The sequence below is a fragment of the Pinus tabuliformis genome, chromosome X, assembly GCF_031772625.1.
Source record: "Pinus tabuliformis cultivar Carrire ecotype Pingquan chromosome X, CPIR1, whole genome shotgun sequence".
Taxonomy (NCBI): domain Eukaryota; kingdom Viridiplantae; phylum Streptophyta; class Pinopsida; order Pinales; family Pinaceae; genus Pinus; species Pinus tabuliformis.
The window spans coordinates 1622016183-1622088271 of NC_142308.1; positions in this window are offsets into that span (position 1 = coordinate 1622016183).

Consider the following 72089-nt stretch of genomic DNA (forward strand, 5'->3'; position numbering starts at 1 on the left):
GGTGTCATATTCTTTCCATGACTAGCCCACGTAGTTAACTAGGGGGTTACCCCCCCTTTGTTGCACTGATTATGTAGCGAGGGTAGTCACAGGGGGTTTGAGGGGTGCAGGTAACCCCACTCTATGGGGTTTGGGGCAATGCCCCAGAAAATTTTGGTTTTGGAACCTATGTTAGGTTGGGCGGACCCACCTATGGTTTTGTGCATGATTTTTGCACATGTTTTTGGATGTGATGGTTTTCGGTCCATGGTTTTGGACACGATGGTTTTTGGTCCATGGTATTAGATGCTTCAACATGTATAGATATGTATTATAACATTGAAAGAAACATAATGAAAAATCAAGCTGGTAGTCCCGGTTTTGGGATCCACGGGAAAATTCTATGTATATTTGTTTTATGTGTTATGCTCTCGCATTGTTTATTTTCTGTGTTTTAATATTCGTATGTAGGTAATTTCTATATAGGGTTAAAACCTACATTTGGTATCAAAGCTATTTTGGCTTCAAGGGGACACCTTTTTGCTGAGGGGTTTCGCTCGGGCCTATGGTAGACCCTATTCAGTGGGAGATTTGTGAAATAGATTCTGGTGGTGAAAGAAGATGGCGAGTATTGGAAATATAGAGATCAAGAAATTTAATGGTCAGAGTTTTGATTTGTGGAAACTCAAGATGGAGGATCTATTGGTGGATAAAGATCAGTGGATCGCGGTAGATCTGGGTACTAAATCAACGAGAGTGTCCGATGAAGAATGGAAGAAGTTGGATCGGAAGGAAAAGAGCACAATACAATTGTGTGTCTCATATTTAGTACTGCTTAATGTATCAGGGGAGGCTACGGCGAAGGCTTTGTGGAACAAGTTAGGAACTTTGTACCAATCTAAGTCTCCGGTGAATAAATTGTTCCTGTGGAAAATATTGTATAACCTGAGGATGAAAGATGGAGACTCGGTGCAGAGCATCTAAATGCATTTAATACTATGGTAAGTCAGTTAGCATCTGTTGATATTAAAATATTAGATGAAGATAAGTGCATCAGTTTGTTCTGTTCTCTACCAGATTCATGGGATATGTTGTGGGGAAAAGTATCCAACACGGAATGACCCTATCCCACTCTAAGGGTGATAGTTCCTTAGCAACAGCTGAAGCAAAGCTATCTAAAGTTACTTCTTTATGACATGCAAGAGATGAAAGGAAGGGATCCACTTACCGATGTCTTGCGCAAATGGTCGATCCAATCTCCTCTATTTGCCGCTCGCTCCCAGCTCCAAGTCTTCTCACGGGCCCAGCTACACGAGATCTTGCGAACAAGACAAGAAAAGGAAACTACAAGAAGCATGCATTCATAATTGATTCAAGGATTAGCATAAATCAAATACGCAAGTAAGACAATACACCATTGAAACACATGCGAATAGAATAACCTCAAATGCTTTATTAATATAAGGAAGTAAGGTTCAGGAGGTGATACAACCGTGAGAGGTCCAATCCAGCATCACCTTCCCGATGGAAAGAAATCTCCTCTTCACTTCCCTCAAGCAATCACCCAATACTCACAACTGTAAACCAACAGCAATTCTTTGCACAAAATTCCGCCCCCCAGATCCCATGGGATGAGATCCTTATATAGAGTTTTGGAGTGAAGATAAGTCAGCTTGATGTGTGACTTGTTGTCCTCTTCAACTCCAGTTGTTCTTCAGTCCTTGAGTCCACTCGGAGTTTCTACCTTCCACTTGGAGTTTTAGAACCTCTTTACTCATCATTAGGCGAATCTTCTGATCCAAGTGTCATTTTGGAAGCTTCCTGGGCACTGGCACATTGAGAAAAGATTCCTCCACATGTCAAAGTACGCCCAGTGCAGGTAGCCTTTGTTGCACTTGCTATGCAGCGCAGGTACACCATAGAGCTTTTGACATTCAGCGCAGATGCTTAGTGGAGCAGCTGCTTTGATCCAAAATTGACCTGTTTTTGAGTGTTTTTCAGTGGAGAACTGATCTGTAGTGCTGTGGTTTGCTGACCTTGTTCCTCTAGGGGTAGGAACAACATGTTTAGGGACTTTGGATCCCTCAGATTATTGACATTTCATGCTCCATGATGTAAGGCACAAAAATGTCTATAACAGGATAGTCTAGTTATTGCAATAGGTAGCAATGCAACTGCCTTGCAGTTTGATGAAATAGTCTCATCCTTGCTGACAGAGGAGATGAGATGGAAAAATATGGAGAGCTAGAATGGTGATGCCTTGTCTGTACGAGGATGGTCCTAGAATAGAAACAAAAATAAGTCATCGAGTGGGAGATCTAAATCTAGAGGGAGATCTAAATCTCCAGGAAAACCTATAAAGGTGGTGTGCTAGAAATGTGGAAAGGAAGGGCACTACAAAAGGGATTGTAAATCTAAAGCTCCTAATAAAGGAAAGGGATCTGATGATGCTCCTTCTACAGAGGAAAAAACCGCCTCAGATGAAGGTTGGGATATGTACTTGGCTTCTTCAAGTACACATGTAGATCATGAGGCATGGTTGATTGACTCAGGTGCATCCTTTCACTTCACTCCCCATAGAGAGTCGTTCTATGAGTATGAGAAATACGATGGTGGTGTTGTCTTCTTAGGGGATGATAGGAAGGCTAGAATCATTGGTCGCAGAAAAGTAAAGTTGAAGTTGCAAGGTGGGAGGGTTAGAACACTTTCGGGTGTTCTGCATACTCCTGCATTGGCCAGAAATATGATTTCTGTAAGCAAGTTAGATGATGCAGGTGTAAAAACAGTGTTCGAGAAGGATACCTACAAGATGGTTTGGGGAGCACTGGTATTGATGTGGGGAGTTCAGATTGGAACTCTATACAAGCTTCAAGGTAGCACGATTATTGATGGATGCAACAGTTATGTGGTTCCTTAAAGTGGAGCAGAAAATCTAGTGGTCTCTGGAGAGAAGACTATGCTGTGGCATCAAAGGCTTGGATATATTGGAGAGAAGGGCCTTCGAATACTTCATGGTAAAGGTATGGTGGAAGGTATGAGTAATAGCTCTCTGGATTTTGATTTTTGTGAATATTGTCTATATGGGAAGCAGAATCGGGTGAGTTTCCCCTCTAGTGGTAAGAGGGAAAAACATATATTAGAGCTTGTGCATAGTGATGTGTTTGGACCTGTGAAGATTCCATCACTGGGTAAGTCTGTGTACTATGTATCATTTATAGATGACTTCTCAAGGAATACATGGATATATTTCCTTAAGAAGAAATCTGAAGTCATTGACAGGTTTAAGGAATTCAAGGCTCTGGTGGAAAACCAGACAGAGAAGAAGATAAAGGTGCTGAGGACAGATAACAGTGGAGATTTTTGTAGTAAGGAATTTGAAGAATTATGTAAGAAGTGTGGTATAGCATGGCAGAAGACTACTCCATATACACCTCAGCAAAATGGAGTTGCAGAAAGAATGACTAAGACATTGATGGAAAGGGCAAGAAGCATGCTCAGTGGTGCCAGGTTAGGATAGGAATTCTGGGTAGAGGTGGTGGAGACAACGTGTTACCTGGTCAACAGATCACCTTTGTTAGCGTTGGAGGATAAAACTCCACAAGAGGTATGGATTAGTAAGAAACCCTCTCTTTCACATCTGAGGGTATTTGGATGTGATGCATATGTACATGTTCCAAAGGAGAAACAAACCAAGTTTGATAGTAAATCTGAAAAGTGCATCTTTATTGGGTATAAGGATGGTTTAAAGGGTTATAAGCTTTGGAACCTAGTAGAAAAGAAGGTTGTGTATAGCCGAGATGTGGTGTTCGGAGAGGTGAAAGATGTTATTAAACATCAAGTCCAACCAAAGGAACCTGAGAAGATAGAGTTTGAGCTAAAGGAGGAAGAATCAGACTCTACAATAGAGGAGGAATCAGAAGATGAAACGCCACAAACTCCGAGTGTGAGAAGATCAATTCGAGAAAGAAGGCAACTAGAAAGCTATAGTCCATCTGCTTTCTGTTCAAATTTTGCTTTATCTATTAATGATGATGATCTCAGAACTATGAAGGAAGCAGTAGATTCAGAGGATGGAAAACTTTGGAAAGAGGCCATGGTTGATGAGATGCCATCTTTGCTAAAAAATGGGGCTTGGGATCTGGTGGAGTTGCTGGCTAGAAGGAAACCCATTGGCAGCAAATGGGTGTTCAAGAAGAAGATAAATGCAAAGGGAAAGGTGGAGAAATAAAAATCTTGGTTGGTAGCAAAAGGTTATTCCCAGGTGCCGGGAATTGATTTTGGTGATATTTTTTCTCCTGTTGCCAATGTAACTTCTATTAGATTACTTTTATCTGTTGCTGCTGCTTTTGATTTTGAGGCAAAACATATGGATGTGAAAACAACATTTCTTCACAGGGCTCTAGAAGATGAAATCTACATGAAGGAACCTGAAGGCTTTATGGTGAAGGGTAAGAAAGAACTAGTATGCAAGTTTAAAGAAGTCTCTGTATGGGTTTAAACAGTCACCAAGGATGTGGTATCAGAAATTTGATACATTTATATGGGGACTTGGCTTCACCAGAAGCAAAGCAGATCACTGTGTGTATTTTAAATTAATTGGTGATCGTGTTATTTATTTGGTCTTGTATGTGGATGATATGTTGCTGGTTGGAAATGACAAAGAAATTATCCAGGATTTGAAGACCCAATTGTCCTCTAAATTCAACATGAAAGATCTTGGTGCTACAAACTCTATTTTTGGCATGGAAATAAAAAGAGATTGGGCAAAGAGGAAGTATGTCGAGACAATATTGCAGAGATTTAATATGGAGGATAGTAAACCAGTGAAGGTTCCTATTCCTGTAGGTGTAAAGTTATCTGTTGAACAGTGTCCCAAGGCACAAGAAGAGGAAGAGGACATGTCCCATGTTCCATATGCAAGTGTAGTCGGTAGCCTAATGTATGCAATGGTCTGTACTAGACTAGACGTTGCACATGTAGTGGGAGTATAGAGCAAGTTTATGTCAAAAATAGGAAAGGAGCATTGGACAGCAGTGAAGCGGGTTTTCAGGTATTTGTGTGGCACTAGTGATTATGGTTTGTGCTACCAAGGAAGAGCAATATTGGACAAAGTGTTGGATATTCATGGCTTTGTTGATGCAGACTGGGCTGAAGATCTGGATCAGAGAATATCTACAGGTGGGTATGTGTTTAATCTATTTGGAGGTGCAGTCAATTGGATGAGTAAGAAACAATCTGTAGTGGCACTATCAACTATAGAGGCAGAATACATGGCAACCACTCATCCAAGCAAGGAAGCAGTTTGGTTGCAGAGATTGTGTTCAAGTACGGGGTTAGTACAGGGAGCTATAAGGATAGACTGTGATAGCCAAAGTGCAATTTTCTTGGCAAAGAACCCTGCATATCATTCAAAGACAAAGCACATTGATGTTCAGTATCAATTTGTGAGGGATATGATAGAAGACAAAAAGGTGTTGCTGGTAAAGGTGGACACTTTGAAGAATACTGCAGATGCATTGACAAAATCTGTGAGCTCTGAGAAGTTCTCTTGGTGTACAGAAACAATGGGCATTGTAGGGGTGGATAAATGACTAAGCTCTCTTGTGGCCCCCTGTGGAAAGAAAACAACAAGTGGGAGAATGTTGGGTTGTGTTATATTCTTTCGACAGCTAGCCCACGTAGTTAACTAGGGGGTTAGAGGGGGGGCGGAGCCCCCCCTTCATTGCGCTGATTGCGTAGTGGGGGTAGTCACAGGGGGTTTGAGGGGTGCAGGTAACCCTACTCTATGAGGTCTGGGGCAACGCCCCTAATTTTTTTTGTTTTTGAACCTATGTTAGGTTGGGCGGACCCACCTATGGTTTTGTGCATTATTTTAGCACATGTTTTTGGACGCGATGGTTTTCGGTCCATGGTAGTGGATGCTTCAGCATGCATAAATATGTATTATAACATTAAAACAAACATAATGAAAAATCAAGCTGGTAGTACTGGTTTTGGGATCCAGAGGAAAATATCTGTGTATATGTGTTTTATGTGTTATGCTCTTGCATTATTTATTTTCTGTGTTTTAGAATGTGTATGCAGGTAATTTCTGTACGGGGTTAAAACCTACACATAGTCCAAGCAATGTTAAAATTGCAGCAGTGATGTTGGAACAGAGAGAAACTATAGTATATGCAAAGATAACTCTTCACCACATAGGGATCTTTGATCACTTCCTTGGCTTCGAAGGCATAGTAGCTTCGATCTCGAAGACGACATTATGTCCTACATAAGCAAAGGTAACGCAGTGAATGGACAATGCAACCAAGAGAAACTTTCACCTTGATGTTTGGTAGTGGTGTAAGAAAAGGCTTAATTGACAAGGATACAGAGTAAATATATCCTCTGGCCCTTGATAGAGCATTCACAGATCTAGAAATGTTGTTACATCATTCGTGGAGGAGAACGTCCCTGCCATCAAAAGATCATCAAGAGGACGCGGACAACGTAACTGTTATGACAACAGACAGTGGACATCATAACTGTTATGATAACATAATTGTGAGTATTATAGAAGGCGTTATATATATAACTTGATAGAGTTATATTATAGCGTTGGTGTGATGCCACAACAGAGAGCCACAGGGTATGAGGAGGCGGTATGGGAGGTGATATAACCAACATTCAACGTAAACTACGACTGTCAAGCCATACAACAGTAACTGAGAGGTATATATATGTAACAATGGCATAGGTATATATATGCAGCGATGGCATTCAATGTAACCGGGATTCAATAGGTAACATAATGGTAAAAGAAGGTTGGTAACACAACTTTACATATTATGAAAAAACCGCATAACCTGACTGTTATGAAACCAGCTCACAAAAAGATAGAAAAGAGAGATCCACGCCTTAGAATTCAGCCTCTTCAAGGCGGCAACCTCCTTTACATTACATAAATGAACAATTCTTGGATGATACAAATGACAAAACCTCCTTTCTATATATAGGAGTCTAAGGAGTCACAATATAATCCAGTCGACCTAACAATAATAATATAAAGCCACAAAAATAACAATAGAGGGATTCTATGGGGCACAGAAATAACAATATGGGGGTAATAGGGGCACAACAATATAAATAGGGGGTATAACTACAATAGTAATGGGGTAATCACTAGTATTATAGGGACCCAACATGCCCCTCTCCTTCAAAAAAGTGTTGTCCTCAACGCTTGAGCAGTTCTGGATACTTCTGCATAAAATTCTCATCCTCCCATGTGGAATCTTCAGCGGATAAGTTCTTCCACTTGATAAGATACTCTGAAATTGATCGATTTCGTAGCTGTCGAGTTCTTGTTTTGTGATTGCTTCCGGTTCCAATATAATTTTTCCTTCCTCATCAAGTTCTGGCAATATTGTTTGAATTGGGAGCTTGTCACCTATAACCTTCTTTAAACATGAAACATGGAAAACTGGGTGCAATCGAGAAGCTGCAGGAAGCTCCAATTTGTATGCCATAGTACCAATCTTTTCCAACACCTTGTACGGACCATAATACTTTGGTGATAATTTATTATCCTTCTTAGCTTGCTTTAGGGACATTTGCTTATATGGTTGTAGCCGTAGGAATACCCAATCACCTACATCAAAACTTCTTTCACTGCGATGTTGATCTGCCTGTTGTTTCATTCTATTTTGTGCCAACACGAGGTTATCCTTTAAGAGTTGGAGGACTTGTTGTTGATGTTCGATGTGATGTTCCACTGCCTGAACCTTAGAATTTTCTCTTAAATATGATGTGATGGATGGTGGTTGATACCCATAAAGTGCCATAAATGGGGTCATTTTTGTTGCTGTATGGAAGGAAGTGTTATACCACCATTCAGCCAGAGGCAACCATTTGACCCATTGTGTCTGTTTATCAGATACAAAGCAACGAAGATATCCTTCCAAACATTTGTTTACTATCTCAGTTTTCCCATCAGATTGAGGATGATAAGATGAGCTATGAGCTAACTGAGTACCAAGACAAGAAAATAATTTTGTCCAAAAATTTCCAGTGAAAATGGGATCTCTGTCACTTACAATAATCTTTGGGTTTCCATGTAGCTTTTGAACTGTTTCCATAAATGCAGTAGAAACTGTACTGGCTTTAAATGGATGTGATAATGCACAAAAGTGTGCATACTTGGTAAGTCTGTCAACTACCACCATGATGACACTCTTTCCCTCAGACTTGGGTAAACCTGTGATAAAATCCATTGAAACCTCCTCCCAACGTTGGCTTGGAATGGATAAAGGTTGTAATAGACCTGGTGTCTTAATTGTTTCAACTTTATTTTGCTGGCAAACCAAACATTCCGCCACAAACTTTTGAATATCTGATTTAAGGCCATCCCAAAAAAATTCCTTCTTAACCCTGTGGTAAGTTTTTAAAAATCCTGAGTGCCCTCCTAAGGGAGAAGTGTGCAATTCCATAAGAATCTTTTGTTTTAGCTGGGAATTCTTACAGAGGTATAAGCGATCTTTGTACCATAACGAATCATTTTGCCAGCTAAATGTATCAGAAGTACTGGAATCTTGTTGTAGCTTTCGAATAAGTGCCCACACTTCTTCGTCGTTCTTCCATTCCTCCCTTGCTTCGTTTATCCAATCTGGTTGGATAATAGAAATGGCACACAACAATGCTTCCACATCCTCATCCTTTCTTGAGAGTGCATCTGCCACCACATTTTGCTTCCCTTTTTTGTAGATGATTTCAAAGTCATAACCCAACATCTTTGTGACCCACTTTTGTTGCTCTTCAGAGGATAATCTTTGTTCTAAAAAGTATTTAAGGCTATCATGATCCGTTTTTACCTTGAAGTGTCTTCCCATTAGGTAGGGTCGCCATTTCTTAAGTGCATGGAGTATTGCCAACATTTCCTTCTCATAAATAGCTTTGTTTAAAAACTTTCCCTTGATTGGACGACTTTCAAAAGCAATGGGTCTTTCATCTTGCATTAGAACAGCACCAATTCCATTTCCTGAAGCATCACATTCCACAATAAAGGTTTTTGTGAAGTCCGGTGTAGCTAAGACCGGTGCTTGGCACATTGCCTCTTTAAGATGTTCAAAGGCCTTTGTTGCTTCCGAGTCCATGAAAATGAATCTTTCTTCAATAATGTTGTTAGAGGTGCTGCTATTCTCCCATAATTCTTAACAAACTTGCGATAATACCCTGTCAACCCAAGAAATCCTCGCAGATGCTTTATGGATGTGGGGATTTTCCATTCCTTAATGGCTTTAATTTTGCTAGGGTCTACCTTAACTCCTTCATGAGATACAATATGACCCAAATATTCCACCTCCTGGACTCCAAAGAAACATTTGGATCTTTTTGCATATAATTGTTTCTCCTCCAATAGTTGTAGCACCCTGTCAACATGTTCAACATGATCCTTCCAAGACTTGCTGTAGATTAGTATATCATCAAAAAATACTAACACAAATTTTCTAAGGAATGGTTTGAAAATTGAATTCATCAAACCTTGAAATGTTGAAGGTGCATTGGTAAGGCCAAAAGGCATGACCAAAAATTCATAATGACCCTCATGAGTTCTAAATGCTGTTTTCGGAATGTCTTCAATCTTCATTCTGATTTGATGATATCCCGAACGAAGATCCAACTTGGTGAAGTAAATTGATCCATGCAATTCATCCAGTAATTCATCAATAACAGGAATGGGGAACTTATCTTTAATAGTGAGCTTGTTGAGCTCCCTATAATCTGGACACATGCGCCATGATCCATCCTTCTTGTGCACCAATACTACTGGAGCTGAGAAAGAACTTTGACTCGGTTGAATTATACCAGCCTCTAGCATTTCTGCAACCATACGTTCAATTTCACTTTTTTGGACATATGGATATCTGTACGGCCTGATGTTTGGAGGAACACTTCCTGGAATCAGATGAATAGCATGATCATGATCACGCATAGGTGGGAGACCTTTGGGAGTCTCAAATACCTTGGAATGATTGTCCAGGACTTTTTGGAGATCTGGAGAAATAGATGATTCCAATGTGGAAACATCTAGCGAACATAATTGTGCAATTACACCTCTTTGCTCCTTTTTTAGAAGCTTTGTCATGCCATTAGAGCTGATTATCTTTCCTGGTTTCCCTGCAATACCCCTTAATTCAACTTCCTTTCCTTCCACAGAAAATTTCATGAAAAGTTCTTGAAAATTAAAAGCTATTGTACCCAAGGATTGTAGCCATTGGACTCCTAGTACAACATCAGCACCTCCCATTGGAATGGAAAGCATTGGGCTAGTCAATACATATTCTCCCATGGATAGCTTGATATTATGGCACTTTCCAGAACAATTTATTGTTCCTCCATTTGCAATCATCACTTGACACTCTGGTGCTGGATATAGGAAGCAATTCAATTCTTTTGCTACCCTACAATGAATAAAATTGTGGGTGCTTCCTGAATCAATCAACACTATTACCTTTTTCTTCTTGATTTGTCCTTCTATCTTGATGGTTTGAGGAGTGGTAATTCCCGCCAATGCATTACAAGATATGGTCGGATTTATTTTTTCTTCATCTAGGCTTTGTTCCTGGAATATATCCTCTTCTTTTGACCTTTCTTGCTCCTTTTCTTCTTCCTCTTCACAATCTATGTAGAATAATTTCTTCTCAGCACACTTATGACCTTTTGTGTATTTGCTATCACAATTGTAACAAAGCCCTTTTGCTCTTTTTTCTTCCAATTGTTGTGGTGTCAACCTTGTAGGTTGTGGAAGACTATGGGCAACAACACTTCCGTCTTTATAGTTGTGAATGGTATGCTTCCTAGTTGCCATAATTTTGCTTTCCATTTTTCTTGCTAACCTGAATGCCTTCTCTAATGAATCAGGTTCCCAAAGGCGCACATCATGTTGGATATTATCCTTTAAAGACCCTATGAACACATCAATCCTATGCTCCTCTGGAATATCTTTTACCCTTATGTTCAATTTTTGGAACTCCTCAATGTGCTCCATTATTGAACCCTTTTGTTTGAGACTTATCAATTGGCTAAAAAAAGTGTTGCTTTTTGTATCCTCATAATGTGCTATCAATTCTTCCGTAAAAATTGCCCAAGTGATAAATTGTTTACGAGAACAAAGCCATTGATACCATACAAACTGATTTGGTTCCAAATATAAAGTTGCCATACGTACCTTTTGTGTGTTTTGCACATTATTGAGATCGAAGAATTGCTCCATCTGTAATATCCATGTGGCGGGATCCTTGCCATCAAACTTCCTCATATCGATTTTTGGAACATGGTGAGTCTTCGATCCAACATTAGAGTCTATGGAATCATGATTAACATTTCTTTTGTTCTCATCATGAGTTTCCTTTACTACCTTTTCACCATTAGTGACCCTTTCTTGTAGCAACTTCTTCAATTTATCCATCTTATCATCCATGCCATCAATTTTAGCGTCCATGCCATTCACCTTATCTTCCATGCCATCCATCTTAGCTTCCATGCCCTTTATCTTAGATTCCACGCCATTTACCTTAGATTCCACGCCATTTATCTTAGATTCCACGCCACTTATCTTAGCTTCTGTTAGCTTTTGTGAGCGTGACATTTGTTGCACTTGTTCTTGTAATTTTGATATATCATGTAGCATTTCTTCCTCTTCTTCATGAGTCATGCTAGAGCTTTCAGGTTCCTTACTAGGTGTTTGCATTTTTTTTCCTCGGGGCATCAGTTACCGATAATAATGTTTTACTATGCCCTTTGAATTCCGTTAAACCAAGCTTACACAAAAATTAAAAAAAAAACTACACACCTTTTTTCACTTTATAGAAGCCTGATATTGAATCTGATGTATCTCTGTAATTTCGGATCATCCAATTCTGAAATTGCTACCTGTAGTAGCCTTCTGTGTCCTCTTTCCAATGCCACAAGTCTGAGCCAAATTGGATTCTCCAAGGAAGAGTTATGTGAAATCTCCCACAGTGACTTGCTTTTAGACTGGTTTAGTAGAGCGAACTTGTATGACGTGCCACGAGTCCCTATTTCAACCTTTGAATCTGAAACACACATACAAAAAACTAAAGTCCTTCTTCTTTCTGTACCTTCTTACGAAATTTCAATCCGATCCTCAGAGAGAAAGTTATGATGATTTTCCCCAGGTCACCTGTTTTGAATGTAATTCAGGAGTCTGCAAAAAGACCAACTTCCTCAGATCATATCTCCGCAAATATCGCGCGAAAAGCTCTGAAATTCGGACCCAAGGTTCAGCGTGATTTCATCTCAAATGGGTTTTTTTTGCGACTTCTGAAACGTCACAGAAAAAAAGTTATAGCGAAAATTCCACGATGACCCTAGAATCCAAAGCTCTGATACCAAATGTTATGAAACCAGCTCACAAAAAGATAGAAAAGAGAGATCCACGCCTTAGAATTCAGCCTCTTCGAGGGGGCAACCTCCTTTACATTACATAAATGAACAATTCTTGGATGATACAAATGACAAAACCTCCTTTCTATATATAGGAGTCTAAGGAGTCACAATATAATCCAGCCGACCTAACAATAATAATATAAAGCCACAAAAATAACAATAGAGGGATTCTATGGGGCACAAAAATAACAATATGGGGGTAATAGGGGCACAACAATATAAATAGGGGGTATAACTATAATAGTAATGGGGTAATCACTAGTATTATAGGGACCCAACACTGACAGGAGGCAGAATTGATGTATGCATGTTCGAGATGTAACAACGATGCATGAATGTAATAAATACCACCACACTTCTGCTGTGCAGGATATCATTCAACACCAGGAGTAAACGGAGGCAAAAGGATTGTGGAGGAGATAAGTACATCAATGGGGTAATTATACCAGACACTCAGGTATATAATAACATGTCTAGTGGAAGGTATAATGACAGTTCCAGGAACGAGTCAGTGCTAGGCCGTCGAAGAGCAGAAGTGCCCATGTGCAGCAGAGCAGCATTAGAATATTTCTATAAATAGGGAGATGGCAGACAAATTCTAGAAAGAATGCAGTGTTGAAAATCTCTGAAAATGCCCAGGCCTAACCTATGCTCTGATACAATGTTAGACACATACATGGCTAAAGCAATGTGAAAGATAAACATTATATTACTTTTCTTATTCACAATGATACATATTTATTTTACATAGGAATGACCCTTGGTTTCATATTCCAAGTCGTCCCTTGGACTCCCTTTGGCTGTTCAGCTTCCACACCAACCCTTAGAGGATTAGGTGTCCAACAGAAATTGTACAATGCACAATGTCTTTCTCTATCAGACACTGACCAACCAAAACCCCTTTCTCATATAAATTTACAAAATATTTAGGAAAGAATATTTCCAAAGCTAAGGAGATTGAGTTCAACCATTTCCCCAAAGATAGAATCCGTTACTTTAAGATTTGGAACTTCCTGCTAGGAAAGAGGGATCAAATTTCTAGAAATTAAGGGTCAAATATTAGATAATATATCTTCAATCATGATAGTTTTTACAAAACATAAGGATGTTTTTGCATATGATCTTGTTCTTGAGAGAAGCCTCTCTCGATTATATAAAATAGTTCTCCATCTCAGAATATGCAGCCACATATCTTGACTAAAACAGGAAATGGCGAAATCTAAAAAATAGGCTGTAAATATTCGTTCGAATATTCCAATATATGACACCTATTACAAAAATGAAGGAGGTTTTTTTTATTTAGCTCTTTTTTGTTTTGAAATTTTATTTCCCATTGTTTAGAATCTGATTTTGAAAATGATGACGAAAACAATTTGTGCACAAAAAACTTCATTTTCATATACCTGTGACTAAACTTGCACATATTGAAAGGAAAATATAAAACCTATCGATTTGAATATGAAATAATATTAAGGACACCTTTCATAACCATGTAAACTAATTCCAAGAGGTCTAGAGTCAGGTTGGAAGGTTAAATTGTTGACTGTGTAGAAGTGCCAAAAATTTGTTTTGTTTTCTCCTACCTTCACCAAAGTGCAACAAATTCTCTCTTTACATATTTCATATCATCCTCTTCCATTCTAAATGTGATATGCAAGTCAAATGAATCGTCCATATCATCAGATACCTATTTGATAACACTTTTTCAAGCTACAAAACCCCATCTCTCAAAATATTCACCTACAACAAAAGTGCAACGAATGTTTACTTGCATGATTTGATCTAATGTTGAAATCTATGGCTGAGTAAAATGGTCGAAGGGTTATGATGAAATTATTATAAATCCTTCTTTGAACCTCATTATATAGGAAAAAATTCCAAGAATCTTATTCTCCATCAAATTTTTATGCCTTTGACAGTAGCACAACATATTCATATAACACAATTTTGCAACTAATATTTTTCGAATATATCCTAAATGGTGAAATAGATTGAGTGGTTTTTTTTTTAGCAAGTTAATATCATTTTAATTATTCTCCACAAAAATTTTGGCTAAATCATTTTGAGAAAATCCAAAAATGATTTTAGATGATGGTGGTTCATTTCTCGAAAATTGTGAAGAATTTTGATCCAAAATTAAGTGAGTTTATTCATCTCACCCCCATGTATCTCGTGTACGAATTTCATGGGAAATAGGTTAATGTTTTAAGATATATGGTGAAAATACATTTACACAGCAAACTTGTGTAGCGAGTTGTCTTTGCATGGCTTTGATCACATGCTTGGACTTTGGCTAAGCAAAAATGGATGATTGATGATGTTTACAGCCTCATAAAATTCCTTTGAATTGTCACATGTGAAAGGAAGAGAAATAACACTACTATTCCTTCCATTTAATATCCTTTGATAGTAGCACAACATAAAAGTGTAGTGGTGAAGGAATAGATGTGCTACTGACTTGCCGAGCATCCCCTTGAACATTTTAAGATGAATTTTGAGGTATTAAATACAAAATTAACAAGAAAAACAAAGTTCTAGAACCTGAAGGTCGTCAAGGTGTAAAAAACCATAGAAATTGTCAAAGCAAAGTAAGTGTCCTACTGACATCCAGAGCGCCTCAGGAGAATAGGTGACAAACTCAATGACTTGTTGGAAGCAAAACTGAGCTTTTAAAACACTCCATGTGATTTAGAAATTTCCCTAAGAATAATCGTGACCTTTCGAAGTTCAAAATCCTCAAGTGTGACGCAAGGAAGAAGCACAACATATTTTTACACCTTTATATTTGCAAATGATATCACAAGGTTTGACATAGCTACAAACTTACCAAAATAAATGACCAAGCTTGACATTGACTACTATAACATAGAACTCTAGAAACATGCAAGCATTCTCATGTGCGATGAGGTAGTTCATTTGACTACCTAAGCAAAAAACTATTAGAGCCCTAAGAATGATTATTATTCTAAGGACCTTGGGATCCCTACTCCATACAATGGACCTATGTTGATAGAATATATTTTGGAAATAGTGATTCACCCTCTAAAGTGCGTTCTCCATCAATTGACTCATAATCACAATCTATCGGCTACCCAAAACTATAGTATTATCGAAGGTTTAGCCAAAGCACCATGTGCCATGTTTACTTTAGAGGTTTCCCAAGGATGCCACACAAAGAGCAAATCCTTGTTGATCATGATTGAGGTGTTGATTCCACAAACTATAATTCTATCATGCTTCATGTATATGTGATTCAACATTAGTTATCCCTTCATATTTATTTCTATATCCATGTTTAGTTACTTGGGAAGAATATATTTTCCAAACTTGTGGATGAGGGATCTTCCATTCACATTGTGGATACATCTAATATAGAATGTACAAGAATGAAATTAAATGAAGGAAAGGAAATGAAACACACACAAATAAATATAATAGAGACCATATAAATATAGTGGAAGCCCATCGTTATTTACAAGTAAAATAGGAGAATACCGTAAAAACAAACTAGCGATAATAGTGGTAGATATATTTAAAGAAAGAGATATATGTTGGATATGTGTATTTTCCAAAATCTATTTAAACAATCTAAAATAAAACCCCTTTAACATAAATAAATAACCCTAGAGTTCCAAAACCCTAACCCTAGAAGGTGAAGCACCACAAATTTTGTGGGCCTTCAAGTGGTTAGTTATTACATCAAATTCCTATGGGTGAAACATTTGTATACAATCTCCATTTGGGATACATAATAGATCATTGGAAATAAATATCAGAGGATTAAATCATTAGAATGGATATACAAAGATCCATGGGAACTCTTGGCCCCCAAAATTTCCAAAAGACATTGTTTAGGGTCTCAAAACAACCTCAAAGTTTTGGTACAAAAAAATCCATAGAAAAGATGCTAGGAATATAGATAACCATTGAGTCAGTGTAGGAGGTAGATTTCCATGGATATCCACCTAGATATGTCCTCCCCTTAAGAGGAGATGGCATGCATTAAATCTATCCCCTAGAGATCCAAATGCCTTGGTGAACAAGTTTCCCTACTTCGTAAACATGTATGTGTTTTTGGATGGTATCACTTATCTTTGTGTCCATGAGATGATCCATTATATCATGTTCAATGTAGTAAATATTCATTTCTTTGGGGATCAATTTCTTTATCATTCAATATGTCCAAAAAAGGTGGAGGATATGTTTGAAGTAGCTCCACATTAAATATTGGGTGTCAGCCATGGAAAAGGGAAGTAATTAATTCAATATAATTTTCACCAAAATCATTTGTGATTATGTAAGACTTTTGAAATTATATTTCTATAAGTTCAACCACACCTTATCACCATTTGAAACTTGTATAGAATGTTGTGTTGGTCATGTCATTTGGCGTACATGGAATTGGCTTGTTATAGGATATCATGAACCTATTATTGGAGGCGGTGGATTTGTTAAACAAAAATTTTCCACTCTATCATCCTCCACTTACACATGGGAGGAATCTACTAATGAAGATACAATGGGAATAATTACATCTACTAGGGCCTATGGTTCAAACCCCAAGCATGCCTAAAGAGGATTTTGGCCAATAAAGTTATGGAGCTCTCAATTATAAATATGCTAGACATATGGAAGGATTTCGTCCCATGTACGTAGATGGTTGGAGTTGTACATGCACACTATATGCATAATCATCTTGTTGGCCACTTTTACTTTTCCATTTTTTTGGGGATGAAAGGTGGTCAATTTGGTCAACTTGGTATCCTTGAAAGACCATGGGATGGACTATAAGGTAATAAGGATCCTAATATACCTATTTGAAATAATAGTCTAAGGTAGCCCAAATTGAACTGAAACACATTAAAAGAAGAGTTTAGGAGCAACTTCAACTATGATAATCTTCTTACATGGTGTCAAAATGACCATCATAAAGAATTGATGGAAAACCATATATACATAATCATTGCCATGCTTAGTGGACGGAAAAATTGACATGTAATCCATGGATATAAACCCCCAGGATTGCTTGGGATAGTTAGAACACTGTAAATCCATTGCTTCTTGATGGCTCGTTTAGAAATGAGATAGGCATTACAAGATATGATATCTTGGTGGGAAATCCTATCAAATCTTTGGACATTAAAAATAATTTTTAAGTATTCCTATTGTCTTCTCCATGCCAAAGTGCACTACCACCTAGCTATAATTTTCCTCCCATATCAAATTTCTTTAGTTTTTTGAAGGAAAAGAAAGATATCTTAGGTAGCATAAGAGCACATCCTAGAGGTGGAATTATGGAACTTATTTGGTTTTTGTCAACATCTAGTATGTGAAAATAAGGTCCGAGTTGATATTGTATAATTATGGCCACTTGAAGGTCTCATGCTCGCAAGAGTTAGGAGTTTCTTACATGTCGATCTTCTATGGTCTTGTCTTCATCATTTCAATGACAGAAAAAAATTGCCAGCCTTCACTTGACATTTCTTATCCTTATTAGAAAAATGATATGATGCTTGGTTTTTCTTGCCAAACTATTTATTTTACCTCACTTAGGGTGGTCCTATAAGCTTCGAACAAGTTGCTAACCTTTATACCACTCATTCCTCCACGACGAGCTTCCTTCGTATTCTTCTCATGCTCGTTAAACACTGAAGAGTGCCAAGCCTCCTTTTATCTCTTTTTTAGGCTCATTAAAACCTCACAAAAAAGGACATCGTATGTTGAGCATAGTACTATCTCTTCTTTGAGTTCTTTAAACTACAAAGAAGACACCTTATTGAGTATCAATTTATCTCTTTTTAGGCTCATTAAAACTATGAAAAAAATACATTATCAAGCTTACATGTATTCACTTTCGTGTTCACTAAACCATGAAGGAGATGTCAACCAATAAATAGAGAAGGGAGGGAAATCACTTTTTTCATTTTATTAATAAAAAACATAGCGTCAGTCACATCACACTTAAACAGATAAATTGTCTGCACAATTTTCTTGCAAAAGGGTTTTAGGTTTGATAGCAGTCATACCATACATACGATTCCTTTTACTCCTCCTACTAGTTAGTCTTCTAGTCATTATGGAGTGTGATTTAATGAATATTGTGTTGAATTTCCACGATCTTGGGTCTAGGTTAGAATCTTAAGATCTCCGATACTACCAAACCAAGAATCTCAACAAGAACTACTTTGCATAATAGAAAATATAAACCAGTAAATCACATATGCACAAGTATACACAAATTTTAACAAATATTGTACAATAATGTACAACCCAATCTTCATTAAATTAAACCAAATATGAATAATACGATATTCTATGGCATACAAGATGTTGTAGCATCCACTGTCATTTAAATTTTGTTTTCAATTTTATCGCAAAAAAAATAAAAAAAATAAAATATTATGTTCTAACAGAATTAAAAGAGAATGTGGAAGTCTGAAAGAAGTGATTTGTTTTATATTCTAGACGGCTTTTGAACGTGAGAAACCCAAGAGAAGATCTAAGCCATCCAATTGACAGGAAATAGGTCTAATGGTAATTGCGTGGTAACAAGCGCGGAGGATAACTCCAAAAACAGACACAAGAAATTATAAAACTGAGTTAAAACTTCAGTTAATCGAGGCCATCCGCTTGAAGGATTTAGATCTGACAGTAATTGCATGGTTAACAAGGATGAGGTTTAATCTAGAAAACAAACGCGATGGTTTATGGAATGTGATTGAATTTGTTGAAGTCCAGACCGATCACATCTTCTCATGAGGAAGGGACGAGATTCGACAGATATCGCATCAAAAAGTGCATGGGTTTTATTATAAATTTTGGACCCGAGAAGTCTATTAACTGTAGTTTTGTTTCCTTTCGATTTCGTGGGGAAGGTAAAGGTTTGTGGAAAAGGTGGATACAATAAGATTATGAACCAGAGTCTTAATTCCTTTGGTTCCGGCCATAAATGTTTAAGGAAGGACCGATGGTGATTGGTCAGGTTCCTTTGTGATTCCGCCAATTAGAATGCTTTCGGTATATACCTGGGTGGATAACCCATAGGTCCATGCACAAAATTTTGTAAAGTTTCAGCTTTTTTGTGTTAATGCAATTTAGTTGTTGTAAGTCCACCTACTCAAGCCACAGATTTGAACAATGAGCAACAATCAACAATCATATCCTAATTTATGTTACTTCTTGTTATCTTGTTTTCCTGAGAAGAATGAGGTGTCTTTTACCCTCCAATGTAATATTTTGTAAAGACTTGTACTTTAGATAGTTAGGAGATAGTTAAGAAGTTTGACAGTTTTGGTGGTTACCAAATGTCCCATGATGTATAAAAAGAGGCAAAATTATAGAAAAAAGGTCCGAATTTTGAATAACCTAGAGACTAGGCTATTATATTATTGATAAAATTGATGATTAATGAAAGAATCAGGAGTTTTCCACACATTGTTGGGTATGATTTGTAATTTCTCTTTTATGTGTCATCATGTGTCTTCCTTTCTTTAAGTATGGTAATGAAGCTGCAGGTCTTTATTTACTTCTGTGAATGAATTCAAAATTCCTTAAAGGAGTGCTCTTGTAATAAAAGTTACTACTTCTACATTTCTTCTAAGTTATAGATAATAGTTTATGCGAAAAAAAACATATTGTCTCTAACTTCTCAAAGTGTTACAGATAATATTTTCTATGAAAAATAACATATTGTCTCTAACTTCTCAAAGCATTCTTCACTCAGCATTTATATTCAACATCATATGGCATTCTGAGACTTTTATATCACCTAAGTATTAAGGGTTAAAAGTCAGGTCCTTCAAGCCCTTCACTTGAGGATACATCATACAAATAAGTGACAAGAATAATAAACATTAATGTCTTAAACACAATTTTTACACAGCTAAGAAATTGGTTTCTTAAGGGACAACACAACATACAATGATAAACATGCTACATAGACTTGATGACAAACATGCTACACAGACTTGATGCCGTATCTTGTCCTATCGGTCCTTCGCTCCCATACTGCTCACTAGCTTCCCCTTAGTCCTTCAAAGGAAAACACATCAAGACTCTAGGAGCACTGCCACCTAACACTGCTACAAGTCACTTTTGTAGCATGTACACGAGTTGATTTAATATGCTCTCTGGGTAGGCCTAATCCTGAGCTCCAAACTTCTAGGGTAGCAGTCACCTTCATTCATCAAGGTATTGCTCTTCGGCACCAAAATTCACCCAACATTTAGCTCATATTTGTCACTTCAAGATAGCTCGTCCAGGTCTACTTTGGGCTATCAACATACTTCCCTCCACTAGACTAATGATGCCGAATAATACTCTATAAGATATGTACTGATGAAGGCTGCCAATCACTGAATCAAGCCTCCAAATTGGCTGCTAGAGGCTACTCAGAATCTGATCCAAATCTAGTCAACACTTTGACACAACACCTCCAATAATGTTGTCATAAAATCATTGTATGAGGTATTCTCATATGATGCAAGTCTCGGCCTGATAAGGGCACAAAACATAGTCCCCTAACAGTCCCAAAATCTACCCAGATTTTCCCTTAATTAGTGCGGCTGCACTAATAGAATTTTTTCCCTCTTCACTCTAATATTGGGCAGATCTAAGCCCTTAACATAGACTTGAACCTCCTTTTATTGTTGTGGCATCCTACAGGACCTTAGAACAGGCCTGCAACAGCTCTTCTTGGGGACTTTCCTGCCTCCAGCAAGGCACTTCGACCCTCTCTCCAGAAACTCGGTTCTCTTGAAATGGCTTGAGAACAACCCCTTCAACCTTCTCTGGTCTATCCCTCCTTACGTCATCCAAAACAGAGATCTTCTTCTCCTCAACTAGCTCTTGTGTTGTGTTGCATAGATGGATGAGGAAATAAGTCCTCAATCACCTTTTATTTATACACCAATAGAAGGGCTCCAAAAATTGATGAAGAGACATTTATTCGAGGAATTCCTAAATCCTACATGACTTTGATTGTCCAAACATTAATTGTCAACTTCTAAAATTCATAACTTCATTTCTAGAGCTTTGAATTGAGTGAAATTTTGGAGCATTGGAATTGGAAGAACAGGCTCTATCAACTCCATTTTTCTCATGTTCAAATTCTTCATGGTTTTGGCCCAAATCTTGATGGGTGAAAAACCCCAACCTTGGGTTCTAATCCCACAAGTGACCCTTGTGGTGCTTTTCCCACCAAACCCTGAACCCTAGGGTTTGGAGTACCTCCCAAGATATGTAAATTAACACTCCCTCTTAGCCATGGAGGTACTTCCAAGACTAGGAAGTAACTCATCATCATCGTCACTCCTCGAAACACTTGCCCAACTCTTGGCACTCACATTCACAACAATCCTTGTTCTGTGAACTACATCTTTCTTGGAAGTGTCACTGTCACTATTGTAAGCACCCTGATTATTCTAATTATCCTATATCGCTTTCAAAGATCTCCATGATTCGTTCTTGGAAGTTGTAGGATCACCCTTTCTCCCCACTGACCACGTGCTCTTCTTGGACCGCAGAGTCTCCCTCTAAATCTGCAAGCTCCCTCTTCAACTTGACTCCCTCTAAGTATCTGGAATATGAAACTTTTTGGGAAGGTGAACCTTCTTCTCGGGAACCTATACTTTCTCTTTTGGAGCCTGCACTTGCACCAGCTTCTCTATAACCTCCACTTGATCCACCTGCTTCTCATGATCCATAGGCTTTCCTATCATCCTATATAGACCATGCTCTCTAACTCCAAGTATGATACAAGCATAGATAGAGCCTCTAGGTCCACGTCTTGCCTTCCCATCCTAGACCAAGACCTCAAACCAATTATTGTGGATCATTGAGACATAAATCACAATATATCTAAGTCCTTGTACAAACAATACATCCTCAACCTACATCCCTCATCTTGTCTCCATCCTGAAAGGCACAACTCCCGATCCTAAGATCTCCTTCTGACTCTTGTCACCCAAAACCATGTGCAACTTCGAGTCCCATTCAGATAGAGTCTCAAAAACCTCTTGTGACCCTGTCATATGTTTCATCACACCAATTTCAACATACCATCCATCCTCATCGATAATACCCTGCGAGAAATGGGAGATCATAGAAAATTCCTCCTCTTCCAATCTCCTGGTGAGATAATCTATCTCAGTTGAAGTAAAAACATCGACGGCCTGCTTTCCTTTCCTCTTATCATCATCTCATTTCTTCTTCATCAGACATCTCGACAAAAAATGACCCATATCACCACAGTTGGAACACTTGAAATTACTCAAGTCCTTCTTCTACCTACCCTTTATTCACGCTGCAAGTGCCACATCATCATCAAAAGTCTCCTTCTTTTGATGAAGATCCCCATCTCACAATTCTTACATGATGAAGTCATCCCATAGCCTATTCCATTTTGGCAATTTCTCTCTAGCAACAATTCCTTTAATGAAGGGATTTCATTCCTGGATGAACCCTTTCAAGGGAATACTCAACATATCTCCATCTAAAATAGCCACACTAATGACTGCATGCTCATCTTTGACTTGAGAAAATCTCTTCAGATGCGAAGTCACGTCTTCACCCTTTATCATCTTGGTGGACTTCAACTTATCCTCTAATACTAACACCCGGTTCACCTTCTTATTCTAGAAAAAAAATCTAAAGAGTCATCCACATCTCATGTGCAGTTTCTTCCTAGAAAAATGAGGTATTAAGGCATCCTTCGCAACATCTAGGAAGATTAATCTCACCCTTGTAGCCAAATCCTCATACACTTCCAGCTCCTTTGGGTCAATTGGCATCTTGATGGCTTTTTTGATGAAATCCCAATCCTGTTGACCTACAAGACCAACCTGATCCTTCCCTTCCATAGACTATAGTTGGACAACCCCTCCAAGTTGTCCTCATACCAGATATCATCCTACGACTTTGACATTGTCACCTACAATGTGACCAACTTCCTCTTAAGTTGTACTTAGTTGTGCACAACTCTGATTCGCTGATTTCCAAAGTAGCTTAGACATGCTCTGATATCAAGTTGAATTTCCATGATCTTGGGTATAAGTTAGAATCTTAAAATCTCTGATGCTACCAGACAAAAAATCTTAAGAAGAACTACTTTGCACAATGGAAAATATAAAGTAGTAAATCACATATGCACAAGTATACAAATTTTTTAACAAATATTGTACAATAATGGACAACCCAATCTTCGTTATATTAAACCAAATTTGAATAATACAACAATATACAGTATACAAGATATGATGACAACACATGTTACGCAAACTCGATGTCGTACCTTGTCCTTTCGATCCTTCACTCCCGTACTATTCACTAGCCTCCCCTTAGGCCTTCAAAGGACAACACATCGAGACTCTAGGAGGGTTTCCACCTAACACTACTATTAGCCACTTTCGTAGCATGTACATGGGCTGATTTAATCTTCCCTTTAGGTAGGCCTAATCCTGAGCTCCAAACTACCAGGCTAGCAGTTGCCTTAGTCCATCAAGGTACTGCACTTCGGCATAAATATTCACGCAACCTTAAGGTCCTCTTTGTCACTTCAAGATAGCTCATCTAGGCCTAATTTGGGCTACCAATACACTTCCCTCCACCAAACCAATGATGCCCAATACTACACTGCAATATCTGCACCAATGAAGGCATCTGATCATCAAATCAAGCCTCCAAATTGGCTGCCACAGGCTACTCCAAATCTTATCCAATTCTGGTCAACACTTTGAGCTGACACCTAGATGAATGCTACCATAAAATCATTGTATGAGGTCTTTTCATATGTTACAAGTTGAGGCCTGATTAGGGCACAAAACATAGTCCCCTAACAGTCCCAAAATCTACCCATATTTTCTCTTAATTAGTGTGGTTGTCCTCCAATAGAAGGTTGTCCCTCATCGTTGCTATATTGGGTAGATCTAGGCCCTTAACGTAGACTCGACCCTCATTTCATTGATGCGGCATCCTATAAGACCTTATAATAGGCCTATGGTAGCCCTTCTTGGCGAATGTCCCACCTCCAACGAGCCCTCAAACAGCCTGAAACTGACCTCCTCTGCCTCGACCCTTTAGCAAGACACTTTAACCCTCTCTCTATGTTAAGTTATGGTATGTTCTATGATTATAACAGTTTACTTCTTTTTCTTATTATATTCCACAAATTAGCAATCACATGTACATAAAGTAAAGTGTAGATAGAACATTAAACAATCGATAGAAAACAGGCCAAGACAAGAGACATAAGATGTGGCGGCTAGCCAGGGACAAACCCCACAATGTGTGGGGAAACCCTTTGATCAAATCTTCTTTTATCTTCAATAATTCAACGGAGAGAAATAGTACAATAAATCTGATTTATATCAACAGTAGAAAACCCTAGATCAACAGCATCAGCATTAGTGGCTTCATCATCAAACTAGGGCAGACGATATCTCACAAACCGACCATCAGATCGGCATGATTCCACCACCAAAAGTTGCGGCTTCCAGAGGAGGTTCATATGAACCTACAAAATAGTTTAGACGAGGAGATCTTCTAGTCCACGAAGGTCAATCCTTACTTCTGCAGTTGCAGCTTCAGTTTCGGCAGCTTCCGGCTTCAAACTAGGGCAGTCGATATCTTTCAAACCATCCGTCAGATTGACTTGATTCCACCACCAAAAGTTGCAGCTTTCAGAGGAGGTTCATATGAACCTATAACGCAGTTTAGATGAGGAGATCTTCTAGTCCATACAGGTAAATATTTACTTCTGCAGTTGCAACTTTAGTTTCGGCAGCTTCTGGCTTCAAACTAGGGCAGTTGATATCTTGCAAACCATCCGTCGGATTTACTTGATTCCACCACCAAAAGTTGCAGCTTTCAGGGGAGGTTCAGATGAACCTACAATGTAGTTCGCATGAGGAGATCTTCTAGTCCACCCAAGTCAATCTTTACTTCTGCAATTGTAGCGTCAGTTTCAGCAGCTTCTGACTTCACATGTGTGAGAGAGAGACCCATTTCTGCGCAGTAGATAAGAGACCCTTTTCTGCGTAGTAGAGAGAGAGATAGGTGATGAGATGAGTGAGTCCAAATGAGGAAAAGTCCTCTATATTTATACACAACGTTGGTGTTTGAATAGATGCGACTGTTGGGCTTCTGAGCCTACATGAGTTGTAGGTCGGCTTGATAATAATTCCATAATCAAAATAAATTCATATCTCCATGAATACTTATCGGAATCGGATGATATTTATATCAATCCTACACCTCTCGATGAGAGGAATCTAATAAAAATATTATCAGCCATGAATAAGATGACCCACATGAAGTTTTTCCCTGGTTTCCAATTTTAACACTCTAGAAAGGCCCTCTCTCCAAAAAAATAGTGCCCCTGAAATGGCTTCAGAACAACCCCTTCAGCCTTCACTAGTGTGTCCCTCCTTGCTTCGTCCAAAACATATATCTTCTTCTCCTCAACGAGCTCTTGTCTTGTGTTGTGTTGCCCAAATGAATGAGGAAATAAGTCCTCCATCACTTTTTATTTATACACCCATAGAAGGGATCCATGAATTGATGAAGAGACATGTCTATTGGATGAATTCCTCAATCATGCATCACTTTGATTGTCCAAACATTAATTGTCAACTTCAAAATTTCATAACTTCATTTCTAGAGCTCTGATTTGAGTGATCTTTGGAGCATTGGAATCGCCATGCGAAACTCTATCACCTAAATTTTTCTCATGCTCAAATTCTTCATGGTTTTGGCCCAAATCCCGATGGGTGAAAATCCCCAAGCTTAGGTTCCAAGCCCACAAGTGACCCTTGTAGTGCTTTTCCCTTCAAACCCTGAACCCTAGGGCTTGGAGTACCTACCAAGCTACACAAATCAACATCTTTCAATATTACATGATATCACATGATGATCATTATTTAATTCTTCGAATTCACTCTTATGTTGTGCCACTATATGTTCAAGGGAAGTGTAAACCTCAATTAGCAGTCTACAACCCTTGTTGACCTTTTATGTTGGTCATCCCTTTATCAACTATACCTGGTGGCTTCATCTATTCATATCGTCTCTGAGAATATTTCATGTTGATTGATGGAGGATACATCAAGGCCTTCCTTTGATGGATATCCTCCTATCAAAATCAACTCATTATCTAGGAGTGGGATCTAGAAAATAATAGTACCTTAGAGCTTGCGGTCCTTAGTGGTAGGCTTCCTCGTGATCAAGAGTGGGCTTCCCTTGTTGATCCTAATTGGTCAAGTCTATGAGTTGTCAACATCAACTCATTTATTCACACTATGTGGATTGTATTAGGTACCTTAGGGTCATTTTTCATCATTGGTGGGTCCCCTCGCATTTGTTAATGGTATAATTCAACAACTGGTAATCATGAAGCTTCTATAATGCTCAACATCATCTCATCTATTCACATGATGTAGACTAATACTATTGGGGTTGAGAGAAAGACCTTGGATTTGGGGACTATTGTAGCAGCTACAACCACCCTCCAAAATTTTTCCTTAGCCTGTTTTGGAGCCTCCCTAACAATGTTTCATAGCACCTCGTCTCGCTTCGTCAAGTACACAACCTTCAGTGTTTTCTTGCACAAAGGCAGCTTGTTGATCACAACTTGATGCATTCCCCTTAAAAGTTATCCACCAGGACTTAGTCCAGCTACTGGTTGAGCAGATTCCCCAATGAAATTCTGCATTTCTAGAGGGAAACCAATCTTCCCTCCAGAAATTGTGCAATTCTGTCTGGTAGTCTGCTGGGCTCCAAAATTGCATAATTCTGTCAGCCAACACTCCCAACAAGAATTGTATAAATTTCCCTAGGAGGGCTAATTAGCCCATAACTTGCATAAATCTGAGTAGCAGTCAGCTACTCTGCCCAGAAATTACACAAACCTCATGAGCAGTCAGCCTAGCTCCCAGCCAGAAATGCACATTTTTCTCAAGCAATTGAGCACCTTCATGCATGAACAATCCGTTTGACCAGTTCTACCTGGTACCAAGGAAAATTGACTTACATGCATGCATGACTTTCTTTTTCCCGAAATAGCAAAAGGAAACATGAAAAAGGAATCCCTTCATTCAGGGAGCTATTTTTAATAGCCAAAGGTTACATGCAAAGTTGTTTTAGAAACTTCCCTCCAAGTGTCGCTTTTTCCTAGATTTGTGGCATGCATGTCATGAGCATAAACTTATTTATTTGATGTGTCATAGCTCATTATTTAACATTGATCTTGGATCTCTAACATCCCACAGCACATCCATGACTCTTCAACACATCCGGCTCAACTATTCACGGATTAGTGGCCTCAACTTGTCTTTTTCAGCATTTTTGTAACTTTTTGTGTATTCCCTTGTGTGAGTGTTTTTTGCTTGATTTCTTTGAATGATTTCTGTCATTTACATGTATACTAGCTTGTCCTATCCCTGTTTCAGTTTTCGTTGCTATATCACTACTGTTACATGCATGAAACTATTTTGCACGAACGTTCGCCAAACTAGCGAATCACTTCATCCACATGCATGTTGATCGGTTTGCTGAATCTTTCATTCATGATTTCATGTACTTTCAATAAATTATACTATCACTTAGTGTTGCCATGCATTCACTGTCTTATTTTCTTTCAATTGCCCATTGGCGAGTCGGGCCAACCTTGGCCTGAACTCTGCCTTCACTGAGACTACATTGTGCAATCTCAGGAAGCCTTCCTCTCCAAAAATGTGCATTTCTACCTAGCACATCCCTCTAGGACTATTTTGCACATTTCTGAGGGGCAGTGACTGCTCGCCTAGAAAATTGCACAATGCAGTCCCTGAGCCTCCAGTCACTCCCAGCTAGAATTACACAATCCCAAAAGCCAATAGCCAGTATGGATTGCGTATTGTGTAGATCCAGTAGCTAGTCCTGCCTCCCAGGTAGCCCAGACTTCCTTTTGTGCAGTTCTAGTAGTCAATCACCCAGCGTCCCAGAAAAAATTGCGTAATCTTGCCATCAGTTTCTCAGGTATGTGCTGTGTCATTCCCCAAATTTTCTTTTTTTTCCACTGATAGATTTCTTGCCATGCTTTTTGCTTGTCTCCATATATTTCATGTGTTCATCTGTCTCAATGGCTTCCAAGAGAATAGGATCACAAGACACTGATGGAAATGCAACTGGAGAAACATTTGAGCAAGTATCCTCTACTCTGCCAATCTATGAAGATACAAAGTTGTATCTAGACAAGGACATCAAACTGAAGTGGCAAGAGGTCAATGAAACATCTGTAGGAACTTTTGGGGGACACATCGAAGATCGTCAGGTGTACGTGAACATTCACAAGTTTGGCTTGTACCAGATTGCATGCAGATATCCCGCGTTCCCATGCGCAGACATGATACACTAGATCGTTTCTCACACTAACCTCGAGACGATGACCTTGAGCAGTGTCAGTGGGACGAAGCTTACAACCTTCTAGGAACGAGATTATGATGATATGTATCACATGTCAGAGCCCGTGACTGTCATGAACACTCCATTCAGCTTACCCAACAACAGTGCTAACTCTAGAGACATTTTGAAGAATTGGGTAAAGGAGCCAGCTTGATTCAAGTTGACACCCAATGAGATCTACAAGATGAAGATACTGAGGAAGGCATACCAATACTTCATTATATTTCCTTGTCGATTGTATGGCCAAGAAAGTTCAGAAACCTTCCCACAGAGTTGGGTGGTTGCACTAGACAAATTGGCTAGAGAAGGAAAACCATGTAACTGGTCCGACATACTCGCTCATCAGATGAAGGAACAATTATCGAAGGCTTGACAGTCACCCGGAGGTATGCATGCAGGGATTTACATTTCCGCCAACATCTTAGATGCAGTCTATGCCTGAGAGGACTTCCTGGGTTTGAACTGGGCATGGTCACCGATGGAGACTGTTGTGGACACATATTTCAAGTTGTTGTCCAAATGTAGCTTCAAAGGAGTAATCACACAGTTGTCCAATCATTTTGTCATCCCAGTGTACAAGATGATATTCAAATATGATCCACCCTGCATGTCAAAGGAAGCAATGGAGGCATTAATAGGCATTGTAGATTGTTAAGCCTCACCATCTAACACTTTCATCCGAATGTTAAGTGTAGACAAGCCTCCACATGTTTTGCCAAAGTTTGCCTTGAACGTACTTGTCATGCAATAAGTAGCATATCAAATCTCAATAGGATTGACAGCTAGACTACATCGGAAGAAGAAGTCACCTTGGCCTGCTCTTTCGTTTTGGATTAGGTTATATGAGATACGGACTATCAAGCAAGAGGATGTCGAAGCAGAAATGATGAAGAAGTACCCATTCGACCTCCGAAGCTACAATCCGTATGACCCACATTGCATTGTGAAAGATCACTGCACAAGTTTCAGTTCAATTGGAGTCACGAGGAATGTCATTGGGCCGAGGAGGACCCATGGAGATATTGCTACATTTCCTCTAGACCTAATGAACCAGTAAACTTCGCTGTGGAGTGGTTAGCAAAGCAACATGAAGTAGCATCACAGAGAGCACCAGCAGTAGTAGCAGTGGCAGCAGAGGCAGGCATACCAATGTGCGACAAAGGCAAGAAGAAAATTTTCGATTGTATGGAGGAGGAGAAAAGCTCCAAGTTTCGAGCAGATCCACTTGTAGAGAAAGCAACTATGGCTATAGAGGCAAAGAGGCAGTAGCATGACAAGTGAATAGCGCCAACGAAGAAGGATAAGAAGATAATGGAAGAAGCAGAGAACGAGTTGCATGAGTTGAGGGAGCAACTCCGAAAGGAATAAGAGCTATGAAAACAGGAGAGGGAATTGCAACAATAGCAAATACAGCAGGGGGTCCAGCATGTACAAACAAATGAAACAATGTCGGTACAAGTAGTTGATTCATCTAAACATTTGGCATTAGGCAAACATGGTGAACCATCGTAAGGGCAAGAATTTTCTCATGACATAGAACAAGAACTTCAACAGCTAGATGCAGACATGGAGCAGCAGGAGTTGGAATAGGACACCGGCCTCATGCCTCACCACAAAGAGGTCGAATCGCCCACCTCAATGCATCCAGATTATGAGCAAGTCTCGAATTACCAAGGAGGCACTGAGATCCCTGGTGATCAACAGGAAGAAAATATGCGCAACATATCGTTTGACGAATCCCAACATAGAGTTGTGCAATCTCGCAGAGTGTCAACTCCGGAGGATCATACGTCTCTTACGCAAGTTGAGGAATGCATGATCGTGAATGATGTGTGTAAACATCCAGCTGCCTTTGCCGATGCAACCAAAGTGTATGTTGATGCCACTAGCCCAAGTGTTCACTTCCTAATACCTAAGAATGAGCGAATGGCAAAGAAACTACAAATGACCAAGCAAGGAGGAGACTTGGTGACAATGTCTGCCCAAGTTGAACTGAAGAAGGAAATACTTGATTAAGTATTGTCCCTTGACATAGTTATGTGAGCATTGTACTCCAAGTTTGGTACCGTGCACAAGGCAATCATCCATCTCAACGGATGGCAACAATGATGTGCTAAAAGAGCACATATCTTGATGAACTTGCATGCTGCTATTGATGACATGTAAACATGGATGATGAAGTGCAAGGGAGCCCCACTTTACTTGCCTAAGATAATGAGGGTCAATGTGGTCGAGCTAAAGCACGTATTCAGAGTCAAATTCAGAATTACGAAGAACTCCCGTAGTTCATCAGTAGCATACATGCTTCCCATGCACGAGTATTCAAAAGCATGGATGTTGTGGTGTGCACACATGTGATCCCATCACTTGGGACTCTCACCCAGATGAAGACAAAGAAACAGGTCTGAACGAGCTTGGCTCGTACTTTGACGAGTTGATGTGCATTGCCATCAGCCTAGACTTGCCCATAAGTGCAGACATCATGCACAAGTATGTTGCTGGTCCGACCACCTTGAAGACAATGATGCACATGCTTTTAGATGAGTTGGAAAGAGTAGCTCAAGTAGTGTACCTAGATGATATGGAGGCAAGTGTCAGGTTTCAGACAGATGTCAGCGCAGAACATGTTGGGCACCAAATCTTCTTATCTTTTCCTTACCATTTCACCCATCCTTCCACCCTATTTGCACCAATTGATATGCATTTATTGTGATAAACTCATGAGGTAACCCTTCTTTCTTATGTCTCTCGGAATATTTAATTGATGAAGTAAATTCATGGGGGTTTTACGTATGTGAGCTACTAAAACTTGTTATTTCCACATATTTCAGTGAACAGGTATCGCTTTCACAGCATGTAGTAGCAGTTCTGTGATTCACAACAGCTGTTCGACGACGCTGTGACAACATAACCAACTTGCAGTTGTTTTCACACTTATTTTGGATCGTTTATGTTCTCGCTCTTTCAGAAACTAGTTGTTGTTCTAGACTGTTGTATATTTTGGGCATTTAGTTGCCAAGTTTTGGGAAATATGTTATTACCCATGTATTGTAAAAAAAGGGTTTTATTCCTATGCAAAGGGTTAGCTACACAGAGATATGTATTGTAACAACTCTTTTACATATTAATATAATACAATCCGTTTTGTTGTTCTTTCCTTAGCTATAAAATAATGCAGCCCTGATTAGAGAGTTGGGCCCGCTCTTCTGATCAGGTGCTACATATTTCTTTTGTGTATGTTGTTTTAATCCTTGTGTGTTTATTCTTATTGCTATTACAGATCTCTATTGATTGTTTTGAATGCCTTTTATGTTTTGCAATTTATTTTCCATTACTGTCATAGCGATGCTTTAATTTCTTAGTCACGAATCATTGGTTGATATGAGATTGTAACCTTTCCCCAACATATACTTTGCATGTTACCTTGAAAATTGTATGCACCCGGATTGATGAATTAATGTAGGAAAGGGTTGAATAGTTTATTCACACTAGGACACCAACATTTTGGTGCTGTGGCCAGGGAAGGCTAACAAGGTGCAAGACACAATCTGTATTGACCAGAGGATCAATCTGTCATCTTAGGGAGGGAAGTGCTACCCTGCTCTAATTCCTGAGCGTAGTATTTTGATTTTTTTTGCTTTCATTGTTTTTGGGCTGAGTTGCTTGCTTTGGTTAACTGTTTTGAATTTTTTTGCATTGATGAAACCCAATCTCTCATCCTTGGGAGGGAATGGTCCTTTGACGCCCTGTTCCAGGTCCTGAGCTTTATATTTCCTTGTATGTCTGTTCTTTTCTTGATTGGTTTCTTGTTTTGGGGAGGGAATGATCTTTTGACACCCTACTCCAGGTCCTGAGCATAGTGGCCTAATTTAGACAATTTCCTCTCACCAAATTGCATGAACAAAGATTCAAATAAAAGGGGCAGAGGAAGAGCCCCAAAGAAGGAAGGACAAGATTTGGGAAGGAATACTTATATCCAACAAATCATCATAAAATCTGAACCAGAGGCATCTTTTTGTGCTGCTGTAAGGCCAAGTAATCAAGAAAAATATGAGGGACAATCTGTAGAATAGCCAGTGCTATCTACAACACCCCCTTTTGATACAACGCAGCAAACCCTTCCAGCAGCAGAAGAGGTATGTAGCAGTGTACCTGACAAAGGAGTACCTGGTAACAGAGGAAAAAGAAGTCGCAAGCAGAAGATCTGAGGGACCAGCCCATTCCAATAGGAGGTGTTATCACTCAGGTTGTTCCCTTTAACTCCCAAGGGAATACGACCGAGGTAACCACTAACCAATCTTTTGGTCACAGGTTCTAGCCTACCTATGACTAGAGAGGGCTCTCTCTTTATGATTTAATTTTGTTTGTATAAGGTTTTAGGCTAGTTATGATGCTCAAGGTTTTGTTTAGGAATTTGCTGGATGGTGACTTCAGTCAAGATATATATGTGTGTACCAGGGTGTTCTAGGCCATTGGGCGTGGAGTCAGTGAAGCTAAATCAGTTTGTTATGTCTAAGTTGTTGCCATAGTGATGCTGCAGAGCCAGATAGGTGTCTGAGAAACAATTCTTTGAATCTGTGATTAAATGTGAAATAACCAGGGTATGAAAGGCAATTAAGAATCTTTCAACAAACTGGTATGGAAAACAGTGAGAATATTATTTAGAAGCAGTGAAGAATTTCTACATAACATTCATATTTATAGAATTAATGGAAACATGAGCAATTAAGAATTCATGTTCATGGTCAATTCTAAAGAAAACATTTACAGTAATAGAGATTGAGCACAAGGTGTAGTCAAACATTTCCTGTACTATTCCTTTTCCCTACTGCTAGATTAGTGAAAGATGTATATGATTTAGATAAACATAAGAAGACAAAACATAGATTGAGAAAACTTATTGTTCCATCAGATAGCACAGGAGTTCTGCAACAGCACGCATAGCATCGCCGAGACATCAAACATTCAGGAAATTACTGAGCTTTTCCAGCCTTTTTCATTAGATAATCTAAAATTATTCAATACATTTGCCTCAGAATGAAAATCACCAACCCCTCATACGTTGCCAGGGGAGGTATATATACATAATTTACATAGGAAAATATCTAGCTGAAGAGTAAATGCTTCATTAATGTTATGCCAACTCCTGGAGCATTGTAGCTGAGGGAGTAAATGCTGTAATAACTCTTCAGTGCCTTAGCTATCCAAAACGGTCAGAAAATGTTGACTTTGTGGCTGTTGGAGTCGGCTGAGGATATGCTGTCCAAAAATTGCGTATTTATCTCTTTTGCTTGCTGCCGCTGTCTTTTGCTGAGTCACCTTTTGGCTGCCTTAAATGCTGTCTTTATTCTGTTGTTTGACTTTTGTTGAGCTGTAGCTGACTGGGACTGAGCAACGGAGGCTATTGTGGCAAAATTTGAAGCATTGCCTGCCACCAATCCTCCTTAGGCATTTGGTGTCTTCGAATCTTCACCAAAGTTTCATCCGCCTCTGTATATCTATAAAAATTTGGAGGAATCTCAAAAAGGTGATTTACCTCATTCTCAATAAAAAACAGACCTTCAAGTTTATTGTATAGGCTCTGCCCTGTTGGAGGTCCTGTTTCCTCAGAAGTACTGCCAGATGCAGTAATTTGATTTTCAACAAAGGTTGTCATCCTGTTGGCATATTGCTCACAGGGGAGCAGTCTTCCTGTGCTGTTTAGTAGGCTGGGCAGTCCCTTTGCTTGCAATGCTCCCATTTTGAGTTTGTACTCATCCACCTCAGCCTATATTTCATAGCATTTCCTCTCTACAGTCTGTACATAATTCCTGAGAGTCAGCACCTTTTTAGCTGTAAGGACAGCCTCTGTTATGTTAATAATGTTGATGGCTGCCAGTTCCTCCTTTGTTTGCCTATTCAAAAAATCTATCATCCTATTGGCCTACTCAGGCCTATTTCCCAGCACTGTTCTGGCCTTCTGAATCTCTATCTGTGCTTGGCCAATTAAATCCATTTGTTCATGCACAGTTTTAATTGACTTCCATTGTTTAGTGATGGATTGGTCAATTCTGGCCCACAGAATTCTTTTTATTTCAGCCATGGCACTTTCTAGATTAAGCTCTTTCTCCAAGGCCTTTATCTCTTCTTTGAGGGCCTTTATTTCTCTTCCTTGCTCTGCCACAGTCATTTTTGATTTATCATATTTGGTTTCTATCTCTGCCAACTTTTCCTTGGCTTGCTTTATCTCAGTGGCCTGGAGCTCCATTTCTTTAATAGCCTTAGTCAACTCTTCCATGCTTGTACTGGAGTCTGGAGCTATTGTTGTTGCTGCTTGTGTTGTGGTTGTGGTTGTCACAGGGGCTACTGCTGCCTCTGTTGTTGTTGTAGTGGTTGAAGTAGTTGGAGGAGCTTGGGATGTGGATTCTCCCTGCTTGTCTTGTAATGCCCCTTCAAGTTCCTTCTCCAAATCGAGGACCTTCTGGTTGAGCTGCATTATAAGATCCAGCTGCTCATCGGCCTCCTTTTCCTTCTGTAATTCTGCTGTTTTAGGGTGCTCGGTGGGCAGCAGCTTTAACCTTTTCTTCAATGCATTCAGGTCATCTTCTTTTTTCTTCATGAGGGCCCTCACGCCCTTTGTGTCCTTGGGATTATGTCCCAAGTCTATAATGATGTCCTCAAGTGATTTTATTCTATTGTCCTTGGCCATGGGGGACATTCTTTCAAAATCCAAGTGAATGTTGGTATTTTTCAGTGATTCTTTTAATTCATGGGCCATGGTTGCCCTGTCCACCAAGGTGGCATAGACCATTTCTCCAGTTTGCTTGTGGAGTTCTATTTGGTCCATGGGGTGAATTTCCTTTGCCATGACCTCCACCCTTGTCCTTACAAAATATGCAGCTGATTTAGGCTGCAGCACTTTAGGCTTAAAGTGACTGAGGATCATTTTCTCCTCTTTAAGGTCATAAACATACATCAGCCTTTCTTCCTGGGCTGGGGTTGCATTTAGGAACTGTTTATACACTTCTACCCTTAGCAAGTCATTTTGTGCCTTTATTTGTTTGAAAGAAGCCTTAGTGCTTTTAGGCTTCTTGCTCTGCTGAGAGGAGGAGGATACCTCAAAGCCAAGCTGTAATCCCTGCTCCTGCTGAAAGGAGCTTGTACCTGTTTGCTGGCTGCCTTCCCCATCTTTCCTTGAACTGTCAAGGACTTCTTCACTGATTTGTTCTATCTCTGGGGAATCAACCCTTTGCCTCTTGGCCTCGGGTTGCTGGGAGGATCCACTAGCAGGAGTGGACTCTTCTCTGTCTCTTTTCATACCCCTCTCCTCATGTGCTGGGGTCTGCAAGATAGGTGTTGTAGGTGGCTCAGTTTGTGGTGGAGGGGTCTGCTCTTATTGCTGCCCAATTGAGGAGGCAGGTTGTCCTTTCACTGTTTCTTCTTCATCACCCATTATTCCTTTCCCTTTATCTATGCCTGGTGCTACTGTAGAAGGTGCCTGTGTGGTTGGTGCAGTTGTTGTGGCCGAGGTCCCTTCTCCTACTGGATGTGGTGGCTTGAAGATCACCTGCTGCACAGAATCCAAGTCAAGAGTCTTTTCCAAATCCTTGACATTCTTTTGCATTATCTCTTCTTCAGTTAATTTTTCAATTAAAGTGTCTTACAACCATTCTTGCTAATTGGCATACTGTTCAATGTGTGGATATTTGCAATGATCATAACCTATCAGCCTGTACTTTACTCTTCTAGCAGTGATGAAGCCTTCAGGGTCATAGGGGACCCATCGGAAGCTTTTTGAGAGCATGTACTTGTCTTTAAGGATTAGCTCAGCATCTTGCCATCCCTATTTTTTATTCATGATGAAGGGGCCCAGGTGGTGCTTGAATTTGAGATGGGATTTCTTTTTGGAGCTGTGAAAGCGAGTGAGATCAGAATGAATGAGCTGCCTATAATACTCCAAGGCAAACAGTCTCATGGGCACATATTTTGGGAGCCTGTATGTACAGAGCTCACAACCATAGATTTTGATGACTGTATGGTCCTGGTATAGGTACCAATCACCTATTTTATAATTCTTGGAGAGCTGCAGGACTTTCTGTATTTCAACTGACATTCTGGGAGGAGGGGACCTCATCAACAAACAAGAGACTGGGTAAACAAATTGATCAATGAATTCACAACATGTATATGGTGAATTTTGCACTTGGTGGTAGACAGATGTCCAGAAGATAACAGATCTTCTTTCTCCTTTAGAATCCAGCTTTTTAATGTGGCATGGAAAAGCCTCAGACTGGTAATACTTGAACAGGTGGTAGATATAAGATGAATACTTGAAGATGCCCTCCCTGTCTACTTTGAAAAGCTGCTCATGTATCTTGTTGGCTATGAACTTAGCAAAATTATATTTGTAGGCAGGAGGTTGGCCTGGGCTATACACAGATAGTAATACCAGCACTGTCTCATCCACATATTCACTGGTCTTATAGCCCAACACATATGAGATCATGTCTAGCAGAAGTTTGCCTACATCAGTAAAATAGACATATAAGTAGGGAGGTGGCCCTGTGGGCTGGCGGTCAGGCCTCATGAATGTCTGGGTGATTTTTTGCCTATCCTCAGTGGTCATCTTGGCACCTGTATCCAGCAGATAGTTCATGGAGAAAGGTAACAACAGCTGAGTTTGTTTAAAGTTGAGTATCTGGTTGATGGACTTAGCATTGATGTGAAAGAGGATGCTCCCAGATGGAGACTTGACAGCTCTGTGACTGGCATCATAATTCTCAGCATAAAGGCGGATAATCTCTGGAAAAATATTGACAGATGGGAGGAAGTAGTAAGGGAGATTGGATTCCCATATCCCATATGTATCCTTACCATTTAAATAGTCATCTCTCAATTCCCTGAAGGTCTGCAAATGGTCTCTATCACCCACAAAGTCTTGGATGAGATAATTCCTGTCAGCAAGAGGCAGGGACTCCAGCTCTTTATTTGGTGGATTTATGGGGGCAACACTGAGAGCTGTGGGTGCAGGAGCAGCCATTATGAAGTTTGTGAATGGAGCAAGGTAAGTGTAATAGCTTGCCAGGTTCCTCAAAGCTTAAGTGATAGACTCAATGTAGATAATGTTAGAAATTCTCTTCAAATGGAATAGGCAGGCTATGCAGGACTGTCTCTGCTTTGCTTGGGTAAATTCACAGGGATTGTGAATTGATGAGGATGAATTGCAGAGGGTGTGTAGGATTCAAATTGGTGAAATGTAGCTTTGGGCATGCACTCGACAAAAGGGAACAATGCCGGGCAGCTCGAGGATAAATTTGTAAATTTAGACTGTGAATTTATCGTTTCAATATCAAATTATGGAGCTGGGGCAATGCAGGCTGCTTTAGTTCAAATTCAAGTAGTAGACAGTCTTCAATTTGGGTTTTGACAGGTGCTTAATAGAGAATTTATAGAGAAACGGCATGCACAGTGGCAAAACAAGAGAATTGCGGTGAATACCTGGATGAACGGTGTGGAAAACCTTCGAGTCGAACCGTGGGTGAATAATGTAGCTGAATTGATAAGTTGTGGCAGCTGCAGCTTTGAATTTGGCGCTTGGAGGTGAATTTCGCACTTGGACAGCTTACAACGTCTCTGGTGACTATTTCAAACGACAATGACATAAAACGACCGAAACGCGCGTTTAACGATAAATTTTGGACATAATGGGACATTGGCGCTTTTCCGCCGATGACGTCAGCATGACGTCATGGCGGGCCTGGGGTACGGAGGGTGACGTGGGCGCTGAGCTGGAGGGCGACGTGGGCGCTGAGCTGGAGGGCGACGAGGCGCAAGGACGGGCGGAGTGGCATGACGTCACGATGACGTGGGGGCTGACGTGACAACGGAGGTGGCGGTATTGGGGAGCGTGATAAGCGGTCTCCCCGCACCGCTTTTGGGTGAAGGCGGTATCGGGGAGGGGGCCTCTGAACAACCCCGCCGACTGCCACACATCCCGTGTACGGGAGCCAATACCGCTATCTCCCCGGACGTTAAAGGGAGACGGGTTGAGATTTGAAAATGCCTGCCCATCGTTGGATCGGGGGCGGCGGATGATGGACGGTTGGCGGGCGCCCCGACCCATCGTGCAACTTTGGGTGGGGACCCGCCCAATAATAAAATAATGATTTAGATCATGCGGGTTTAGAACTTTGGGTTAGGGGGTTTTTGTGGGTTTTTTGGGATATGGATTAATCTGTCGGGGGGGGAACAAAGGGTTAGAGTTAGGTTTAAGCAGAGGGAAAGGGGTTTTTTATGAAATTTTTCGGAAAAGAGGGGAAATGAGGGTTTAGTGTAGGTTATTACTCTGCCCAGAGGTTAGAGTAATCCCAAAGCAGGGTTGACTATAGTCCCTGGTGGACTAATGTCTCCCTGAGGAGTATTATTCAACTATATTGCTAAAAAAGGGGGAATATTTATACATTGCTTGGGGTTTTATACACCATGGTGTTATAATAGTAGGGGAAAGGGGAACATAGGGGATTTAATGTAGATACAGTTAGTAGTTAGTACTGGGAGGGAAATGAGAATGGGAAGTGGTAGTTACTAAGCTTTTCAGGAATCAAACTTAGTTAGGAAGTAGATCAAAATGAAAAGAATTTGTACACAAGAAATGTGGCTTCTTTTCAAAGAGAGAATTAATTTATGACATGAAGTTTGTACAAATGAAGAGTGTAAGGGGGACTGATCAGGCAGATCCTGCAGTGCCCATGGGGAGGTTAGTAAGAAACTTTTGAAGGGGATGGGGGGAAGTCAGTGATAGTTCAGTGGTTTGCCTAATGAGCCATTGGTCTTGCCTTTCTCCTGATGGTGACATCTTGTGATTTATTCCAAGTGATATGCTTGGATCTTGCTTTCTGCAACCTTCAACTGCCTGCCCTGCCTATTTTATGTCTAACATTTTTTCTTCACTTTGTATGGGTGCACTTAGCCTCACAAACCCTGATAATTCTCTTTTCTTTTTGCTGCCCTCCTATCTAAGTCTACCCTTATGACTTCCAAGGGCCCAGATTAAGAAGTTGGGCTCCTTATTTTCTCTATCCACCTAGTCATCTGTCAAGCTTGAACTGTTTGAACAGGTACTTCCTGTCTAGTCTACAACATGAAATTTAAAACATGGTGAGGTCCAGCTTGAGCTGTTGGACCACCCATCAAAAGGTAGTGGCAATTTGGACTAGCCACTTTCCTGGTCTTTGTTTGGGGTTCATTTCTTTTATTTTTTCTTTGACCAATTCATTTTCTTGCCCTTTGATTTTTCTTTTAAGGCATACCCTCTTTACATTTTTTAAATTGTCTGCTTCTTTCACAAAAATGGAACCTTAGCAGCATGGAAGGTGAACATTTTTGGCACTTCCACTGTCAATCATGAGAGATGAGAACATATTGGTATAGGAGGCTAACAGTGGCTCCACTTGGGGATGGCTTTTCCAGGTGAAAAGTCAAGAACAGCAGGTCAGATTGCCTGAGTTTCTGCTCCCTTGCTGCTGGCTGAATTTCACTGTTGTTGGAGCCCAATGGTCATGATCCTAAATAGTTGCAGGCAGCACCCAGTAAGTTGATTTGCTGTGAATTTGCAGATCTGTTTTTTATCTGTTCCTCAAACTTTCTCTTCATGATTTGATAACTATCCTGTGCTTTTCTTGCTTGTCCAAATGCCAGGATCCATATTTCCCAAAAATATCATAGTATTTCATCCTGGTCTTCTCAAAAATATGATGCACTTTGCTGCTTTACTTATCTGCTGTAATTTAAAATACTGGAAATACAAATATTTATGTACAATACATGCCTGTTTAATGTTTGATCAAGGGGAGTCAAAATAATGCTTGAGCATTCTCCCATTAATTGGGCCTTCCTCAGTGTTTGAGCCATCCAAACTTCTTAGAAAATAAGTGTTGTTTCCTTGTATAACATAGATGACATAGGGTCCCTTCCATAAAAAATCAAACTTACCATGTTTTCCTTTGTCTTCCCTTCTGGAATCCCATCTTAACACTTTATTTCCTATATAGAAATCTTCAGCTTTGGTTCTTTTGTCAAATATTCTTTTAAGCTTTTCTTGTAGAATTTGAGTTCTTTGATAGACTTCTTCTCTTGTTTGTTGTAAATGAATTGTTTGATTAATTCTTCTTTGGATATTATTGGGCTCAGCTTGTATTTCTTGCAGCAGTTTAATCACAGGAATTCCTAGAGATGTAGGAAACTTTTCTTCTAGCCCATAGACCAGTTCATATGGGCTCATGCCAATTGATCTCTTGGTGGTCAATCTATCAGCCCATAGTGCATTTACCAACCTTTTATGCCAATTCTTTTTGTTTTCTTCCAAAACTTTTTTAATGATGTTGATAAGACTTTTATTGGAAGATTCAGCTAGGCCATTACCTTGAGGATAATAGGAAGTGGAATGACCTAGGGTCATGTGGTACTTGTGACAAAAATTGATCATTTTCCTGGACTTGAAAGCTGCAGCATTGTCTGTGATGATTTTGTCTGGACAGCCAAACCTGGACAAGATGTTGGTTTCTAGGAATTGTATGATAATGGAATCATTGGCCTGTCTGCAAGGGATGGCCTCTATCCATTTGGTAAAATAATCTGTGGCAGTGAGAATCCACCTATGTTGGCCAGAGGATGAAGGGTGAATTTCACCAATGAAGTCTAAACCCCATCGCTGGAATGGTCTCTCAGTTGAAATTGGTTTGAGTGGTAAGGGCAATAGCTTCCTCTTGCCCTCAAAAATTTGGCACTTGTGGCAAGACATTACAAATTTCTTTACATCAGCAAACAAGGAGGGCCAATAAAATCCAGCCCTTAGGATTTTATCAGCTGTAGATTTCCAGTATAAGTGTCCTCCACAGTCACCTACATGAAGTTCTTTGAGTACATTGTCAGTTTCTTCTATTGTTAAGAAATTGAGTAAGATTCCTTCATGATTTCTCAAAAATAAAACATTGTCAATGATACAAAACTTTGATGCTTTCATTTTCAAGAATCTTTTCTTGGTTCTGGACAACCCTGGAGGAGCTTGCAGGTTTAATAATACAAAACATATATCAGCATACCATGGAGATTGCATAAAGGCTTGGTTGATCTGTGGAGTCGCCATCTCCTATTCGTTGTCCAGTTCGTTAATGTCAAGGGCCTGAAAATTGGTTTCAGTCATTAGTTTGGCTAGCCCTTGTCCTTTTATCAGTTTTGTAGGTTTTATCTCAATGTCATATTCTAAAATGTTGGCAATCCATTTGCCCCTCTTGCCTTCAATTCCTTCTTGGGTTAGAATATCTTTGATCACTGCATTAGGAACATAGGCAATTATATGAGAGTAAAGAATGTAGATTCTGAATTCCTTGATGGCTTTTACCAAGGCATAGGCTTATTTTTCCATGATCTGATATTTCAAGGGAGCATCCCTAAGGGCTCTACTGAAAAATGCAATGGGTTTTTCACAGCCTTGGTCATCTTTTTGTAGCAAAACAACAGCAATTGTATGCTCAGAAGCAAAAGAGAATATGATAAAATCTTGATCAAATCTAGGGCTTGTTAGGACTGGTGTGTTTGTCAATGCTCTTTTGATATCCTCAAAGGCTTGTTTAGCTTCCATAGTCCATTTGACCTTGGAATCCTTTTTCAGCATATTGTTTAGCAGTCTAATGAGTTCAGCCAGATTGGGAATGAATCTCCTTAAAAAGTTGATCTTCCCTAGAAAGCTCTGTAGTTCTTTGATGTTTCTTGGATGTGGTACTTGTAAGATAACTTGAATTCTGTCTGGATCAATCCTTATACCGTCTTTTGAGATTATATGCCCCAGAAGTTTACCTTCTTCCAGCCCAAATAGTGACTTTTTTGGGTTCAATGATATGCCATACTTTCTACAAATTGTGAAAACTTGCCTTAAGTGTTCTAAGTGTTCTTGATCTGATTTTGAAAAGGCAGTTAAATCATCAAGATAGACTACTAGGAAGTCATGAATTTCCTTAGCAAAGGCAATATCCATTGCTCTTTGGAATGTGGCCCCTGCATTTTTGAGTCCAAAAGGCATTTTGACATATTTGAATGTTCCCCAAGGTGTTGTAAAGGCAGTTTTATCTTGATCATCCAGGTGTACTAGAATTTGATTGAATCCTGAGAAACCATCTAGTAAAGAGATCCTGGCAGCTCCCACTACCCTTTGCAAGATGTGGTCCATTTTAGGTAAGGGATAATGGTCTTTGAGAGATACTTTGTTCAGATTCCTAAGGTCAACACACAGTCGGATTTCCCCTGTCTTTTTCCTAGTAGGTACTAGGTTTGAAATCCACTCTGAGAATCTGATTGGGGCAATGATCCCAGCTTCATACATACGCTTGACCTCTTTTTCAATGAGGGGAAGTAGGACTGGATTGACTCTCCTGAGCTTCTGTTTGAAAGGCTTTTGATTTTCTTTTAGAGGGATAGTGTGTTGGATAACTGATGTATCATAGGATTTAAGGTCCTCATAACTCCAGGCAAAGACATATTGAAACTCTTTGAATAACTCAATGTATTTCAGTTTCTGCTCAGGTGGTAATGCTTTGGATAATTTGACCATTTTGGGATTTTTAGGGGTCCCAATATTATAATTTTCTATTTCAGCATTCAGTGGTTGCATTTTCAGTTTTCTAGAGATATCATTTGAATCGAATAGATCCTCCAAAGGGGTTAGTCCTATGGGCAGAAAATTGTCCTTTAGGTCAATTACCTCATCTTCTGCCTCAACCATTTCTTCTTCATCTGATTGTCTCAGCTCCAATATAGTTTCTTTGTCAAAGGTGGTAGGATGCAAAACTAAATCAGCTGTTTCAGCTGATATTTCCTGTGTAATTAGGCAGATCTGTGGTTGATCTTCTTTAGTGCTAGTGTCAATGTTCATGCCAGAAAATTCTTCCTTTAAAGTGAGAAAGTTTTTTATCTGTTTGTTACTCTCAAAGACTTGCCAATTCTTGATGTTATCCGGAACTGAAGGTCTGTGTTTGATTTCATTTGTAAATGTATGATTGGTTTTGAAAGGCAATTTACAAGTGCTGGCAAAGGTTGCCAAGCTGTGAGCATGTAGGTTGAGTTCTCTGGAAATCTTAGTCAACTGTGATTGTGAGAAGCTCTCAAGTATTTGAATGGCTGCCCCTTTGTATGCTCTCAACCTCAGATCATTTGTGGTGAAATTTCCCTTCATCTGTTGTATGACTAGATTTGAATCTCCCAAGATTGAGATTTTGGTTGCACCTAGATTTTTTATGAGTTTCAGACCTAGCAGGAGGGCTTCATATTCAGCCATGTTGTTTGTGCATCGGAAATTTAGTCTATATGCATGGCCCTCAGCTTGGTCATTGTGCATATTGTGGATCCATACTCCTGCCCCAGCTCCTAGCTTGTTTACAGATCCATCAAATTCTAGACACCATAAAGTTTCATGATCAAGGTTTGGGTTGGGATCACTAGGAAGTTGGATGATGGGTAGGTTGGTTTCTTGTAAGTCACTTGGTGTATCCTGTTCCTTTGCCTTCTTGTCAGTTATTTCCACAGTCCCTTGGTCTTTGAAAGTACATTGTTCATCTGACTCCTCGGTCTGTACTGTCATTAATAGGTCAGGATAAGCTTTGTGACAGATATCCGCATTGTAGAGAATAAATGAATCCATGTCTGAGTGTATTGAGTAGATTGGAAAGTTTTGAGGCTTATCTTGACTGCTTACCACATATTTCATCAAGGTTTCCCGGTACAATCTCTTTGGCTGCCCAAAGACTGAGATAGTTGCATAGGACATATCTAATTGCAGAGATCCTTGAAGTTTGGCCCCCCAAGATCTGGACAAGAGCATGCCATACTTGGGGGGTATGTCAGCTACCACTACATCCATCAAGATAGTTTTGGTTGGGTATTGAACTAGGGAGACACATAAGTCTTTAATCAGGCCTAAACACCTGACTTGGCTTGAATCAAATGAAAATAGATCCTTGTAAGGTCTTGTGATGTCTAAGTCCAGTTTTTCCATCACAGATTTGGGCATTAAGTTGTGTGAGGCCCCGGAATCAAACATTGCATTATGTAGGACCTTGTCATGGATGTTTAGACTGACATAAAAGGGTGGTACCCCTCCATTTTCTGTTTTTCCATTAACCTCAGGCCCAAACAACAACTCTGGTTGGTCATCTAGGACATTCATAGCATCTTTATTATCTGATATTTGGAGTGATTTATTAATCTGCCTGTATATGTCATGTTTGGCTAATTCCGAAAGAGGAACTGATATCTTTAGCTTACTTATTTCTGTTTCCAAGTTGAAAGGTTTTTCCACTTGACTTTTGGCATTTAGTGCAGCAGATTTTTCCTTTTCGGCTGAGTTATCAGGTGTATTCTGCTCATAGTGGGGTCCATTCTGAGTGAAATTGGTGCCATGTTTGTTTCCTAGGGGAGTATCTGCCTTTGTCTTTGATTGATGGGGCAAACTTGGCTGATTTTGAGAAGACTGTTGCTCTGAAATGTCTTCCACAGTTACTTCTGTGGCAGGTGAGTTTGAGCTGTCAACTGATTTGGGGAGAGTAGTATTTTCATTGATCTTTTTTGATTGTTTATTATCCTTTGGTTTGATGGGTGTAGGTACATCTATTGTTCTACTCCTCAGTTTGTACTGTTTGTGTACCTGATACACAGCTGCATCATAACCTTCTTTGAAATCAAATGATTCTCCTGACTTAGTTTGGAATTGACTGTCATTGTAAACCTCTTGGTCTTCTTGTGTTAAAAAGACTTAATTTTCACCATCCAAACCCATTAAATTGATGTGAGGGTCTTCACTAGGTTCACTAGATGTTGAAGCCTCAGCATAATTCTCTTGAAAAGGAGGTCTGACATGCTGGTCAGGATCAGTCCTTCCAACATTAGGATTTTGATTTTTTCTGAAGTTTGGGTTTATAATATTGCTTGTTTGACCTTCCCATGACGATTTTCTTTCTATGGTTTCCACCCTATCTCCAAGTCTGTCCATCCCTTTGATGATTGCATCTAGCTTTTGCTCAAATGATGAGGGTTCTTCTTTGAAAGTAGTTCTCCTTTCAGTTCTTGCCCGGTTTCTTTTGGCAATTAGGTTTGCCTCTACACTAACAGCTATGTTTTGCATGTCTGCTAGAGTTGCAGGGGCTCTTTCTCTTAGCTGATATGCCATATCAGCATCAAATCCATCAGGGAACTTAATCAATGCTAAATCAGGTGGGGGTCTAAGGTTTTGAGGAATGGCATTGTAAATAGTGTTGAATCTAGTGCAATAGTCCAAGACAGTTTCTTGTGGGCCTCTTTTTATGGTATCATATTCAGATAGAATGTGTAGAGGGTCCTTTTTCTTTTCCCATCTGTTGAGGAAGGACTGATAAAGGGCACCTGAATCAGCTATAGAATGTGCAGCCAATGCCCTGAACCAGGTTCTTACTTCACCTGTCAGACTTTGGACAAAGATTTTCATCCTTACATCATCATCATCTATCTCATAGTTCTCAAAGTAGTCTTGCATTTTCTTAGTATGCTGTAAGGCAGTGTACGTACTGGTTCCATCAAAATAAGTAATTTTGCCTTGGTAATCCTGAGGCATGGCCCCAGGATTGCCAGGCAACTGAAGGGGTGCATAGCGATTAGCCATATTTGGTGGGATAAGTGGGACAACTGGTAGAAGGGGAACAACTGGGACAGCAACAACAGTTTGTGTGTTGGTTGTAGACAATATGTTTTGTGAAGTGGATGATGAAGAGGGGGAAGAATGAGTTGTATGGAGATGAATAGATGGCTTAACAGGGGTTGGAATAAAACTTTGCTGACCTGCCTCAGGGCTAGTTTCAGGGGATTGTTCAGGTTCCTTCTGGTTCCTATGAGTTTTATGGATCAAATTTGGATTCTCGAAAACAGGTGGGGGATTTGGGTCAGGATTTGACCTGGTGTGCCTAGTTCTCTTCTTAGGAGCCAGCTTCTGAACTCTTTTTTTTTTTTGGTATTTTTGAGGATATTTTTAGAACTACTTCAAGGGACTGCTCAAGCTTTTGGAACCACTGTCTAAAAACAGACAGCAGTTGAAAAATACGCTCTGTTCCCCAGTGGAGTCGCCAATTATGTTATCACTCAGGTTTTTCCCTTTAACTCCCAAGGGAATACGGCCGAGGTAACCACTAACCAATCTTTTGGTCACAGGTTCTAGCCTACCTGTGACTAGAGAGGGCTCTCTCTTTATGATTTAACTTTGTTTGTATAAGGTTTTAGGCTAGTTATGATGCTCAAGGTTTTGTTTAGGAATTTGCTGGATGGTGACTTCAGTCAAGATATATATGTGCGTACCAGGGTGTTCTAGGCCATTGGGCGTGGAGTCAGTGAAGCTAAATCAGTTTGTTATGTCTGAGTTGTTGCCATAGTGATGCTGCAAAGCCAGATAGGTGTCTGAGAAACAATTCTTTGAATCTGTGATTAAATGTGAAATAACCAGGGTATGAAAGGCAATTAAGAATCTTTCAACAAACTGGTATGGAGAACAATGAGAATATTATTTAGAAGAAGTGAAGAATTTCTACATAACATTCATATTTATAGAATTAATGGAAACATGAGCAATTAAGAATTCATGTTCATGGTCAATTCTAAAGAAAACATTTACAGTAATAGAGATTGAGCACAAGGTGTAGTCAAACATTTCCTGTACTATTCCTTTTCCCTACTGCTAGATTAGTGAAAGATGTATATGATTTAGATAAACATAAGAAGACAAAATAGATTGAGAAAACTTATTGTTCCATCAGATAGCACAGGAGTTCTGTAACAGCACGCATAGCATCACCGAGACATCAAACATTCAGGAAATTACTGAGCTTTTCCAGCCTTTTTCATTAGATAATCTGAAAGTATTCAATACATTTTCCTCAGAATGAAAATCACCAACCCCTCATACGTTGCCAGGGGAGGTATATATACATAATTTACATAGGAAAATATCTAGCTGAAGAGTAAATGCTTCATTAATAATATGCCAACTCCTGGAGCGTTGTAGCTGAGGGAGTAAATGCTGTAGTAACTCTTTAGTGCCTTCGCTGTCCAAAACGGTCAGAAAATGTTGACTTTGTGGCTGTTGGAGTCGGCTGAGGATATGTTGTCCAAAAATTGCGTATTTATCTCTTTTGCTTGCTGCCGCAGTATTTTGCTGAGTCACCTTTTGGCTGCCTTAAATGCTGTCTTTATTCTGCTGTTTGACTTTTGCTGAGCTGTAGCTGACTGGGACCGAGCAACTGAGGTTATTGTGGAAAAATTTGAAGCATTGCCTGCCACCAATCCTCCTTAGGCATTTGGTGTCTTCGAATCTTCACCAAAGTTTCATCCGCCTCTGTATATCTGTAAAAATTTGGAGGAATCTCAAAAAGGTGATTTACCTCGTTCTCAATAAAAAACAGACCTTCAAGTTTATTGTATAGGCTCTGCCCTGTTGGAGGCCCTATTTCCTCAAAAGTACTGCCAGATACAGTAATTTGATTTTCAACAAAGGTTGTCATCCTGTTGGCATATTGCTCACGGGGGAGCAGTCTTCCTGTGCTGTTTAGTAGGCTGGGCAGTCCCTTTGCTTGCAGTGCTCCCATTTTGAGTTTGTACTCATCCACCTCAGCCTGCATTTCATAGCATTTCCTCTCTACAGTCTGTACATAATTCCTGAGAGCCAGCACCTTTTTAGCTGTAAGGACAGCCTCTGTTCTGTTAATAATGTTGATGGCTGCCAGTTCCTCCTTTGTTTGCCTATTCAAAAAATCTATCATCCTATTGGCCTGCTCAGGCCTGTTACCCAGCACTGTTCTGGCCTTTTGAATCTCTATCTGTGCTTGGCCAATTAAATCCATTTGTTCATGCACAATTTTAATTGACTTCCATTGTTTAGTGATGGATTGGTCAATTCTGGCCCACAGAATTCTTTTTATTTCAGCCATGGCACTTTCTAGATTAAGCTCTTTCTCCAAGGCCTTTATCTTTTCTTTGAGGGCCTTTATTTCTCTTCCTTGCTCTGCCACAATCATTTTTGATTTATCATATTTGGTTTCTATCTCTGCCAACTTTTCCTTGGCTTGCTTTATCTCAGTGGCCTGGAGCTCCATTTCTTTAATAGCCTTAGTCAACTCTTCCATGCTTGTACTGGAGTCTGGAGCTGTTGTTGTTGCTGCTTGTGTTGTGGCTGTGGTTGTCACAGGGGCTACTGCTGCCTCTGTTGTTGTTGCAGTGGTTGAAGTAGTTGGAGGAGCTTGGGATGTGGATTCTCCCTGCTTGTCTTGTAATGCCCCTTCAAGTTCCTTCTCCAAATCGAGGACCTTCTGGTTGAGCTGCATTATAAGATCCAGCTGCTCATCGGCCTCCTTTTCCTTCTGTAATTCTGATGTTTGAGGGTGCTTGCTGGGCAGCAGCTTTAACCTTTTCTTCAATGCATTCAGGTCATCTTCTTTTTTCTTCATGAGGGCCCTCACGCCCTTTAGGTCCTTGGGATCATGTCCCAAGTCTATAATGATGTCCTCAAGTGATTTTATTCTGTTGTCCTTGGCCATGGAGGACATTCTTTCAAAATCCAACTGAATGTTGGTATTTTTCAGTGATTCTTTTAATTCATGGGCCATGGTTTCCCTGTCCACCAAGGTGGCATAGACCATTTCTCCAGTTTGCTTGTGGAGTTCTATTTGGTCCATGGGGTGAATTTCCTTTGCCATGACCTCGACCCTTGTCCTTAAAAAATCTGCAGCTGATTTAGGCTGCAACACTTTAGGCTTAAAGTGACTGAGGATCATTTTCTCCTCTTTAAGGTCATAAACAGACATCAACCTTTCTTGCTGGGCTGGGGTTGCATTTAGGAACTGTTTATACACTTCTACCCTTCGCAAGTCATTTTGTGTCTTTATTTGTTTGAAAGAAGCCTTAGTGCTTTTAGGCTTCTTTCTCTGCTGAGAGGAGGAGGATACCTCCAAGCCAAGCTGTAATCCCTGCTCCTGCTGAAAGGAGCTTGTACTTGTTTGCTGGCTGCCTTCCCCATCTTTCCTTGAACTGTCAAGGAATTCTTCACTGATTTCTTCTATCTCTGGGGAATCAACCCTTTGCCTCTTGGCCTCGGGTTGCTGGGAGGATCCACTAGCAGGAGTGGACTCTTCTCTGTCTCTTTTCATACCCCTCTCCTCATGTGCTGGGGTCTGCAAGATAGGTGCTGTAGGTGGCTCAGTTTGCGGTGGAGGGGTCTGCTCTTGTTGCTGTCCAATTGAGGAGGCAGGCTGTCCTTTCATTGTTTCTTCTTCAGCACCCATTATTCATTTCCCTTTATCTGTGCCTGGTGCTGCTGTAGAAGGTGCCTGTGTGGTTGGTGCAGTTGTTGTGGCCGAGGTCCCTTCTCCTACTAGATGTGGTGGCTTGAAGATCACCTGCTACACATAATCCAAGTCAAGAGTCTTTTCCAAATCCTTGACATTCTTTTGCATTATCTCTTCTTCAGTTAATTTTTCAATTAAAGTGTCTTGCAGCCATTCTTGCTGATTGGCATACTGTTCAATGTGTGGATATTTGCAATGTTCATAGCCTATCAGCCTGTACTTTACTCTTCTAGCAGTGATGAATCCTTCAGGGTCATAGGGGACCCATCGGAAGCTTTTTGAGAGCATGTACTTGTCTTTAAGGATTAGCTCAGCATCTTGCCATCCCTCTTTTTTAGTCATGATGAAGGGGCCCAGGTGGTGCTTGAATTTGAGATGGGCTTTCTTTTTGGAGCTGTGAAAGTGAGTGAGATCAGAATGAATGAGCTGCCTATAATACTCCAAGGCAAACAGTCTCATGGGCACATATTTTGGGAGCCTGTATGGACAGAGCTCACAGCCATAGATTCTGATGACTGTATGGTCCTGGTATAGGTACCAATCACCTATTTTATAATTCTTGGAGAGCTGCAGGACTATCTGTATTTCAACTGACATTCTGGGAGGAGGGGACCTCATCAACAAACAAGAGACTGGGTAAACAAATTGATCAATGAATTCACAATATGTATATGGTGAATTTTTCACTTGGTGGTAGACAGATGTCCAGAAGATAAGAGATCTTCTTTCTCCTTTAGAATCCAGCTTTTTAATGTGGCATGGAAAAGCCTCGGACTGGTAATACATGAACAGGTGGTAGATATAAGATGAATACTTGAAGATGCCCTCCCTGTCTACTTTGAAAAGATGCTCATGTATCTTGTTGGCTATGAACTTAGCAAAATTATATTTGTAGGCAGGAGGTTGGCCTGGGCTATACGCAGATAGTAATACCAGCACTGTCTCATCCACATATTCACTGGTCTTATAGCCCAACACATATGAGATCATGTCTAGCAGAAGTTTGCCTACATCAGTAAAACAGACATATAAGTAGGGAGGTGGCCCTGTGGGCTGGCGGTCAGTCCTCATGAATGTCTGGGTGATTTTTTGCCTGTCCTCAGTGGTCATCTTGGCACCTGTATCCAACAGATAGTTCATGGAGAAAGGGAACAGCAGCTGAGTTTGTTTAAAGTTGAGCATTTGGTTGATGGACTCAGCATTGATGTGAAAGAGGATGCTCCCAGATGGAGACTTGACAGCTCTGTGGCTGGCATCATAATTCTCAGCACAAAGGCGGATAATCTCTGGAAAAATATTGACAGATGGGAGGAAGTAGTAAGGGAGATTGGATTCCCATATCCCATATGTATCCTTACCATTTAAATAGTCATCTCTCAATTCCCTGAAGGTCTGCAAATGGTCTCTATCACCCACAAAGTCTTGGATGAGATAATCCCTGTCAGCAAGAGGCAGGGACTCCAGCTCTTTATTTGGTGGATTTATGGGGGCAACACTGAGAGCTGTGGGTGCAGGAGTAGCCATTATGAAGTTTGTGAATGGTGCAAGGTAAGTGTAATAGCTTGCAAGGTTCCTCAAAGCTTAAGTGACAGACTCAATGTAGATAATGTTAGAAATTCTCTTCAAATGGAATAGGCAGGCTATGAGGACTGTCTCTGCTTTACTTGGGTAAATTCACAGGGATTGTGAATTGATGAGGATGAATTGCAGAGGGTGTGTAGGATTCAAATTGGTGAAATGTAGCTTTGGGCATGCACTCGGCAAAAGGGAACAATGCCGGGCAGCTCGAGGATAAATTTGTAAATTTAGACCGTGAATTTATCGTTTCAATATCAAATTATGGAGCTGGGGCAATGCAGGCTGCTTTAGTTCAAATTCAAGTAGTAGACAGTCTTCAATTTGGGATTTGATAAGTGCTTAATGGAGAATTTACAGAGAAACGGCATGCACAGTGGCAAAACAAGAGAATTGCGGTGAATACCTGGATGAACGGTGTGGAAAACCTTCGATTCGAACCGTGGGTGAATAATGTAGCTGAATTGATAAGTTGTGGTGGATGTAACTTTGAATTTGGCGCTTGGAGGTGAATTTCGCACTTGGACAGCTTACAACGTCTCTGGAGACTATTTCAAACGACAATGACATAAAACGGCCGAAACGCGCGTTTTAACGATAAATTTTGGACATAATGGGACATTGGCGCTTTTCCGTCGATAACGTCATGGCGGGCCCGGGGTACGGAGGGTGACGTGGGAGCTGAGCTGGAGGGCCACGAGGCGCGAGGGCGGGCGGAGTGGCATGACGTCATGATGACGTGGGGGCCGACGTGACAGTAGAGGTGGCGGTATTGGGGAGCGTGGTAAGCGGTCTCCCCACACCGCTTTTGGGCGAAGGCAGTATCGGGGAGGTGGGCTCCGAACAACCCTGCCGACTGCCACGCGTCCCGTGTACGGGAGCCAATACCGCTATCTCCCAGGACGTTAAAGGGACACGGGTTGAGATTTGAAAATGCCCGCCCATCGTTGGATTGGGGGCGGCGGATGATGGACGGCTGGCGGGCGCCCCGACCCATCATGCAACTTTGGGTGGGGACCCGCCCAATAATAAAATAATGATTTAGATCATGCGGGTTCAGAACTTTGGGTTAGGGGGTTTTTGTGGGTTTTTTGGGATATGGATTAATCTGTCGGGGGGGGAACAAAGGGTTAGAGTTAGGTTTAAGCAGAGGGAAAGGGGTTTTTTATGAAATTTTTCGGAAAAGAGGGGAAATGAGGGTTTAGTGTAGGTTATTACTATGCCCAGAGGTTAGAGTAATCCCAAAGCAGGGTTGACTATAGTCCCTGGTGGACTAATGTCTCCCTTAGAAGTATTATTCAGCTATATTGCTAAAAGAGGGGGAATATTTATACATTGCTTGGGGTTTTATACACCATGGTGTTATAATAGTAGGGGAAAGGGCAACATAGGGGATTAATGTAGATACAGTTAGTAGTTAGTACTGGGAGGGAAATGAGAATGGGAAGTGGTAGTTACTAAGCTTTTCAGGAATCAAACTTAGTTAGGAAGTAGATCAAAATGAAAAGAATTTTTACACAAGAAATGTGGCTTCTTTTCAAAGAGAGAAGTCATTTATGACATGAAGTTTGTACAAATGAAGAGTGTAAGGGGGACTTATCAGGCAGATCCTACAGCGCCCATGGGGAGGTTATTAAGAAACTTTTGAAGGGGATGGGGGGAAGTCAGTGATAGTTCAGTGGTTTGCCTAATGAGCCATTGGTCTTGCCTTTCTCCTGATGGTGACATCTTGTGATTTATTCCAAGTGATATGCTTGGATCTTGCTTTCTGCAACCTTCAACTGCCTACCCTGCCTATTATGTCTAACATCTTTTCTTCACTTTGTATGGGTGCACTTAGCCTTGCAAACCCTGATAATTCTCTTTTCTTTTTGCTGCCCTCCTATCTAAGTCTACCCTTATGACTTCCAAGGGCCCAGATTAAGAAGTTGGGCTCCTTTCTTTCTCTATCCACCTAGTCATCTGTCAAGCTTGAACTATTTGAACAGGTACTTCCTGTCTAGTCTACAACATGAAATTTAAAACATGGTGAGGTCCAGCTTGAGCTGTTGGACCACCCATCAAAAGGTAGTGGCAATTTGGACTAGCCACTTTCCTGGTCTTTGTTTGGGGTTCATTTCTTTTATTTTTTCTTTGACCAATTCATTTTCTTGCCCTTTGATTTTTCTTTTAAGGCATACCCTCTTTACATTTTTTAAATTGTCTTCTTCTTTCACAAAAATGGAACCTTAGCATCATGGAAGGTGAACATTTTTGGCACTTCCACTGTCAATCATGAGAGATGAGAACCTATTGGTATAGGAGGCTAACAGGAGGGAAGAAGTTGCAGAGAATGGGTCTGAAAAATCAAGCCATTATGACACGGAGGAAGAATTTGTAGGGGTATTCATATCACCAAGGGATAAAGGGAGTTTTGTTAAGGCAACTTAAACTTCTATGATAAGCTCCCTTCCATCATTACCTACAAAACTTGCTGAAATCCCTAGTGATTATTGGAGGGTATTCATGGCACCCACAACCTCTACTATTGACTTCCCAATTGAGGATCTTGGGACTGGTGCACCAACGAAGCCCATTCCTTTGACAGCTTTACCTAGCTTTCATGGGCTGGCTTCTGAAGATCCTGACACATTCCTGTTTGAATTTGATATTGTGTGTCGGGGATATGATTACATAATCGATGCTCAGAAACTGAAAATCTTCCCTGCTACATTAAAAGGGACAGCCCTACAATGGTTTATGGGTCTAGGAGGAAAGACTATCTCCACATGGAATGGTGTAAAAACCTCTTTTCTGAAGAAGTATCAGGACTACTACAAATCTCGGGATATTAAGGAAGAAATTTTCAAGTTCGTGCAAAAAGAAGACGAGAACATGGAGGACTACATCGAATGTTTCATGTTATAAATATCAGGTCATTCTACCCTGGATAAGGAAATTTTGAAAATTATCCTTCTCTGGGCCTTTCGAGAAGACTCTCTGGAGCTGTTAAACATAGTAGGAAAGGGAGACATATCAAAAGAGGACTTTGATACCATCTATGAGCTATGCATTCAGTGCTCGAGGGGAGTTGCAAGGAATAAATAGGGGATTCAGTCAACAAAAGTATCTGGTGGGGGTGTCACGAAGGCAAAAATTGGAAATTTGCTGGATAACTTAAGGACTGATATCTTGAGTACCCTGTCTACATATATGGATACATTACAAGTAAAACATAAATAGATGGAATTGGAAAGGACTATGGCTATATTTTTCCTGAAATATAGAAAGAAGTATCCACAGAGTGAATTTCCATTGAACTCTGTAGAAGAATGTGCAATCTGCAAGCTGAGTCATGTAACTTGTTCTGTCCCTGCTTGCCAGGATTGAAAGCGATTTTTCAAGGGACAAGTGAAGAGATGGACCAACTATATTTTATGGGATCCAAAAATCCATGGCAACCTCAACCACCAAATGTAAATCAAGGTATGTTTCCAGATCCATCTCAGTATTTCAATAATTTTAATATGGGTCCTCAGTCAATGCCTTATCCACCTATGTGGCTACAATATTAGTTTTCACCCTAACAGCAGTGGATTCCTCAAACTAGTTCGAATTCTTCATGGACTTTGAACTAGCATGGACCCTCTCCTCCTGGGAAGTTTTCCCAGTCAATACCACAACAACAACTTTAGTTGCCCTCTGATGTGCCTCTTGGTAATCAACACATTCGTCCTCAACTTCCTATCCAACCTAATCTGAATCCTAACAATAAAGGGGCTCAACAAGCTGACAACCTCAACCTACCTTCATACAGCATCTCCACTACAGAACTTTATGAGATGAATTTGAGATCCGGGCGGGTAGTAGATGCTCAAACTTCACCTATTATTATTGAACAAGTTGGCAATGATGTGAAAGAACCAGTTGAAGAAGAATTGAACCAAGTTAGTAAAGATTAGACATCTCCTCAACCGTTAATTACTCAAGAACACCAGGCTGACTTGCCTTATCCAGAAAGATTGGCGTTGAGTAAACAGATCCCTCAAGCTGAGTTTGACTTGTTAGGGGAGTTACAAAATTTGTTTGTCAAGATTCCCCTATTACAAGCTATGAGGGATGTACCTATATATGAAAAAAATCTTAGAGAATATTGTGTTAAAAATCCTAGAAAGAAATCAAGGGACCCACTCACCATTCATGTGATGGGAAAGCTATAATACCTTATGATGGGAAAATCTATGCTTGTGAAATATGGGGATCCCGGGAACCCAATTCTAATCGTGCAAATTAATGGAGTAGAAATTCCAAATGTGCTGGTAGATTTGGGTGCTGCCATAAATGTCATCATTGCTGAAGCTATGCATGCACTGGGTCTTCGAAACCTGAAACATACACCTACCTTGTTAGAGCTGGCAGATCGATCTACAGTCAAGCCAGTAGGGAATTTGGAGGACATTACAATCTCAGTTTCTTCATGGAATTACCCTGTCAATTTCCTAGTGCTGCAAATGCAATCGCCAGCTGGTGGTCATCCCCTGATTCTAGGAAGACCATGGTTGGAAACTACAGATGCATACATTGGGTGTTGTTCTGGGTATATGGTTTTCTCAAATGGGCAAGTTACTAAAAACCATGTGTTATACCCTCCTGCAAAACCTAGCTCATCAGTGAAGCCAACTAGCCACAAGAAACCTCTACCAAGTGAAGAAGTTGAACCTGAATATGAGGAATTAAGACCAGTCCTTACTATTGGGCAAGCCCTTCAGCTGAAACTAGAAACAGAATATGACACAATCACCACTTTCATTAGTGATCCATATTCTGTTTCATATTCGAATCAACGAATTCTAGAATCTGTCTTGAGTTGTGAAACACAGGAAAATATTGAAACAGTAGATGGACTTGAGGAACTACCCACAACTATGCCCCATAATAGTATTTCTATAGAGATAGAGCCAGGGAAGACCTTGAATATTAATTTAGATTTGTCAAAATCCCAGACAAAACAACTCCTAGATGTTCCCTGACAAAGAAGCCTTCCCCTGGGACTACACAGAAATCAAAGGGATTCCTGCCAATTTATGTACCCATCATATATACATCAAAGAGGATTGTTGCCCTTTAAGATAGCCCCAGAGGAGAATGAACACTACTTTGAAAATCATTGTCAAGGAAGAACTTCAAAAACTACTTGATGTAGGATTTATTTACCCCATTTCGGACAACCAATGGGTTTCCTCGTTGGTGATTGTTCCCAAGAAAAATGGTAAATGACGGATATGTGTGGATTACAGAGAATTAAATAAGGCAACATAGAAAGACCATTTTCCATTACAATTCATTGATCAAGTCTTAGATACTTTGGTTGGGAAGAAGTTCTTCTCCTTCCTGGATGGATTTAGTGTGTATAACCAAATCTAGATAGCTCCTGAGGATCAAGATAAAACCACTTTCACGTGCCCTTAGAGAAATTTTACATACTGGGTCCTCCCATTTGGTCTTTGTAATGTGCCTGCAACATTCCAAAGGGAAATTCTAGGGATTTTCTTTGATCTAGTAGATGAAAATGTTGAGATTTATATGGACGATTTTACTCCATATGGGGACTCATTCAAAGAAGGGATGGAAAATCTGGAAAATTTTCTTGAAAGATGTAAACGGGCGCATGTCTCTTTGAGCACGGTAAAATGCCACATGATGATGGAAGAAGGAATAGTCTTGGGACATTTAATTTCAACTACTGGAATTCGGATGGATCCAGCCAAGATAAAGGTAATATTGCACTTCCCAATACCAAAAACACCCACACATGTACATAGCTTTATTGGTTGTGCTGGTTATTATAGGTGCTTTATAGAAAATTTTGGTAAGATAGCACATCCACTTTTTCAATTGTTGACAAAAGATGCAGATTTTTTCTGGACAGATGATTGTGATGTAGCCTTTGTGAAAATCAAGGAACTTGTTTATAGAGCTCCGATCCTATGAGGGCCGGACTGGACATTACCGTTTCATATTCATGCTGATGCCTCTCGGATAGCAGTTGGGGTAGTTTTGGGACAAGAAGTGGACAAGATGCCATATGTGGTTTACTATGTTAGTAAAAACTTGGATCCTACCGAGTTAAACTACACAGTGACTAAAAAATAATTTCTTGGTGTCATTTACACCATCAACAAGTTCTAGCGTTATATTATTGGGTATCCCACATTTGTACACACTAGTCATGCAACAATCAGGTATCTAATGAATAAACCCATTACTCTTGGTCGTATTACAAGATGGCTGTTGTTACTTCAAGAATTTGACATTACCATAGTAGATAAACTAGGAAAGCACAATGTGGTTGCTGATTTTCTGTCTAGACTAGATAATAATGCTGAAGGTACACCCATAGAAGATAGTTTTCCAGATTAATATCTCTTTGCAATTTCTGCTAACACTCTGTGGTATGCAGATATTGCTAACTATCTTGCTACAGGGAAGGTACCTCGTCACTTGTCATATAGGGAACAATGGAAAATTATTCATCATAGTACCCGATATTCATGGATGGCAAGGTACCTTTTTCACAAAGGGGTTGATAAGCAAATTTAGTGCTGCATATCTGAGCATGACATCTATGAGATATTGAAGGCTTCCCATGATGGCCCTTGTGGAAGACATCTTATAGATAAAAGAATAGGCCATAAGAAACTGTAAATGGGATACTAATGGCCTTCCATCTTTCTTGATGCTCGTGACTATGTCCGAAGATGTGACTGTTGTCAACGAATGGGACAGCTTGGAAAATCAGATGAGATGCCATTGCAACCACAGGTAGTCCTCGAACCTTTTGAGAAGTGGGCAATTGATTTCGTTGGACCTTTTAACCCACCTTCTCATCAAAAGGTTCACATTCTGGTCTGCACTGATTATGTGACTAAGTGGGTGGAAGCCAGGGCTATTGCAAAAGCAATAGAACAGGTGGTTGTAGATTTTCTTTTTGAAGAGATTTTTGCTCGATATGGTACTCCAAGGGAGATCGTTTCAGATGGAGGGGCACAGTTCACATCCCACATGATAGCAAGGCTTATGCAGAAATATGGGGTCAAACATAGGGTGACAACTCCTTACCACCCCTAGGCGAATGGACAGGTAGAAAGTACAAACAAGGTATTAGAAAATATCTTGACAAAAACTGTAGCAAGCCATCATCAGGATTGGTCTCAAAAACTTCTAGAAGCTCTCTGGGCATATAGGATAACATGGCAGAATACAATCGGGTTTTCACCAATTGAGTTAGTCTATGGGAAATCCCCTTGTTTTAGGTAGAATTTGATATCAGCACACTCAGAACAGCTTTGGAAGTAGGATTAGATCTATCAGAGGCCTAGAAACATCAGCTGGAACAACTCAATGAGTTAGATGAAATCCGTTAAGTGGCTGTCGAGAAAACTACTGCTATTCAACAACAGAGAATGAAATGGCATGATAAATTTATCAAGAACAAGGTGTTTCACACAAGAGATTGGGAAATACTCTATGAATCCCATTTCAAAGATTTTAAAGGGAAGAATCGCACTCGCTGGATGGGACCCTATGAATTGGATGTTGTGTTTGAAAATGGAACAATTAGATAGATTACAATAGATGATACTTGTACTTCTTTCTTAGTGAATGGACATCGCCTGAAATTATACTACCATCCAACTTCTAAGGATGCCTTCATGAAACATCTCTCTGATAAATATGGTTTGATGGTTGTTGGTGCAGAGAATGTTCTCTCTACCTTTTGATCCTAAAAATTATAATAATAATAATAATAATATGTTGTTACTACTTACTTGTTTGTCTTTTGCAGGGATAATGATCAAAATCTAACAAGGAGGAGCTGACAAAATTTTTCCAAGTAATAGTTGATGTTGTTACTCCACCATTGATGTTACTCCATCAGTTTTGTTACTCCATAGTTGTTGCTACTCCGTCGATGTTGTTACTCCACTGCTGTTGTTACTCCGTCGGTGTTGTTACTCTGCCACTGCTATTACTCCTGAAAATTTTTCTAAGTGTCAGATGTTGTTACTCCACCATTGTTGTTACTCCATCGGTGTTGTTACTCTGCCACTGCTATTACTCCATCGGTGCTGTTACTTCGCCACTGTTGTTACTCCTAAAAATTTTTCTAAGTGTTGGATGCTATTACTCCACCGTTGCTGTTACTCCATCGGTGCTGTTACTCCGCCGCTACTGTTACTTCGTCAGTGCTATTACTCCACCGTTGTTGTTACTCCGTCGGTGTTGTTACTCTACCACTTCTGTTACTCCTGAAATTTTTTCTAAGTGTCAGATCTTGTTACTCCGCCGCTGCTATTACTTTGTCGGTGCTATTACTCTACTACTACTATTACTCCACCACTGTTGTTACTCCATCGATTACTATGCTATTACTTCACTGCCAGGTAGGTCGCTAGGTACGTCACCATTGACTCTTATGGATTCAATTAAAATATTCCATTAATGAGACACATATGTGCCGTAGATGGCCACATTTAAGCTGGGGGGGTCCCGTCATAAACAAACGATGACACATTAAAACCATAATAATGATACTTCATTACCAAATCTGGTGCGAACGGTAACCAAAAAATCCCATGATTTCGTAATAATTGTCGATGCCTTGGAACTTGAATTGTGTACATTCAATAACCAAGCGATCTTTTCCCATTACATACGAATTAATCATTGTAATAATTTCACCGTATTACCATGATTTTCCATTATTCTTCGCATTTTTCAAAAATTTACTAGCCGTTTTCACCACTTTTCACCCCGCACTCCACCATGTTGTCACCATTGCTGTTAATGTGGTTGCTGCTACTCTCTCCCCAAGAGCTGACTATGTCCAAGTGCTATTACTATTTCACACAACAATGGGGTGGGTTGGTTGTGTGTCACGAGCCGGAGGATACCACATTGGTCCACAACAACAGGGAAGTATGGCATATTTTCGTCAATGTAGGTTGTGATGTTTATTTTAACAGGTTGTAGGGATTTGACGAAGGGATTGCAATAGAATTCACACTCAATTTGGGTGAAGAGAGATCTCGGGTCAGAGGGATAGAAATCCCTGTCATAGAGGAGGCTATCACAGAGGTTAGTGGATTTCCCCAGCAGGGATAGAGCTGGTTTTCATGAAGAACCTCCCTCCCGGAGTTCCCTAAGGCATTTCTGTAGGCTGGTGAGAACGTTGTCCAAAAAGGTCGGGGGTATGATCGGAACTCATTACCACATCCATGGGGCGAGGTGGCAGGTTTTGTAATGAAATACATAACTTGCGAAGGGCGATACACCACTGTATTTAAGTATCATTTCAGGGTGTTAGCTCACCTTCGATTTCCACAGTTAGAGGTCTTCTCGTTGAACATGTCATTCCTTTTGCTGAAGAGCCTCCAATTGATGGTGTAGTCTGCTCGGCATTCACGACAAGTTGCAAACAGTCATTACTAACCATGGTCAGATTCGGCTATTGGTTATGCATGCACTAGCTTGGTTTCAAATTTCATGGGAAACATTCCAGGAATTGACAGAAGAAGAGATAACAATTGTTATAGCTGCTAGAGAAGAGGAATCGAAGGAATGGAAGAGGAACCAGCAGAGGTTGAGTACATAGACCAAGAAGAGCCAGAAGAGATGGAAATGGAGGACGAAGAAAGGGAGCTTGAAGTGGAAGAAACAGTCGAGGTTGTTCCACAGGAACCAGCCTCGACTGCAGAACCTATGGAAGAAGAGGTACCGGAGCCAGGAAGGCCTGAGATGGAAGAAATTGTCAGTACCACAGCCGAGGCTGTTCCACAAGAACCAGCCTCGACTATGGGGCCAATGGAAGAAGACAGACCAGGGGAGGAAAGATTTGAAATAGAAGAAATTGTCAGTACCACAGCGAAGGTTGTTCTGTAAGAACTAGCCTCGATTGTGGGACCGATGGAAGAAGATGGGCCTGAGCAAGAAAGGCTCAGAGCAGAAGAGACAGTGAAGCTGAAGGAGGAAGGAATCATGGATACAATAGACGGGGTTGACACGATGATACAAGAGTCCTCCTTTATTAACAATGTTCCAGAGGGGACAGTGCCAACACTATCTGCTCAAAAAGTGTTGGATATGGGTGGTGGTGTCACACAAGAACCACCACTAACCCATCTAGTATTGGAAAATGTAGAAGGAATAAATCCTGTGGTTGACACTGCTCCACAAGAACCAGTGTCAACAGTGGGACAGGAGGCAACACAGGAAGGAGCCCCGGGCCAGAGCGGAATTGTTGCAGATGAAGGGAAAGAGCTTGAGGTTATAGTCAAAATTGGTACAGGCCAGGAAGAAAACATTTTTCAGTTTCCTTTCTGTGCCTCCATTCCCAGAGGAGCGAGAGTGTCTCGTTCTCCCCGATGCTTAGAAAAGGAGGTTGTTGTTCCTCCCATTCTAAAGTTTGATGGGTTGGTTAAAGGCCCGACTGCTGTTAGTTTGTTGGCTGCTGACTCTCAGCAAGGCCGTTCCGAAGAACAGAGGGAGGAAGAACATCCTGCAGAAGAACAGGAACAACAAGTGAGTGAAGAGGGCGTTGTTCAGGCAATAGATGCCCTGGAGCCCAGAAGGGAGGAAGAAGCAGATGCTTCTGAAACAGGGGGACTAGGAAGGGAAGTTCCGGTCGAAAAGTCAGTGGATACCCCTCTGATCGATCCACCACCTACTGAAATAGCTCCAAAGTAGGTCAAGTTAATTATTAAAAAGGAGGCACTTGCTCCCAAGGAAGGGGGACCAAGCAAGGAGGTCCCGATAGATGGACCCGTGGATACTCCTCTGAGTAATCCACCACCTGAGGAACTAGTTGCGAAGTTGGTCGAATTGGTTTTCAAGCAAGAAGTGATCGAGAGAGAGGAACCAAGGGAGGAGAACCCGACAAAAAGACCAGTAGATACTCCTCCGAGCAATCCACCACCTGCCGAACTAGTTGTAGGGCCAGACGAAATGGTTGTTAAGCAGGATTGGATAGAACTATGCTAGAAAAGGTGGTTGCCCCTTAAAGAGAAATACTAGCTATAATTCAAATAGACGATGCCATTGAAAATAGAGGTTCGAAGACTGGGAAGACAAGTGCATCGACTTAAGAAGCAAATAAGGAAGTATAAACAGAAGGTTAAGAAGCCTAAGGCTATGGTGGTCAAGGCAGAAACACAGGTAGAAGATGTGCCAATGACCTCTGTTGATACTCAGACAGATCCTGTCGAGCACTTGTTCGAACGCCGTGAATTCTCTTTGAAAACCGAGATTCAAACCTAGAAATCCACCACGACCCACTACCAGAATGAGGTGAAAAGAATTCAGGAGCAGTCATCCAAGGCTATCTTTGAATATGTAGAGTGAGTGGATATCTTACGGCTGAGGCATGTGAAGCAGCAGCTCAAAGTAGAACGGTTGGAAGGGCAAGTGCTGGAATTGAAGGCTGAAAAAGAACAGATGTTTAGCCTGGCACAATAGGTAATGGCATGCCGCCCTCCTACTTCTAGCTATGCCTTGTTCTTGCATGAGCAATTTCTTTTCTTCTGTTTGGAAAGCATTAAGAAGGAGGTCAGTCATGAGATCGAGGACTCTGTACAGTTCCTTCGTATATTGAGGATCCATGACGTAGTAACCCAACATTTGATGTGCGAGTTTTATCTGCATGGGTACTTCCTACGCAATGACAAAGAATTTAACTCGGTCCCATATGTGGGGGACATTCATTTAAGGGCTCTCACCTCTTATACACTCAACCAGATAAACTGGTAGAAGGATTCTAACACGTTTGAGTCAAATCAAAACACGAAGCCTTTTATGATGAGAGGAGAGCAGAAACAGTCTGTAATTATGTACAATAAGCACACTACCTTTTTAGAGATTGAGGGAAATAAAGAACTAATGCTAAAGACACATAAGTGGTGCATTGATCTTTGTGTCAAACAAATAGTCACATTCCAAGATGAGGCCCTTGATAGCTACTAGAAAAGGTGGATGATGTCACCTACATCTGTCTGGAACAAGGAACAGTTTGGGGCACCAAATTTTGCACGGGCACTAAGTTAGGTGCCAAGGTATATTGCATGCATCCAAACATGCGGGCTCTGGTGGATGGGACTTCGGTTCAAGTTCCCTGTCATTTGGTTATCAGCAAAGAATTATACCTCAGCATATAATTTACCAGGTGATTGGTGGAAGGAAGTCCTTCTTTCAGAAGGATACAAGGTCTTAGGAATAGATATGGTAGAAGAGTATGATCTCTTCCAATTCCACGAGGATCATAGTTGTTCTAACTCAGACCTGCGGAAGTGGCGTGTTGCACGAGGGCATACAAAAGGCTAGTTGGGGGGCGATTGTTACCGGGAATAGTGTCTATGCAGAACTGCTAATCCCACTAAGGTTGGTAGCTACCTTAGAAACAAACAAACTAAAACTACTTTCGTTTTCCTTTATGAAAGATAGATGAGAGAAGAATAAAGGAGACCAACCTCTGCCTTACTCTTGTTTCCTTGCTCGATTCCTCTCTCTTCTGATAGTCCTTTGCTACTTGTTTTCGTACCCAGCTTCACAGAATACCTGTAGAATCAAAGCAGCATAACACTATACGAGAACATGGATCTATTATCATAAGCAATATAGGATCAGATGTATATTAACCACACAAATGCATAAAACATCAATCACACAAGTGTATGGAGGAAAACTTGAATAGTTTTATTGATATTCAAGAAAGAGCCAAGAGAATTACAACCGATTGTTCTAACCCAGCATCATCCTCTAAGCAAGTAAGCCCTTCTTCACCTCATGAAAAGCTTAGATAACCCAACACTATGATGTTGTCCCAAGAAACCAACAGCACTTCCTTACAAGATGCAAAATTCCAGCCTCTGGATCTCTGGGATGAGGGATCCATATATAGATGTCTGCAAGGGAGGTGAGTCAGCTTGAGATTTGATTAGTGTCTTCCCTCTGATAGTTCTTGATTCCACTTGGAGATTGATGATCTCTTACTCATCCCTGGTCGAATTCAGAGAGGAAAGTGTCACAGGAGAAGTTTATGGAAGATTCCATGCTTCTCCACCTTGCGGATTGACCTTGCCATTTGTCCCTTCTCGCCCATCGCACCCCATAGAAGGGATTTTTGAAATGCAACACACCTACTGTGTGTATTTAGGTGGGATGCAACGCACTTTGCCTATGGAGCAGGTGAAATGGTCCAGTTTTGACCAGTTCTGAGTAGTTTTTCATGGAGAACTTTTGGGAGATGTTGTAATCAGTTGACCTTGTTCTTTTAGGGGTTGGAACAACACCTTTAGGGACTTAGGAGCCCTTGGTTTATGGACATTTATGCTTGGGGTTGCAGTGCCCAAAAATGTCTATAATAGCGATGTTGGGCACCAAATCAACTTATCTTTTCCTTACCTTTTCACCCATCCTTCCACCCTTTTTGCACCAATTGATATGCATTTATTGTGATAAACTCATGAGGTAACACTTCTTTCTTCTGTCTCTTGGAATATTTAATTGATGAAGTAAAGTGATGAGGGTTTTACCTATGAAAGCTACTGAAACTTGTTAATTCTGTAGATTCCAGTGAACAGGTATTGCTTTCACAACATGTAGCAATAGTTCCGCGATTCACAATAGCTGTTCGGCAACGTTGTGACAGCATAACCAACTCGCAGCTGTTTTCATGCTTATTTTGGATCGTTTCTATTCTCGCTCTCTCGGCAACTAGTTGTTGTTCTGAACTGTTGTATATTTTGGGCATTTAGTTGCCAGGTTTTGGGGAATATGTTATTACCCATGTATTGTATAAAAAGGGTTTTATTCCTGTGCGAAGGGTTAGCTGCGCAGAGATATGTATTGTAACAACTCTTTTACATATTAATACAATACAAGAAATTTTGTTGTTCTTTCCTTAGCTATAAATTAACGCAACCCTGATTAGAGAGCTGGGCCCACTCTCTGATCATGTGCTACGTATTTCTTTTGTGTATGTTGTTTTACTCTTTGTGTGTTTATTCTTATTTTTGTTACAAACCTCTATTGATTGCTATGAATTCCTTTTAGGTTCTGCAATTTATTTTCCATTACTATCACAACGATGCTTTAATTTTTTAGTCACAAATCCTTGGTTGATATGAGATTGTAACCTTGCCCCTCCATATACCTTGTGTGTTACTTTGAAAATTGTATGCCCCTGAATTGATGAATTAATGTAGGAAAAGGTTGAATAGTTTATTCACACTCGGACACCAACAGAACACACGGAAACCATCAAGGACTATAGATCTTGGCATCAATATGTTACTATCGATCAACGTGAAGATGTTGAGGAGTTGGACTTCCATGGTTGTCTAAGTGAGAGTGATGTCTAGTTTGGCTTACTCAAGCCAGTTGTATTCACATGGGTACATGTGCATTGTAATGCTAAGTCATGTCAAGTGTAAGTCAAATGTCAATAGTGGATGTAACAGTCATAGAGTAGGTGAAGAGTCATAAGGATAGTTGAACAATCACAAAGGGGAATGTCAAGGCCCACCCAACCCTTTGCTATAAATAGTCCCTCATAACTCATTGTAGAGGCTTTTGGTCAGCCAAGCTTCCGATAAGACTATCTTGGAGAGAGCTTGAAAAATATTCAAATGCACCTTGGCTTCTCCACTACACGGAGCTAGTACATCTCTTTGGAGCAGTAGGTAGATGTCGCTGTAATGTTCCACTATTGGGGCTAGCGGGTTTACATGGATGTATGGTATGATTGGAACTTACACTTCTTTATATAATAAGAGCCAGCTCGTTTTCATGCATATGTTGTTATTGTAGTTGGATTGTTCCGGTTGCCTTAGAAATGTATGTTGTTTAACTTACGTAGTTGTGTATGAACTGTTTTGTATGCAATTATATGGATCTTGTTGCAGATGTGTTGTTGGTTTAACCATCACTTTGGATTTCCAGCTGACTCGATTTCCATCTTGTGATGTCTCTTCGCTCGTGTGTTCCCTTCCTAGCTGAGTATTGTTACAGGTTGCTAAGGGATGCACTCATCTCAACCCACCTATGTTAGAACCTCACATGCACCTTCCTTGACCCACTGCAGCGGTCACACCCTTGCTATTGACAGAGTTTTCTTACTTTCCTCTGTGTGAAATCGTGGTTAAGGCATTACCATATGACCCACTGCTCAAACTCCTACACCAAACGGTCTGAGGTCTAAATGGGACTTCTTATCGAGGAGATCCCCTTGACATGTTCACGGGTCCAACACTATCAAGAGGGACATTTACCCTTCCTATGTTGTGATAGAGTGTGTACCATGTCATGTACTCTGATGACCACATTGGGGTACCATTCTTCTATGTGTCCTATTTCCTACCAATGTATATTGCATTATAAATCCACAATGTATTTGTTGGTAGCTATGATCTCTCTTTTAATGGAATGGATATATTCTTCCTGCATGGCGATGTATTTAGAATTTCATGCCATAGATCCATAATGTATGATTTTTTTGATCATTTGTAGTTATTTCTTATACAAAGAATGAGTACTTCCACCTCAAAAATGATCCATATGTGATTGTGACTTGGTTATTTAGACAAGTCATAATTAGTTCCTTGGGTCTTGGCTCTTTCCTTGTATTTTTCCTGAACCATCATATCATAATGCATTTCATTCATAAGCCTCTTTTGACCTTATACTTTAGGGGGGAATCTATTATCAACTTATTTGTCACCCTTAGGTTTGGAAAAGAACATAGCCTTGAGTTGCATTAATTGAAGGTTGAGATGTCACCCCCATATCCTTGGAAATCTTTAGTTTTAAGACTCATCTCTCCTTGTCTTTAGAAAACTACTATTGCATTAATCTATGCTAGCTGCAATGGAGGAATACAACTCTTCCTATGACAATTCAACTTTAGCAAAGGAAGGACGAAGGGTCAAATATTCTAGAATTGAGATTCCCAAGATGATCAAATCAAACTAGGACAATATGACCTGGCAACCTATTAGTAATTGAAGCCTTTATCCTAACTTATCTTAGCCCTAGGTATCCAGTTGCATTCTCCTAGCTCCATTAGAGGCTTATTCTGCATGTGGCATATGGCCATGGCTATTACTTTCCTAATAGTATTGACATATTGAAAGTCATTATGGAAAGAGTCCTAGTCTTACAATGTCACACTCATGCATATATGTGCATTACTCATCTAAAGCTAGTGATTGGCATTAGGTGCTTCAACTCTATTCGAAATATGATAATATTGTATGCAATGTCTCATGCATTTCCAATACAATCCTTATGTGCCACAATTTTTCTTTCACTCATTGTAACTAGGGTATAAATTTGATGGGAACAAGTACACATCAAGTAAGTTATTTTTATGACAAGTTTCTTTTTAAAACCACCCTTTCACGTGGCATCCTATATTTATGTTTACTTGTCATTATTGTGTATTGCGTGTTTTTGTTAATTTTTTCTCACATTGTAAGTGCTATTGAGATTTCCATATCCAACAACAAATTTCTTTTCCACGAACATAAAATATGCTCAATTCATCTAAATACTTCTTTACCAAAACTTTGCATCAAACTAATAAATAAACCTATTTTCTAAATCAAACAAAAACATACACTCCTTTTATAAAAATACCCTAGCTATCACTAATTTACCAAATTTGGGCACAGGAAACATTCAATTTTTTCAAGAAGTGGCATGAAAGGTAAATTAGCCACTTGTGTTTCACAAGTGGCATGTAGCCACTTGTGTTTCACTACATAAGGCATTATATAGTCCATGACGAATACATTTCATGGTATTGACTTGAGAGATTCCTAAAGTGCACATCCAAACCTTGATGAAACTCCAAAACCCATGAGAAACGTAAAATAGCTTTATACATGCTCATGACAAATGGTATAAAGGTGCCATGACCAATTTTCACAAGGTGCCATGACCAATTTTCACAACAATCGACAATGGAAAATGGTTAATAGGTTTCAAATCACTAGACAATATCATAAATTGTCTACTATCTTCGACATGTATATGTTTTATTTTTGTGTGAAAAGTCTCTCAAAAACCAAATTCTATCTAAAATCTTCAATTAACTGTTATTATTCTCCTAATTGTTTTCATTATGACAATCACTCTAGTCTTATCCTTAGACAAAACATTACATTAGAAAAATATATACTTCGTTCATACTCAATGGTAATTTGAAATATGAACCAAAAAAAATCATCAAGTTCTAAATATAGACCAACAATTCCATCAAAATTGTAACTTCACGTCATTCTACATTTCATTGAATTTCATGGAATAAACAATAATTCTTCACCGGAATCGTAATATTCTTAGTACCGATTTTATATATGTGATAACGAATGGCTTTATTTGAAAGTTGTGTGAATTCATTAGAACGCACGATTTCCTTATCTTGAACATGCACCATTCTCTTCTTCAAATTGAGTGACTTGTGTTATAACCGTGAGGTCAGCAAGTTGGCCCATTAAAACTATACCTAAACATAAATTTAGTACTTAAGGCAGCATCTGCACATGCATGCAGCCACCCCTTCCGGGTATCGAGGCTTACTGATACTAATTTTCGTTTTCTTTTTCAATTGTCAGAGAGGTGGTGATATGAGAGAGTTTTGAAAATTATAGGATTGGAAAGGAAGCGGTAGGGGCCCAGGGTGTTTCCACACTGCAAACCCACTTCCTTAGCCATCGTTAACGCATACATATATCTTATTCTCAAATGCTTATCGGATCTTCTTCTGCTCATATTGATAATCATCGCTGCTTAATTAATCCTTCATTAATTTCCCTCCCCTCTATATAACACCAACGTTATGCCCATTCTGTCCACAATGGCTGAGATCTATGCAGCATAACCTACTAATTATCATTAACAATATTCAAATTCTCTGTATATCCCACCCCTCACAATGCAGGCGCTACGAGTCTCGCCTTGTTTTCAAGAAAACCACGAGGATCTGCAGTTAAAGCTAGACATGAGAGAAGAGACTGGTAGTTTTTTCCATCGACTTCTAAGCAGAGAGGAAGCAACAGGGTATTCCTCTCGCATTTACTACAGAGCTCCAGCTCTGGGAAGAATCCCTTTCAACTGGGAAGCCGAGCCAGGGAAGCCTAAGACGGTGGAAAGCTGTTATATGAAGGAGGAATTAGTTGATGATGAGATAATTCCGCCCTTGAGTCCACCACCGTCCCTTCAACCCACGAATAATGACAAGTCACGCAGTTTTTCATGTGGAAAAGGAAGGGCGGGGTTACTGCAGAAGATCATGTACTTCCTGCAACAACACAAAACCCTAATGAAAGCAAAGGTGAGGCCGATGGCACGAAGTCCAACAGCAGAGATGACTCCAAGCGACGCAGAGAAACTCAGAGATGAGATGATGATGAAGAATGTCGGCATTGGCATTAAAAACAGCAAAAGTTCAGATTCAGAACGTGAGGTTCATTGTGCAGCAGCAGCAGAGACAGAGACTGATGATGATGATGGTGATTTGATGTCAGAGTTTAGCCAAATGAGTTTCGGGCGATCCGACACTAGTAGTACCAGTTCGGATATCCACTATGATCATGTTTTTGTAGCTTAGATTACCATATTAATGCATTTTAATGATTTGGATGTTAGATTTTCATATGAGTCATATGTTAATTCAATCTAATTCACGCCAACCAGTTAAGGAATGAATATTGCTCTTCCTTACAGACTGAAATTTGTAGATGCAGTACAAGAAAGAGTTGAAAAGCAAAACGCTTGCGTTGATTGCAAATTAGGTTTGGCACCTGGTTTCGTCTTGCATCATGCTAGTGAAACATGAACAAAATGGAACAGAATTTGAGTCACGGAATACGCGTGTAATCGAAATTTGCAAATTGAGTGCTGACAGTGCCCACGAGTGATCCCATAAATATAAATATATATATGAAAATGCAGTTGTCTATAATGACTTTTTGAAAGTCTTTCAGGGAGCTTTTCCCGTCAAAATCTTAAAGAAATTTATTGGAATCGCAAGTTTGATAGCTAGTTTCTGCACAATGAAAGCGTCCCAGGGATTTTCGAGGGTGCTGAATCCAAATATGCAGTAAAAAAACTATTTTAACTGTAACAAATCAAGATTTAACCTCAATTTCTTCCGCCGGATTCCGTCACCAAAATCTCCAAAAAATCGCATTATAAACAACTCCTATGAAAATCACATAGCAAATTGAGTTGCTCGACACTGCCCTTCAACAAAATGGAACAGAATTTGAGTCACGGAATACGCGTGTAATCGAAATTTGCAAATTGAGTGGTGACACTGCCCACGAGTGATCCCATAAATATAAATATATATATGAAAATGCAGTTGTCTATAATGACTTTTTGAAAGTCTTTCAGGCAGGTTCCTGAAATCCTACAGGAATTTATTGGAATCGCAAGTTTGATAGCTAGTTTCTGCACAATGAAAGCGTCCCAGGGATTTTCGAGGGTGCTGAATCCAAATATGCAGTAAAAAAACTATTTTAACTGTAACAAATCAAGATTTAACCTCAATTTCTTCCGCCGGATTCCGTCACCAAAATCTCCAAAAAATCGCATTATAAACAACTCCTATGAAAATCACATAGCAAATTGAGTTGGTCGACACTGCCCTTCAACAAAATGGAACAGAGTTTGAGTCACGGAATACGCGTGTAATCGAAATTTGCAAATTGAGTGCTGACACTGCCCACGAGTGATCCCATAAATATAAATATATATATGAAAATGCAGTTGTCTATAATGACTTTTTGAAAGTCTTTCAGGCAGGTTCCTGAAATCCTACAGGAATTTATTGGAATCGCAAGTTTGATAGCTAGTTTCTGCACAATGAAAGCGTCCCAGGGGTTTTCGAGGGTGCTGAATCCAAATATGCAGTTAAAAAACTATTTTAACTGTAACAAATCAAGATTTAACCTCAATTTCTTCCGACGGATTCCGTCACCAAAATTTCCAAAAAAATCCTATTATAAACAACTCCTATAAAAATCACATAGCAAATTGAGTTGCTCGACACTGCCCACGATTTATCCAATTTGAGGGAATGGCGATCTACTAATCTTAAATTTAAATTTTAAGTTTACGTTTACATTTAAATTTAAATTTAAAGGTAAACATAAATATTTTTGGTGATGGAGCGCGATATTTGATTTAAAATTAAATATTAATTTTTTCACTAATAAATAATAGAAGAAT